The sequence below is a fragment of the Papaver somniferum genome, chromosome 9, assembly GCF_003573695.1.
Source record: "Papaver somniferum cultivar HN1 chromosome 9, ASM357369v1, whole genome shotgun sequence".
Taxonomy (NCBI): Eukaryota; Viridiplantae; Streptophyta; class Magnoliopsida; order Ranunculales; family Papaveraceae; genus Papaver; species Papaver somniferum.
Genome location: NC_039366.1, coordinates 81,088,892 through 81,160,980, shown reverse-complemented (window position 1 = coordinate 81,160,980; position 72,089 = coordinate 81,088,892). Strand labels below are relative to the sequence as shown.

The 72,089-nt window shown below is 38.0% G+C and overlaps 3 protein-coding genes and 1 long non-coding RNA gene across 6 annotated transcripts; 2 read left to right on the top strand and 2 right to left on the bottom strand.

The window, feature by feature from the left end:
• Nucleotides 1-12,295: 12,295 nt before the first annotated feature.
• On the bottom strand, nt 12,296-19,314 carry LOC113312198 (clumping factor B-like). Its single transcript, XM_026560952.1, has 6 exons — nt 18,865-19,314; nt 14,240-14,326; nt 13,709-14,137; nt 13,026-13,124; nt 12,810-12,948; nt 12,296-12,498 (listed from the first exon to the last, which is right to left on the bottom strand). Exons 1-6 carry the CDS (start codon nt 19,312-19,314, stop codon nt 12,296-12,298), a joined length of 1,407 nt encoding a protein of 468 aa, XP_026416737.1.
• A 7,524-nt stretch (nt 19,315-26,838) lies between these two features.
• LOC113310373 (insulin-degrading enzyme-like 1, peroxisomal) lies at nt 26,839-38,714 on the bottom strand. Of its 3 annotated transcripts, none has more exons than XM_026559029.1 (26): nt 38,476-38,714; nt 38,310-38,385; nt 37,715-37,782; nt 36,917-37,008; nt 36,745-36,818; nt 36,605-36,648; nt 36,060-36,111; nt 35,708-35,830; nt 35,517-35,629; nt 35,175-35,337; nt 33,974-34,066; nt 33,739-33,824; nt 33,561-33,647; nt 32,512-32,615; nt 31,554-31,656; nt 31,334-31,429; nt 31,064-31,253; nt 30,441-30,502; nt 29,655-29,759; nt 28,537-28,738; nt 28,232-28,440; nt 28,007-28,131; nt 27,865-27,916; nt 27,676-27,762; nt 27,478-27,594; nt 26,839-27,326 (listed from the first exon to the last, which is right to left on the bottom strand). In XM_026559029.1, exons 1-26 carry the CDS (start codon nt 38,602-38,604, stop codon nt 27,072-27,074), a joined length of 2,907 nt encoding a protein of 968 aa, XP_026414814.1. In that variant the 5' UTR covers nt 38,605-38,714; the 3' UTR covers nt 26,839-27,071. The 3 variants fall into 3 exon arrangements, with proteins under 3 accessions (XP_026414814.1, XP_026414812.1, XP_026414813.1); XM_026559027.1 differs by having other exon boundaries at nt 27,245-27,320; nt 27,474-27,594; XM_026559028.1 differs by lacking the exon at nt 36,745-36,818 and having other exon boundaries at nt 27,245-27,320; nt 27,474-27,594; nt 36,605-36,624; nt 36,819-37,008.
• A 2,782-nt stretch (nt 38,715-41,496) lies between these two features.
• Nucleotides 41,497-43,005, top strand: LOC113312195. Its single transcript, XM_026560951.1, has 4 exons — nt 41,497-41,803; nt 41,917-42,565; nt 42,650-42,788; nt 42,925-43,005. Exons 1-4 carry the CDS (start codon nt 41,497-41,499, stop codon nt 43,003-43,005), a joined length of 1,176 nt encoding a protein of 391 aa, XP_026416736.1.
• A 27-nt stretch (nt 43,006-43,032) lies between these two features.
• Nucleotides 43,033-43,807, top strand: LOC113308419. The gene is made up of 3 exons (XR_003339786.1): nt 43,033-43,077; nt 43,167-43,288; nt 43,782-43,807. It is a non-coding gene; the product is annotated as an uncharacterized LOC113308419 (long non-coding RNA).
• Nucleotides 43,808-72,089: the final 28,282 nt, after the last annotated feature.

Sequence of the window (72,089 nt, the reverse complement as noted above, 5' to 3'; positions counted from 1 at the left end):
GATGAGAAGATCGTCTGCATACATAAGATGTAATATTGGTTGAGATTTTTGCGATATGCGTTGTCCTCCTATCATCTTTTTGGATTCTAGATTGCCCAAATTTGTTGATAATATTTCTGCACAAATAATGAATATATAGGACGAGACGGGATCTCCTTGTCTGATTCCCCTCGTTGGGGTGATGAAACCATGAGGTGTTCCATTGATGTTGACTGAGTAAGTGACCGAAGAGATACATAACATAATATAATCCACAAATATGGTTGGAAAACCTAGTTTGGAGAAGGTTTTTTTGATGAATCCCCAATCTAGACTGTCATATGCCTTCTCAATATCTAATTTCATAGTTATTTTTGGATCTTTGGTGTTTGTTGAGGTTCTTATGTGATGGAATAGTTCACCTGCAATTGCTATGTTATCATGGATTGACCTTTGTGGCACGAAGGCACTTTGGGTAAGGACTTATTAAGAATGGTAGAATGGGTCTTATACGGTTGACTAGGATTTTTGATATCACTTTGTATGTGACATTGCAGAGACTAATAGGTCTGAAGTGGGAAGGTTTTGTTGGTGTCTCTACTTTTGGTATTAGAGTAATGTTTGTATGATTCATGAGAGGATGGATATTTAGAGAACCAAAAAAACTCTGCACCATGGATATTAGTTGATCTTGAGTAGTTTCCCAGAAAACTTTAAAAAACTTACTTGTATATCCATCGGGGCCAGGAGAACTTTCAGAATTTATGGAGAACAACGCTTGTTTGATTTCAGCTACGGATATTTCTGTTGATAGCTTGTCACATTGTTTCGGCGTTAACCTTGGCATGATGTCCGCAAATAGCTCCTCATTTATTGTTGTGGCGGGAGCTGTGTGTTGGTTAGTGAAGTGATCGAGGATGATCCGAATCACCTGATCTTTGTCGCTGACACAATTGTTTTGCTGATCTTGCATTTGTTGAATATTATTGCGACTTTGGTGTATAGTAGCTTTTGTGTGGAAGAACATCATATTATTGTCTCCTGATTGAAGCCATTGTATTCTGGATCTTTGCTTCCAATATGTTGCATGCCATTCAAGTAAGCATAGGTGTTGACTTCAAAGTTCTTTCTCTTTGGATATCCAGTAATCTAGTTTGTCTCCGTACGTAGTAGCGCATTGATGTTGGGTTCGCTGAATTTGTGTTGCTGATTTTTTAATCAAGTTTGGGAGATGACCAAATGTTTCCTTATTCTACTCCATAAGGGTTTATCCAGCTGTGATTAACTTGAGCTGCAGGTTTAGGGTTGGGTCCGCATTCTGTTGGGACCATGCTGACTCAACAATTTGCTTGAGATTTGGGTGATTTAGCCACATATGCTCAAACTTTTAATATTTTTGTCCTTGCCAGTCCATTGTTTTGGTGTGCAGAAGTATGGGTGCGTGATCAGAGGCAATTCGTGGAAGGTGCATGACTGCTGCGTGAGGATTGGCGGTACGCCAGTGTGGAGTTTCCATTTCTCTATCAAGTCTTTCCAAAATGTTATCCTGTCCCTGCTGATTGTTTGTCCATGTGAATGGATCTCCACGAAATCCTAGAATCTCATGGATTGCTTTTGGAATCCATTAATTTCTAGTTAAAAAAAAATCAAAATAAATAAAAGAAACATACACACACATTTTATAATTAAAAAAAAATTCTAATAAATTTCGTCATCAGCAGGGTTGACAAAATATTAATATACATGTGTGCTCGTGGGCACAGTTTATGATAAGAGTTTCCTCAATATCAGTACCAAGTTACTTCAGGAACCTTTGATAGAGACCGGTTAACGCTTTTTACAGTCACTGTAAGGACCAACCGGGGAAAATTTATTTCATACCTCATAAGGAATGGTGGAAATCGAATATTAGAGGAGATTTAGTGATTCAAAAGAAATCCATCCTCAACATTGCATTTGGAGAAATGAAATTTTGGTCATTAATTAATAAGATCGTATGACTAAATTAATATAAAGCACATACTCTCAATTTATGTGAATTTTATTGATCCAAAAATAAATGGATGCTTCACCCATATGTTTTTTTTTTCCAGAATTTCATAAAGTTAGTCATGATTTATTTATTTTTGTGTTAAGCGTGCACATGGACACGTTATTTACAGCAAAAATTGCCTCAATATTCGTTATAGGTCACTTCATGGACCAATGATATGAATTATCTAGCACTTTGTTACGGGTCATTTCTGGGACCGATCAGATAGTAGAGCGTGCGACTTGTTCCCATATTATGTCACACCATATTCCAGCTTCTGGTGGAATAGTTTCAATATTTTTTTTCTGGAGATTATTACATCCTAGAAAACCCAAACTTGTTCTCCGAGATGCAACAATATCTCGTGCTAGTAAGATTGGTTAGAACTGTGAGTACCATAAAAATAACAATAGATAAAATTATCAAATTTTTCTGAATCAAAATCCTTAACATTGTGATAAATTTGTACTTACCAAAATTTATGAGCACTTTCTTTTAAAAAATGGTATTATATTGTTCTTTACATTTTACACAAGTAATCACCCACTTGTGTAAAACTAATACCTTGTTCATAAGAAGAAGATATAAACAATTAGTATTAGTTTAATTCAATCCTAAATTAAATTTCTTAGAAACGAAGTATGAGGAATCGCAAAAGAAAAGTAATAATCTTTTATGATTGTCGACGTCATTGTATCTCCATTGCTGATTTTCTTCTTAGAAATTTTTAAGCTCGATGTAGAGCGTGATGATAACGTGTTATAAACTAAAGAATTAGGAAATGCTAAACATAAACAAGTAGAGAGAAAAAATATGAGAGAGCATTTCATTCATGGAATTAGTGTATCCAATACAATTGTGTAAGGACCTCTATTTATAGGTCATACAATAGAGTGGGTGGTTAATGGAATTAAGTATTAGAGGTAATGGCATGAAACCATTACTAGCCATTAACATGCACTTAAGATGGAGGTTACAGAAAGAAACTAGACTCACACTAAACTTAAGTCTCTAAAATAGAGAGCTCTACTCCGTCATTGTGATGTCAGCCAGAAAAAAAAATCACAGATGCAGTTTGGTGTTCATCCTACAAAAATCAACAACTACAGTTCCTTATTCTTGAAATTACAAATCCAAGTCGTTGCTTTCCTTATCAATCTGTGTAACTATCTTACTAGTTTTAGTACCAGAAACATTCATAGAAGAGAAAACAAATACAGTTGCATTCAAATAAACAACGATAGTATTAAACATACTACCATCTTGTCTACCATAATTACAAACCAAGAAGAACAAACCCATCAACAACATAAACACCACGAAATCCAACCTACAAAAACTACTGAATCCCTAAAACAAGAATTGTTTGTCATCACCATCACCAACACCATTTCAACATCAACAAAAAATTCTAGAAACAACATCAAAACAACTAACCAAAGAGAGTGACACCACAAAATCAGACTCACCATCACCCATAAGAAGTTTAATAGGATTGGAAGTAAGCACCGAGAAAGCCATTTTGTTAAAACGTTGTTGATCATCTTCAAACTTTTTTCAAATTCTGAAAACTTGGATGCTTTCAACGCTCCAAAAGAGGACTCTAATAGTCCCCTTCATCGTAACTCCAATCCTCGTCCTCTTCATACCGCTCACTGCAGCTGCTACCTGATGAAGCAGGGGAAGTATCACTATCTCCGGATGATGAACTCTCTTCATCACTGCTGTCTTCATCATCTTCATCATTGGAAATATCAGGCAGATCTTCATCAGAGGCACTGATTTCTTCTACAGGAGCAACTCTGGAATATATCCTCACAAGGGGCTTCTTCTCAACTTTGGGTTCGCCCTCCTGCATGGTTCTGGAAATATTTTGGGGTTTTCTCTGTCTGTAGATGGTGGATTTTCGACAAAGTATAAAATCATAAACCCATAATTATACGAACTTCTGATCCAGCAATCGAACGCGAGTATCGAGACACGAGTCTCTCATCGAATCTCTGATTAAGAACACTGTCTCTCAGAGTACATGCAAATATGTATTCTCTCGGCTAGGCAACGACATATCTCATGAATACTGAACACTTCAGTAATTACTTCTATATAGAATCACGAGATTGGACGGCTCCTAGACAACTTGCCTGCTAGTATAGAGCAATAACGTCTTCAGGATACAAACAACAGTTTTTCCTGACTATATAAAGGATATGACGCTTCAAGTAGCTCATGTCGCTCAGAATAATTAATGCTCCTAGACGATCGTACTAGTATAGAGCCATCAATTAATTATTCCTAAATTCTTGGATTCATCCATTGAATTTTTGAAAATATTCAAATATTTTCGTAATATTTCGTTACTTCAATGTATGGTTCTTCCCAGCAGAATTCCATGGGTTAGTAATAAATATTCAACATACGGGCGTCTGAGTTACCTTCGAGTAAGCCCCGACTCAAAAGGTGCAAGTGTATTGGACGATGATGCACTAACAATCACCTGAACGCACGAACGAGTATTTCAAAATACGACGAAACGATGAACCTATGCGAAATAGGAAAGAAAATAATAAAATATTGACCAATGCGCTGGGTGATTGGGCCCACTAGCCGGACGACCGTGTCGTGGCCAGTCCCACGCCAGTTTTATATTTTATCATATTTTTGTTATTTTCCTTGATCTTATGAAAATCCTTTCATTTGAACAAATATCCTTCGTTTTGAGGAAACTCCTCAGTTTCATGGTGTTTCCTTCACACCAAGGAAATAATATAAAATTGGAAAAAATACCGAGGGGTCGTCTTTATTGGCCAACCGGCCATGCCTTGATCCCGTCCGGCCCCACACCTCATGGTTCCCTATTATTTTATTAATATTTCCCTAATCTCATGAAAAATCCTTAATCTCATGGTATTTTCATGAAAAATATAATATAAAATTAGGGAAACTCGTGGGACCGGGACCCATCCCGCCGGCCATGCCCTAGCCGGTCCCACACGTCCCTTTATTTTATTATTATTATTTTAAGTTTCCTTGATTTCATGGTATTTCTCTCAAATTATGAAAATTCCTTCAAATCATGGAAACAATACACAAAAATTACATAAAATTAGGGAAACGCACGGGACCGGGCCCCTGCCGGACGACCATGCTCAAAGCCGGTCCCACACGCCCTTATTTTATTATTTTAATATTATTTATTTCCTTGATCCCATGGAAACTCCTTCACTTCAAGGAAACTCCTTAATTTCTACAAACTCCTTGATTTCATGATATTTTCATAAAATCATGAAAAATAATATAAAATTAGGAAAGGCACCATGGGACCGTGGTCACTGACCGGCCGGCCATGCCTTGGCCTCAGCGGTCCCACGCTTCATCATTCCTTCATTTTATAATTATTTTCCATCATCTCATGAAATTTCCCCAATTTCAGCAAAACCCTGATTTTGTCATATTTTCTCAAATGGTTGCTCAAACGCACGCCAGAAAATACCAAAATTCTCATGACTGAGATACGGACGTTTTGACGACGTGCGCATTGTTACCTTGACCGACCAAGGTTATCTCTTTGGCTCGCACGGAGCCGGTCCCACATATTTTCATGAATTGACTTAATTTGCGCAATTGCACGTATTAGGTCCAAAACTCTTCCAAATAATTTTGGAATTTTCATAGAGCGATCGTCATTCGATCTCGTGACCATCCAGGGCCGGTTTCATGACCCCTTAGTCGGTCCCTCATCTCTTCATAATTAATTAGGTTTTATCACCTAAGGCTCAGACGAACATTTTTCTAATGAATGATCAAACCAGCATTTAATCATTCTTTCATCAATAAATCACCAACTCTTCAAGAGACCTTAGTATTTTCTCACTCGAGCATATGGGCGCTACTGGCTGATACATGATCCCATGTAGCCGGTTCCTCCTTCATTCCATGGTTAATTTTCAAATAAACCATCAATTGGTCATCAATTGATCGAATTAGGGTTTCTGAGTCCAAATATCATAATTCCAGATTCAAACACCAATAACTTTATGACGATCTCATGATCAGTATTTTATTAATTATGCTCGGTTCAATTACCAGTATTTTAAATTAATATTTTATCTTGGTCACGCTACCAATAATTCATCAAATGAGCAACATTTGCTCAGATGAGCAATATTTGCTCAAACCAAGGAATATTGGTTCAACTATCAATATTCAAAAATTCATCGAATGATCAATACTTGCTCACCTTAACTATCAACGATTACTTAAGAATCATACATCTGTCTCAACAGGCAAGTTCAATTCATGAGTCTCTGGACATTTTGCAAGATCATGTTCAACTCAGCAAATACATGGACTCATCGTCCCATAAAGTCATGAAGTCAACAACTGACTAATTAACCACGAGACGTCAATCGTGTCACATGGGGGGATATTAACTAGGGTTTTGGTCTGGAGGTCTACGGAACGTGTGTTCATACACACGATGGAATGTGAGCAAGTCGTGCAATCAGTTGAAGGAGTTAACAAAGTAGTGGATGGAAAATCGACCAAGTCTCCGCACGATGAGCAACTGGTTTCAAACATGATTTCCATTTCCCCACTCTTTGATTCCATCAACTGTCACACTTCATGGGATCATGGTGTCTACAATTCCATCAATATAAATAAGTCTTTGAATCATGATTGAATATACAAGAATCTCACGTCAAACAGACAACACGAGTAACAACTCAACATCTGAGTAATCACCCTCAACAGAGATTCAATCATTCAGAACTTATCTTATTCAGAATACATAACACACCTACAATCTTTGATTATCATTGAATCCACTCATTTTTCAGCTTCCCTCCTACAGATCGACCCATCCTCTCTTGTGACCGAATTTACTCTGGAACGGCCATTGTCTTGCTTTAGGCCTAAGTACTACAGATTGATATCTCAAATTCAAAGCACTCCCTTCTTGCAGTGTATCTGTGTGAGGTTAAACATTTCGCTCGGTTCAAGGAGTCTCCTCCCCACAATCGTCTCCTTAATTCCATAAAAACCAGCAAATCGTTTTTCCCCATCTACAGATTGGCGACCACAGTGGGAGATTAATCTCTCGGTTGCAATCTCAATTCTCACAATGATGGTCGGTCTTAGGTCTTCATCAGAAACTCCAGATCCTAACCACAGTACTTCAAATGGAGACACTCCTCATGCTCGATCGAACGACTCTGGTATATTCGTCACTCCTACTTTACTACTCTTTTTCCCTCTATTGATGCATCCGACGGAGAAATCCCATCATTAGCTGAATTGGCACGGAGGCAAGAAATTCTGACTAGGAGCATCAATCGATTGAAGGAGGCAATCGATGAACTATTCAATTGTATGGTAGAATTGACAAGACTTTTGGGAGCAGAAGTGGTAGATCATCCCGGCTCTACTGCCATCAATACCCCTCAAACCAACAGTTTCACTACTTACGAGAAGCCGGTGGACCAGGAAGTTACGCATCTGATCGAGAGTTTATATGAGCCTACACTTCTCCAAATATCAGCGTACGAGCACATTTGCTGCACTCAACCAAATATCATCCGACGTGCAAGTAACTCCACCGTCTCCATTCGTTGAGGTATCCATGGTATCTGGATATTCAATCGACAACATCACATTCGGGGAAGAAGACCGCATGGCAGATGAAGGACATAACCAAGCTCTGTAAGTAACCGGTCTTATCAAAGACTCTGAATTTAAGAGAGCTCTCGTTGACATAGGCGCTCCTACAAATATCGTCACTATGAAGACTCTCAAGGCGGCCAAGTTCCCACAGAATAAGATTGTTCGCCATCCTATCTTGATGACAGGTTTTGAGGGAAGTCAGATTCATACATACGAGTACGCATACATAGACATGAAGATGGGGCTCATTCAATCAAAGACCAAGTTTCATGTGATCGAACAAGAGCCTGACTATCACATGATACTTGGACGACCATGGCTCCATGAAAATAAAGTGGTCCCTTCAACATACCGTCAATGCATGAAGGCTCTGCTCAATAACAAAATCGTTTGTATTGCGGCTTCAGCATCTCCTTACGCCCCAGTCTATGACGTTGAATTCCTCGAGTCTCAGCAGAACATCCCTGAACCTCCGAACAAGATTCACAGCACTCCACTCCCAAGCTGGAAGTCCATTGAAGAAGAAGTCACGGATAAACCATCATCCTTAGGCGTTAAGTCGATTAAGTCGTCTGCTACGCCGATTAAGCGCCGTAAAGGTCAAGTCTCAACTCCTGGATCTAACTTCATAACCAGTCATGATGCAGAGGGGATAACAATTTACCGCAGACGCAAAGATTAGCAATTAAAAGGGGAGAACGATGAAAAGTCTCCCCACCCCGAAGAACCATGTCAAAGCGAATCATCACTCGAAGAAGAGGTTCAAGACGCTCCACGACAACTGCAAGACGGTACTGACTCCACTACTGACGACCTCGAAACAATCAACATCGAAACAAAGGATGATCCAAGGCCCATCCTAATTAACTCAGCACTGTCATCAAAGGAGCGAGAAGAACTGATAAACTTATTGAAAGAATATCAAGACGTCTTCGCCTGGACGTACGAAGAAATGCCTGGTCTAGATGACAAATTGGTTACTCATCATCTGCACATCACTCCGGCCACCAAAGCTGTCAAACAACCGCCTAGAAAATTTAGACACGAAGTCGAGGAGCAAATCAAAGTCGAGATCCAGAAACTAATAGCAGCGGGATTCATCAAGCCTATTCAACATCCAACGTGGCTAGCAAATTTTGTTCCTGTCAAGAAGAAAAATGGTCAAATCATATGTTGTGTCGATTTCAGGAACCTGAATAAATGTTTTCCGAAGGATGATTTTCCTCTATCCAACATTGATATGATCGTCGACGCAACCAGTGGCCACGATATGTTCTCGTTCATGGATGGTTACAGTGGATACAACCAGATCAAGATGTATAAGCACGATGCCAACAAGACTGCATTCCGTACTCCCATTGGGAATTTCCACTACACTGTGATTCCCTTTGGATTAAAGAATGCAGGTGCCACTTATCAACGAGCTATGACTGCCATATTCCACGACATGATGCACAAACAAGTGGAAGACTATGTTGATGCTGTGGTAGTGAAATCGAAGACTCGAGAATCTCACCTCGAGGTTTTAAGACAAGTGTTCGAGAGATGCATAGAATACAAATTAAAGATGAATCCTCCTTTTGGTGTTTCCTCTGGAAAGTTTCTAGGATTCCTGGTCACAGCTGAAGGAATCAAAGTCGATCTAGACAAGAAGAAAGATATCACCACCATGCCTCCTACACGCACTGTGAAGGAACTACAGAGCTTTATGGGCAAGGTGAATTATATTCGACGCTTCATTCCTGGATTGGCTCAACTCATTACTTCGTTCACCCCTCTACTGAAGAAAGGAACAAGTTTTACCTGGACAACTGTTCAACAAGAAGCCTTCCAGAAAATACAGCAGATACTATTTTCTCCTGCTGTCATGAAGAGTCCAGTACAGGGACGACCCCTGATACTTTACACAGCTTCCAGTGATGTTGTTGTTGGAGCGCTCCTTGCTCAGGAAGACGACGAAGGCATCGAACGACCGATCTACTACTTCAACCGCACAATGAAAGATGTTCAACTCCGATACCCAAAGGCTGAAAGAGCATGTCTAGCATTAGTGCATGCGATCCAAAATTTCAGACACCATTTGCTATCTAACAGGGTCGTACTAGTCTCCAAAGATGATCCTATAAAATTCCTACTATCAAAGCCAGCCTTGATAGGAAGACCAGCGAAGTGGTTACTCCAGATGTCAGAATTTGACATAGCTTGCACGCCACCTAAAGCAATCAAAGGCCAGGCAGTTACAGACTTGCTCGCTGCTTTTCCAGGAGAAGATACGACAACGTTATATGAAGATGTACCCCGTGAGTTCCCAGATATCTTAGTTATCAAAGAAGAAACATGGCTTCTATACTTTGATGGATCCGCCACCCCTAGAAATGACACCGGAGGAGCAGGCATAGTGCTAGTGTCTCCATCTGGTGAAGTTTTTTCACATTCGTTCAAGTTGGATTTCCACTGCACCAACAATTCAGCAGAATATGAAGCTTTCTTATTAGAGTTGTCCCTGGCCAAGCAAGCAGGAGCAACACACCTTGAAATAATAGGAGATTCAAAATTACTGGTCAATAAAATGAATGGAACATACTCTCTCAAAGAAATCACGCTCGCTCCATTCAGAACCGAAGCTCAGCGGCTATTAACCCATTTTACCGATGCCACGGTCGTCCATACTGGGGAACTAACAACAGGCATGCCGACTGCTTGGCAACTCTCGCTTCTAAGCTGCAATTCGAAGGGGCAGAGAAAACAATCACCGTACAGAGGCGTACCATGTCTTCCACCTAGCTCACTCAAGTCGAAGACATTCCAGCAGATGATTGACGAGCGCCCATCATTCATGAATTGAGCAGCTCGATTTCAGAAGGCAAAGTCAGCCTCAAAGAATTAAAGAATTGTTTCTTGCTTCACGGGGCGATGTATTATCGAAACCCTGATAGATCCCTATCACGGTGCCTTGTAAATGACGAAGCAGAAGAACAACTTAAGCGCATACATGAAGAAATCTGCGGGCAAACGCTAGTGGTAACACTTTACATAAAGCTTCAAAGGGTGGGATACTATTGGCCTTCCACGGAGACTCAGTTAAGAGCCTTACAAGGGTCTTGTCCCAATTTCCAGACACCTGCTCATCACTTAGAGGTTTTGGAAGTCCATCACACTGGAGATTGGAGAGAACCTTACACCAAATACCTCCGGGACAATTAACTACCGCTGGAAAAGAAGCAAGCAGTCAAACTCATTCAGAGAGCTAAGAGATTTGTCTTTCTTGAAGGAATCTTATACTGCAAAAGCTTTGGTGGAAACTTACTGAGATCCTTGGCTGAGCATGAAATCCCGACAATTCTGAAAGAAATTCATGATGGAGAACATCAAGGAAAGAGAAAATTATTTCTTCAAGTTCATGAGAAATATTATTGGCCAACCATGGAAGACGATGCAGCTGCACACATTCAGAGGTGTCACCAATGCCAAATCCATGGTAATTTCATCCACACTCCTTGTCTTCTATTGAATTCTGTGAATAGTCCATGGCCTTTCTATAGCTGGGGACTAGATATCATCGGAAAGATCAATCCAGCATCTTCAAAGAAGCATGAATACATCACCACAACTGAGTATTTCACTAAATGGGTCGAAGCTATTCCTCTTCGAAGCACCACCGGAGTCACGATTGCAGCCTTCATCAAAGAGCACATAATATGCAGATTCGGAGTTCCTAAGCACATTGTTACCGATAATGGAACTCCTTTCGCAAACAAGCACGTGACTGAAATCCTCGAGGAATACGACATCAAACAAGTCTTCTCCACACCGTATTATCCCCGGGGAACAGACAAGCAGAGAGCACCAACAAAAATTTGATCAGAATTCTCAGTCGGACAATTCATGACAATCCTTGAACGTGGCATGAACAGTTGCCTATGGCTCTATGGGATTATCAAACCGCGCCAAGGATCTCAATCGGACTTCACCATATTCCTTCGTCTACGGAGCCGACGCCATACTTCCAGCAGAGATCAAAATCCCTTCAGCAAGGATTGCAACATCCAGCGGAGTACAATGGGATGAAGCCGAAGTATCCAAATCAAGAATCTTTGAGCTAGATATGCTCGAGTCAAGGAGGGCTAAGGTGGAAAAATACGTAGAAGCCTACAAACAAAGGATCTGCAGAGCCTACAACAAAATGGTAAGACCTCGAACATTTCAAGTAGGAGACCTGGTATTAAAGACAGCAAAGCACATTCAACAAGACATGTCCGCTCACAAGTTCTCTCCGAAATGGGAGGGACCATATGTAGTCATCAAGGCAGTATCCCGTGGATATTACAAGATCTTAGCTGTTGACGGAGGAGCGGAAGGGAATATAATCAACGACAAATGGCTCAAATCTTATTACACCTGATCCATAAAAAACAATTACCCTTCATCATTTCAAGCATTTTCAAAAATGTAATTTTCATTCCTCCAAAGAGCGTGCAAAACGCTCCTTGGTTCATTAAACGTTTCGTAAATGAGCAAAATTCCTTCATATCATGATCAATTATTTCACCTAACCAGAAGCTTAAACTTATTAAAAAAAAAACAATTATAAATGCTCACTCAGAGCAAACCGTCCAGCAATGGCTAATCTCTGTAAGCAACCCTGTCAAGTTTCTTCTGAAAAATCTTGTTTTTGGTCTTCAACTCCTGTACCGCCTTGTCAACCCTGGCCGACTCCAAATCGAGCATCTTCTCCTCCTCCAGTAAAGCAGTAGTCAGAGAAATCGCATCAGCAGCCTCCGTCGCCTTATGAATCTTGATTATCTCGAGCCGACGACGAAGCCATCCTACATTGAACCGCAAAGTCTCGCAGTTCGAAATCATCTCATCTCACCTGTGCAATTCCGATTCTTGACATCTCGCAGGCGCATCTGGTCCATCTTCTCAATGATCGGTAGCAACCCTGCAACTGTAGTCAGGAGGGTTGGTAGAAAACCTTTCTACACTTCGGTCGTAGTAATATGCCCGTATCTTTTCCATATTTTGGTGTAAAGGGGCACATGACACTTGGGAATGACGAATCCACCGACTACTTCATTGTCCGGGAAAGTATTGATCAAAGGAGCTTCAAACAAGAGTCAAGATGTTGGATATTCACGAGCATGAACTCTATCTTCAACCTCCACGGATTCTGCAAAGTCTTCACCAACTCGGTTGCTGTTGTCTTCAACCTCAACCACGGTCACAGAATTTTCACTCCTTCTCCTTCTAGCATTGATGGCGACACGAACATTCGCCTATGACGAAATGAGGAAGTGTTTAATTTTATCAAAGTTGAACGTGATAAAGCCTCGAAAGCTATAAGATTACTTACAGATGATCCGGACTCAGCATGAGCCGACCTGTACCGCGTAGGAGCTCTAACGGTCCGCTTGGGCCTCGAATTATGAGAAGAATGATCCTTCTGGTTATACTGCAACAAATGAAACAAATCGTTTTCTTATGATCAATAACCTCGATCAAACAGAGACGAAAAAGATGTGCAACTTACTGAGATGGACGCTTCTACTTCATGCTTCGACTGGAGTTCATTTCGAGAAGAAGTACTATCGCTGGACATAGTGATGGAAGGAATGACGATCAAAGTTTCTTCTGCGTTGAAACTAACTCAGGAATAGAAGAAATGTCTGCAAGTATTAAACCCTAAATCTTGAAGATATTTACAAAATACAACGGGCTCTTATCTTCTGCAGATAGTCAATTCAGTTGCGAGTTTTACTGAAACCCTAAGTCTCGAACAAGGTCAATACCGGAGATGCGGAGTAAAATAATACACTGGGGACTGACCAAAGTTTTGCATGGTCAGAAAGTCAGACGGCCCCTGTGTGTTACATGTCATCTGTGATGTGCCTTAGAGCAAGCAAAGGGAAAATGACGATGGGATCGACATATTTTCAATCAAGAAGAGCCAACATTAATAAAGAATATCTCATTTGAAAGAAAAATTATTAATACGAAGTCCTCCAAATAAGATGTCTACAACGAAGGCTAAAGAACATTCAAATGTTTAAGAAAGAAAAGAAGATGGAAGTAAAGATACTCGTCAGACTCATCCGGATTATCGGATTCGTCATCACTGTCATTCTCATCATCCGAGTTATCAGATTTGTCATCACTGTCGTCCTCTTCGTAGGAATCAGCATCATCGATAAAGTCTGGATAGGTATCAGGATCGTCTGAGTCCGAGTCCTCTTCTGCTTCAGCTTCAGCTTCAATTTGCTTCATAGTCTTCCGGAACTCTCTTTCATATCGGCCAGGCTTGATCTTACGCTCTGTAAACACCCACGCAGTTTCTTCTTCAGAAGCATCAGCATCAGAGTCAGAGGGTACCCCATCAAGGAATTGACGTCTCTCCTCAGCCGCTTGTATTCGACGCCGAATTCGATCCTTTCTGTGCTGACGATTCTCTGCTTCATCATCTTCAGACTTTCACTTCATAAGTTCAGCATAAGTGACTCTCCGATCATTCAAGGGTATGATATGCTTTGCTCCCTCATCATGAGTTATCTTAGCTTTCGATTTGGCTACAGAGGATTTGGAATCCTCGTCAGAGGAGCTGGAGGAAGAAGAGGAATAGCTATAATCGTAATCGCTGTCGTTGGGAGTTGACATTTTCTGGAACCAGGAGCACAAAATTACCAACATGCAAGTAAATCCATCTACAAAATGGTAATTCTTAACTCTTACCTTTTTTACGATTCCATTAACAGTAGTGATAGTAATGCAAGAGTTAACACCTCAAAAATCGTTCGTCTCTGCGAAACCTACAAAAACGAACGGAACTCAGATTTTCATAAAATCATGAACATTTCTACTGTGTGAACATTCACCATGGAATTATGAAAACTAAAATATTATTTCATCATAAATAATTGTTTACTTTGAATATTACTCAAAATCAAACCTGGGTTTTGAAAATATATGTTTACAAAAGCATGAAAGATAACTCACGTTTTTATTTTTGTGAGTGGTAACTCACACAAAAAAAATTCCCTGAGCATGTCACGGTTTTATGTACAAAATATTTTTCGTGGACATCACGATTTTATATATAAAAAAAAATTTCCTTCGTGTCGTCATTTGTCTTTAAAACGAAGGTTTATTTCAATTTTGTGAAAGCTCACACCTTATAAGATAAAGTTTTTATTTCCATGAAATCTCATACACAAAATTTTATCACTGGACACAAGTCTATATATATATATAACAAAAAAACTTTTTTCCTTCGCGCTATCGTCATTCTTTAAAGCGAGGGTTTATTTCGGTTTAGTGAAAGTTCACTCCTTTTATGATAAAACCTTGATTCTCATGAAAGCTCATAAACAAAGTTTTATCACTGGACCTAGGTCTATGTATAAAAAAAAAAAATCTCCTAAATCAGGGATTTTTATTAGCTTCTCAAACTAACGATCAAACGAACATACGTTTTCAAAGAAAAAGGGGGTTTTCAACAAAACTCACACTCATATATATGCACATGTATATATAACCCAAACATGATCACTTCATGGAACTCTTATGAACTTCAAAAAAAAAAAATCCGTACCTGGTTGGCGTCGGCCGGAAATTGGCCGGACGGTGGCGGCGACGGTCGGCGACGCTGGAAACTCCGGCGAAAATTTTCTTCCTCCCTGGCGTGAAGGTGATGAAGGCGTGATGAAGGTGGTGGTCGGTTTAGATGAAGTAAAAAAAAAGGATTAATTCCCTTTTATATTAATTTTATTTCCAAAACCTAATTTCACAAGGATTTCCTTATTGGGCCCGGCCCCGCGAATCCTAAACGACAAAGGTCCCGTCGTCCAAATCAGCGGTTCAACACCAATTTATGCTCATTAGACGATGCTCTATCATGCCACTGGGGTCTTCATTCAAGTCGTGGTTTGCTCGTAGTATCAGAAATCCGGTAACGTCTTAACTTACGATTAAGTTCAATTACTTATATTGTTATAACCGGAAAATCACCATTTAATGTTGACTGAGGAACACGACTGTTCCTCATTATGCAGGGGACTTAATGTAGATGGTGGATTTTCGACAAAGGTTAAAATCGTAAACCCATAATTATACGAACTTCTGATCCAACAATCAGACGCGAGTATCGAGACACGGGCCTCTCATCGAATCTCTAACTGAGAATACTGTCTCTCAGAGTACATGCAGATATGTAGTCTCTCGGCTAGGCAACGACATATCTCATGAATACTGAACACTTCAGTAATTACTTCTATATAGAATCACGAGATTGGATGGCTCCTTACAGCTTGCCTGCTAGTATAGAGCAATAACGTCTTCAGGATACAAACAACAGTTTTCCCTGACTATATAAAGGATATGACGCTTCAACTAGCTCATGTCACTCAGAATAATTAATGCTCCTAGACGATCATACTAGTATAGAGTCATCAATTAATTATTCATAAATTCTTGGATTCATCCACTGAATTTTTGAAAATATTCAAATATTTTCGTAATATTTCGTTACTTCAATCTATGGTTCTTCCCAGCAGAATTCCATGGGTTAGTAATAAATATTCAACATACGGGCGTCTGAGTTACCTTCGAGTAAGCCCCGACTCAAAAGGTGCAAGTGTATTCGACGATGATGCACTAACAATCACCTGAACGCACGAACGAGTATTTCAAAATACGACAAAACGATGAACCTATGCAAAATAGGAAAGAAAATAATAAATAATAAAATATTGACCAAGGCGTTGGGGGACTGGGCCCACTAGATGGCCGGCCGTGCCGTGGCCAGCCCCACGCCAGTTTTATATTTTATCATATTTTTGTTATTTTCCTTGATCTTATGAAAATCCTTTCATTTGAACAAATATCCTTCGTTTTGAGGAAACTCCTCAGTTTCATGGTGTTTCCTTCGCACCAAGGAAATAATATAAAATTGGGAAAAATGCCTTGATCCCGGCCGGCCCCACACCTCATGGTTCCTTATTATTTTATTAATATTTTCCTAATCTCATGAAAACTTCTTAATCTCATGGTATTTTCATGAAAAATATAATATAAAATTAGGGAAACTCGTGGGACCGGGCCCCAGCCGGCCGACCATGCCCTAGCCGGTCCCACACGTCCCTTTATTTTATTATTATTATTTTAAGTTTCCTTGATCCCATGAAATTCCTTGATTTCATGGTATTTCTCTCAAATTATGAAAATTCCTTCAAATCATGGAAACAATACACAAAAATTACATAAAATTAGGGAAACGCATGGGACCGTGCCCCAGCCGGCCGACCATGCTCAAAGACGGTCCCACACACCCTTATTTTTTTATTTTAATATTATTTGTTTCCTTGATCCCATGGAAACTCCTTCACTTCAAGGAAACTCCTTGATTTCATGATATTTTCATAAAATCATGAAAAATAATATAAAATTAGGAAACACACCATGAGACTGTGGTCACTGACCGGACGGCCATGCCTTGGCCTCAGTAGTCCCACGCTTCATCATTCCTTCATTTTATAACTATTTTCCTTCATCTCATGAAGTTTCCTCAGTTTCAGCAAAACCTTGATTTTGTCATATTTTCTCAAATGGTTGCTCAAACGCACGCCAGAAAATACCAAAATTCTCATGACTGAGATACAGACGTTTTGACGACGTGAGCACGTTACCTTGACCGACCAAGGTTGGATCTTTGGCTCGCACGGAGCCGGTCCCACATATTTTCATGAATTGACCTAATTTGCGCAATTGCACGTATTAGGTCCAAAACTCTTCCAAATAATTTTGGAATTTTCATAGAGCGATCGTCATTCGATCCCGTGACCATCCAGGGCCGGTTTCATGACCCCTTGGTCGGTCCCTCATCTCTTCATAATTAATTAGGTTTTATCATCTAAGGCTCAGACGAGCATTTTTCTAATAAATGATTAAACTAACATTTAATCATTCTTTCATCAACAAATCACCAACTCTTCAAGAGACCTTGGTATTTGGTCACTCGAGCATATGGGGGCTACATGGCCGATACATGATCCCATGTAGCCGGACCCTCCTTCATTCCATGGTTAATTTTCAAATAAACCATCAATTGGTCATCAATTGATCGAATTAGGGTTTCTGACTCCAAGGATCATAATTCCAGATTCAAACAACAATAACTTTACGACGATCTCATGATCAGTATTTTATTAATTATGCTCGGTTCAATTACCAGTATTTTAAATTAATATTTTATCTTGGTCACGCTACCAATAATTCATCAAATGAGCAACATTTGCTCAGATGAGCAATATTTGCTCAAACCAAGGAATATTGGTTCAACTATCAATATTCAACAATTCATCGAATGAGCAATACTTGCTCACCTTAACTATCAACGATTACTTAATAATCATATATCTGTCTCAACAGGCAAGTTCAATTCATGAGTCTCAGGACATTTTTCAAGATCATGTTCAACTCAGCAAATACATGGACTCATCGTCCCATAAATTATGAAGTCAACAACTGACTAATTAACCACGAGACCTCAATCGTGTCGCATGGGGGGATATTAACTAGGGTTTTGGTCTGGCGGTCTACGGCACGTGTGTTCATACACACGATGGAATGTGAGCAAGTCGTGCAATCATTTGAAGGAGTTAACAAAGTAGTGGATGGAAAATCGACCAAGTCTCCGCACGATGAGCAACTGGTTTCAAACTCCATCAACTGTCACACTTCATGGGATCATGGTGTCTACAATTCCAGCAATATAAATAAGTCTTTGAATCATGATTGAATATACAAGAATCTCACGTCAAACAAACAACACGAGATTAACAACTCAACATCTGAGTAATCACTCTCAACAGAGATTCAATCATTCAGAACTATCTTATTCAGAATACATAACACACCTACAATCTTTGATTATCATTGATTCCACACATTTCTCAGCTTCCCTCCTACAGATCGACCCATCCTCTCTTGTGACCGAATTTACTTTGGAAAGGCCATTGTCTTGGTTTAGGCCGGAGTACTACAGATTGATCTCTCGAATTCAAAGCACTCCCTTCTTGCAGTGCATCTGTGTGAGGTTGAAAATTTCACTCGGTTCAAGGAGTCTCCTCCGCACGGTCGTCTCCTCAATTCCGTAAAAACCAGCAAATCGTTTTTCCCCATCTACACTCTCAAACTCAAACCGCCTTCAGTTTCCAATCAAGATACCTTTCCATATTCCTTTTCTCTTCAGCAGCATCTGAACCTTCCTCACTGGTGCTCACCTCTTCAACTGGATACTCAAAACCTGCATCAAGACCTGCTTCGGAATCACTCTCTGTGGCACTGCCATATTTTGGACCTTTCTGATGCCTCTCAGCCCTCTCTTTATCCTTCCAATCATATCTTGCATAATGTTTTGGTACCCATGCAGCAAAAAGTGAATCAATTTTCTCTTCTTCCCTCCTCTTTCTCTCCTCCTCTTCCCTCAATTGGTGAGCCTCTTCACTTGCACGCTTGTTTATCTCACCCTGAACTACATCTCTCAATCTTATTAATTCATCCATTGGGAGAGAAAAAGCTTGAGTTTTGGCGAAATTGTATTGGTCGGAATTGGAAGCAATGGCCGGAATGGGGTTACTGGAACTTGCCATATCTAGAGATTTTATATCTAAATTTTCCCTTTTTTGGAAATGTTGCTAATGGTTATGCTAATTTCCTCCAAAACCTCCCTTTTAAAGGCACAAATTTGCTTATTAACTGCTATTTATGGCTATTGGTAATCAGTCTCGTCGCTTGGTTACTCACGCCTCTTCAAATCCATGCGTACTCCATTCAACTTCTTCATCATAATTACCCTATAAAACCCTATTTTCAACACCTAACCTCTTTATTAGCCATAACTCCCCATGGAACTGCCTTCAAGTGGCGTATTGGTAGGTCATCTAACTCACACAAAGCATTTTGGGGTCTAATTAAAATTTTGTGTTTTATGCATATTAGAAGAATGCAGCATCAGTTGAGAGGCACCATTGCGGTCTGGGGCATGTCTGCCAGATGGGTTACTAGCTCTACTACCAAACCTATGCCTTCCATCGAAATACAACAACCCTTTCAAAACCATCAACTACAACATAATCTTTCCTTCCACCCCCATCTTTACTTCCCATTCTATACTTTTACTATCATTATTACATTTGGCAGTTTGTACCATCATACCTAAGTCGGTCTTAAAAAAGACAAACCCATTAATAATCCACCAACCCCAAACTACGTAAAGTTTACATACCATCCTCTTATATCTCAGGAAAACCTACAATGTATTATTGGTTTTGTCCTTACTTGGCTCTTTTATCATCAAACTCATGTAAATACATATATCTCCAATCTAAAGGTGTCCATAAAGCTTGGATACGAAAGTGACATCTCATATGATAAACCCCTACCCCAACACAGTCATTGTAGTATCATAACAACTACTTTACACCAATTTTCTCCTGAAAACTTTTCAAATTTTATTCAACAACCTTCTCATTCCCTTTATAAGGTTCAAACATATAAACAAACAAAAACCTCTTGCCTTTGTCCATCCACATTGCCTGTGATCAATACCAGTACAGTACCAAAAAGAGATTCCTTTCTCTACAACTGCATTTTATATTAGTTATCTGTAACACTGATCTCAATCAAACTCTACTCATATATATCCAATTCTCTTACCTGATGGAGTTCTCAAATTCCACAGAAAACACTCAAAAATTAGACCAAGATATTCAAACCATGTCTGCTCAAATGGCAGAGAAATTAACTTTACCATCCACTCTTGCTGAACCAGTGTTCATCGACAAAAAAGTTGTTCTAGCTGAGTCTGATAGTAATTGGAAATGGTGTACGGTGGGATATTTATGTTGTGAAACATTGGTTCCTACCTCCTCAATCCGTTTCTACATATGCAATAATTGGCCTTTAGCTCAACCTCCTACTGTCACCATGTTTAGTGGATTGCGTAACAAAGTTCTTATTTGTTTCTTAGCTGAAGACTACTTCAACAGAATCAATTCTTGTGGTTATCTAATGGTGTTAAAAGTGGTTCCAACAGAAGGATGGCAAACATATCACCAACTCTACTTTAATGAAGAAATAATGTGGTTTATATTGTGCAACATCCCAAATGAATGTACAAAATTTGAAGATCTTCAGAAACTTACTTTCAAGATGGGTGAACTCACTGAAGCTCTAGATCCTTTTGGTAAACATCCTCTAAAGAAGAATATCAAGGTGTGTCTCAGAATTCCAGTGCAGAAAGCATTACCAGCAGGCATTCCCCTTTTTACCAGTGGGATAACTCAACCATTTCTGATTGAATGTAGATACATCAAAGTTCCAAGGTACTTCTGCACTTCATGCCGTGTTCTTGATCATAAAGATCAAAACTGTCCAACGTGGATTTTAAAGCAGAAAGCTATTACAGAAGTTGCATCTTCTAGCAGCAAGTATGTTCTCCCCGCTATCTCAAGGTTAATGATGCCATCTCCAACGGTAAACAAGCAAGTAGTCCCTTCCTCTACTGCTATGACAGATACCATCATGCAACAAACTGAGATTGTGCCAGAAACTCAAATTGATTCACCTGCTATCACAATGTACAACAAAGGAAAAGCAAAGGATATTGATCAAAGAATGGATAATACCACTCAAAAAGGTTTATCAAATACTTTTCAGATGGGTCCCTTTGTAAACAGGTCCACTGCTCTGAAGATCTTTGATGTTGGTCATGTTCAACAACAATCAACTCAGCTGGATAATGGTTTAACAATCATTTTTAAACAGGTTACTACTCAAAATGTTACTGTTGAAGCTTCTATTTATGGTTCCGAGCCAACTCCTAGTGGACCGATTTGTACTACTAACTCTTCAAGAAGATTCAAGACTGTTGTTGTTCCAAATAGCAATCCCATTATCACTAGAGGAGCTCTTAATTCAACTGAGCATGATGCTTTAGCAAATATCAAAAGGAAGATTAACCCCAGGGATGATTTAAGGAAACGCACTAGAGCTAATTATAGATTGGAAAGTATAGTGGTTATTCCTGAAGAACATGATACCACTGAACCTGATTATGCTCAATTGTGTCCTCCAATTACCAATTTGGGAGATTTAGCTGCTATCAATCTTTCTACCTGTTCTCTCAATACTCAACCAGTAATTAATTCTTATGAGAGCTACAATGTACTTGCTGACAAATCCCCAAACAACAATGGTGTCCGCAATAATTCTCATCTCAATGCTTCTACTTCTAGTCTCGATTCCTCCCAAAATGCTTCTCAAAGTGGTGATGATACCAGTGCTTCTTTTGGTGGTGGGTCTGACTCTACCACTCAGGTAAATCAACTTCACTCATCCCCTTTAATTGATGTTGCCAATAATATTATAAACCAATTCCCTGTAAATAACATCAATCTGATTGCTTGAAACATTAGAGGATTTGGAAAAAAATATGCTAATAAGGAACTTAGTCTACTATGTAGGAATGTCAACCCCGATATCATTTTTCTCTCTAAAACAAAAATGAACAAAGATATGGCTGCTAGAAAGTTAAAAAAATATGGGATTCCCTTGTACCTTTAATGTCTCTAGTGGTGGCCTTGTACTTTCTTGGAAGAAGGAAATTCATCTCAACATTGTTTCATCCAGTATGAGGGGTATCTATGTTACATCTACTGACATCATTCATTCTAAAACTTTTCATATTCATTTTATGTATGGTGAACCTAATAGTAGTTTGAGACAAGATTTCTGGGAACAACAATGCTAGCAATCCAATGCTCCCTTAGATGAACCTATTTTCTTTATAGGAGACTTTAATGCCCTCTTAGGAACTGAAGATAAAAATAGTGGCCTAGAAGTCGATGATCCTGATTTTGAAAACCTTAGAAACTTCCATTCTGTGTTTAACTTGCATGATCCTGGTTTTTCTGTACCTAGGTTCACTTGGTCCAGTATGCAACAAGGTCCTGATTTAATTCTTGAAAGATTAGATATATGTCTTATAAATCAAACTGCTGAAGATCTTTGCCCTAAACTTTGTGTTAACAATCTCCCCAGGGACTCCTATGATCATTTCCCAATGCATATATGTTTTAATTATGAGGATATTTGTATGCCTAGACCTTTTCATTTTATGGCTATGTGGATTGAGGATCATACTTGCAGAGACATTATTGCTAACTCTTGGTTTGTCAGTGTGGTAGGATCCCCTGCTTACAAGCTTAAAGCTAAACTGTTAAGTACTAAGAAAGGTCTAAGGGATTGGAATAATTCTTCTTTTGGTAATATTCAAACTAATATATCTACCATTAAGAAAGATTTAGCTGAGCTCCAACTCTCTAATCCTACCGATACCAGTAATACTTCTAGACTCAAAGCTAGACTTGAGTACCTTTATAATTTAGAAGAGTTATACTGGAAAGATAAATCCAGGGAGGTTTGGCTCATGGAAGGTGACAGAAACTCACCCTATTTCCATAGAGTAACTCTCTTTAGGAGGAAAAGAAATGCCATTAGCTGGATTAAGAATTCCTTAAATATTATTCTAACTGATAGAGATAGCATTGGAACTTCTTTCATAGACTATTTCAAAAACCTTTATTCTTCCCAACCTCAGCTGTTCCGGGATGAAATTCTTGCTGATATCCACATTAAGTTATCTGCTGAGGATAACATAGTCTTGAATATGCCTCTTTCTCTAGGGAAAATTAAGAATGATGTTTTCCAAATGGGGGAAAAAAAGCTCCTGGACCTGATGGTTTCACAGGTCTCTTTTATCAAAAACACTGGGATATTGTGGGAGATGTTGTCATTGATATGACACAAACCTGCTTCAGAACTAGGTATATTGCTAAGGTTCTTAACCATACTAATATTGCTCTTATTCCCAAAGTTCCTCTTGCTGAACTTGTTTCTCAATACAGACCAATAGCGCTCTGTAACTTTATTTACAAAATTCTTTCTAAAACCCTTGCTAATAGACTTAAACTTTTTATGAACAATATAATTTCCCAAAATCAAAGTGCCTTTATTCCTAAGAGGAGTAAATATGATAATATTCTGCTAGCTAATGAGGCCATATATGTTGTCAATCACAATGACAAAGTTGAAGGCATAGATGCTATCAAACTTGATATGTCCAAGGATTATGACAAGCTAGAATGGGATTTTTTAGAAAAGGTTTTAACCAAAATGGGTCTCTCTAACTGCTGGGTTAAACTCATAAACCAGTGTGTTTCTACTGTCTCCTACTTTGTCCTTCTTAATGGTAGCCCAATTGGGTTCTTCCAACTTGAAAGAGGTCTGAGAGAGGGAGACCCTCTCTCTCCTTATCTTTACATCATTTGCTCTGAAGCTTTATCTTCTTATATTGATTGTCTTCAAAAGAATGGTATTTTAGAAGGTATAAAAGTTTATAAAGATGCTCCTGAAATGACACATCTTTTGTTTGCCGATGATTCTCTCATGTTTTCAAAAGCTGCTTCTCAAAATTTTCAAGTAATTAAAGACTATCTTTAAAAGTACTGCCTGGCTTCAGAGCAAGAAATAAATTTTGAAAAATCTGGTATTTTATTTAGTAGGAAGATTCTTGAGCATAGAAAAGCTCTCTTGGATAATATTTTAGAGATCCAAAGCAGGGACTTAGGAGAAAAATATCTTGGCACTCCTACTGTGTTCCAAGCCTAAAAAATCCAGACACATATGGGTATTCTCCAAGCTGTTGATGCCAGAATCTCCATCTGGCTTCATAAGATCTTGTCCCAAGCTGCTAGAACTACTCTAATTAAACATATTGGCCAAGCTATTCCCCTATTTCAAATGAGAGTTTTTCTTATTCCTAAGCATCTTTGTAAACAAATGGACTCTCATCTCTATAAGTTTTGGTGGGGTGAAACCTTATACCCAAGAGATAGGAAGTTACACCTGCTTGGTTGAGATATTTTATGCTCCCCCAAAGCTGAAGGTGGTTTGGGCTTTAGAAAGGCTGAATTAAATAATCTGGCCATGCTAGCTAGGAATGCCTGGAGAATTCTGGAAAATCCTAATTGCCTGCTGGCCACTGTTCTTAAGGCTAAATACTTTCCTAGAACTGATTTCATGAATGCCAAGTGCACTGGAAAGTGTTCTTGGACGACTTGGAAGTGTCTACATGCCATTAAAGAACTAATTAAGCCTTTCATTTCTTGGATAGTTGGGGTGGTCAATTTATTGACCCATGGTGTGACAAACGGATACCTACTTTGGATTCTGCTACACCCAACCCACTAGTCCCCCTTGATCCTACTATTAAAGTGTCTTATTTTATTGATTCACAAACCATAAGTTGGGATGTGTCTAGACTTAACACTCACTTTGATAATGCTTCTGTTCAGAAGATTATCACTATTCCCTTAAGCCACATTCGCACTCCTGATAGTTTGGCTTGAGATCTTTCAAAGAATGACAAGTTTTCTTCTAAATCTGCCTACATGGGGCTCAGAGGTCTTAGGCCCTCCCCTTGTAAAAATATTTTGAAGCGTATCTGGAAAGTCAGAGTTCCTTACAGAATTCAATTTTTTTTCTGGAGAGCAGCTAGAAATGCCTTGCCTTCCAGAACCATTCTTCATACTAGAATTCCTACGCATAGTGTGGATTGTCCTAGGTGTACTGATCCTTATGAATATATTATGCATGCTTTGGTCCTTTGTCCCTTTGCTAGCAGAGTCTGGCTCATCTCTGATTTCAACATAAACACTCAATTTTTTCAAAACAAGTCTTTCATTGATTGGCTTCTTTTTTGGTTAACTGATCCTCAGTCTAAACTCTCTGATGAAGCTCAAAGCCTTTTTGTTGCTATCTTATGGTCTCTTTGGACTAGTAGAAACAATTTCATCTTTCAAAACCTTTCTGAAAATCATACCACTGTCCTAGCTAGAGCCAGAGCTATGCTTCTCACTAGGAAAACTAGTTTGATTGTTTCTTCTACTACTTCTGTCAGTATTTGTGATAAATGGATGCCCCCTCTTTTGGATGGATTAAATGCAATACTGATGGTGCTTTTGATGATACTTCTGGAGCAAATGGTGCAGGGTATGTGATGTGAGACTTCTCAAGAAAAGCAACCTTTTGTGCCTCCTTAGTCTTTGAAGTACATTCTGCTGAAGAAGCTGAAGCAAGAGCCATCTGGGCTGTACTGAAGAAAGCTTTGGAGCAACAGTTAACTCACATCATCGTTGAAAGTGATGCGAAATCTCTCATCGACCAATTTTCAGCTGGGAAATTCGAAGGGGATATGCGTACGGATGCTATTTTTAAGGATATTCAACTTTTCTCTTCTAAGTTAGTTGCATGTGTTTTTAGCTTTCAACCTTGTTATTGTAACTCTGTAGCTCATGAACTTGCTTTGTGGACAAAGAAAAACAATTCTACTATGTACTGGTCCGTCCAACCTGTTTGGCTTCTACCAACAGTTGAGGAGGACCATTAGCCTTTTTGAAGGCCTTTGTCTAAAAAAAAAAGATGGAGGTTACAAGAGAAATAAGAATGTGTAAGGGTGATGAAAAAGATGTAAAGGTGGTGGTGTAAGTGTGGTGTAAATCCACCAAATAATTACTTACAACATAACATTCTATTTATTGTTATATCAATAATTGTTTACCATACATTAACAAAATTGTATGTAACTAACAAATTTAATTTCGTTTAATCGCTACGAAATTAACTTCCGTCAAAAGAAAAGGTCAAACCTACGGTCTGATAATAACGATAAAGAGTCAACCAAAATAAAAAATTATACTTAAAATATATTCCATCGATGGGACCGTAAAAAACGAAATCAATATTAAATTTCCATTATATATAAGAAAAGAAAAATCAAAACATAAATTAATAAGCAAAATCTAAATCGAACCAAACAACAAAACATAAATTAAAGGCAAACAAATACCTCAGTTTCACGTTAATCAAACTAAACAAAACCTCTTTTCATTTGTTTTTCTTGTGATCCGCTCCTCCGCTCCTCTTTTCATTTCTACGCTTTATAAATTAAAATCGTTTGTAAATTTTTTTTTTTCTTTTCAGTGAGTGAGAAAAAGGAAAGTTTATAATGATTTTTCTTTTGCAAATTTTTACATATAAAGAGGTAATTTTGTCATTACGAAAACGTTTGAAGCCTATATTTTAAAGTTATTCTAAATTATGGAATAATTCATAAAAAATCCATATTTGTGGAGTTTTATAGTATTAAACCCATGATATATGGGGGTTTTGACTACAACTACATATATACTAGTAATAGTATAGTACAAAGTATTGTTGCCCCAGAAATGTAACTTTCTGGCTTGTGCTATCATTCCCAAAACCAGCAGGCTGAGACCATCGACCTTTATGTACGTCCACTGCCTCCCTTTAAAGAACCGTACAGAGGCTGTGACCTCCTGAAGCTGAAAATATCCTCGATTAAGACAGATTGAGATTGGGAGGATATTTCTTTAACAGACGCTTCATATTTGGCTGAGTGCAATCCCCCATATACTTGTACCGATAGTGTCTTTTTTGAGGGTGCGCCCACTTTAATGTATTCATTGAAGAAATCTATTAGTTCTTGCTGCCGGAGGTTCTTTAAAGCTGCAATCTGATTCATTAAAATTAGAAAACTTTTAGCATGCTACTTACTTAAGAGTTAAGAGTGGTTCCTGACCGATTTTCTAGTTGTTTGTATGTTACCCTAGCAATAGATAAAAATCGTCAGCTCGCCAATAAGAAAGGGGAAAGAGGAAAGTCTCACCTCAATCTCTCCTGTCAAATTTTAGGGTGCCATAAAAAATCTCTCCCCAATAGAATGAAGTTTCTTCACGCAAATTTTTGTGCTTTTCAAGCTTCATTTCAATCAGGGCATTTACATTACTCTGCAATAAAATCAATCAGTACATTTAAAAACACAAGTTTAACCCCAACAGGTTTCAGTCACAAGTACTCTTACGTCTTACCATGAATTCATCAGCAGGCATCTCATAAAGTTTATTCTCAAACTCCTCAAGGAATGATTGGACTCTCAAATGGATCTCTCCTGGATCCTGCCAAGCTCAACAAATTAAATTTCTTTTTGCAGACACAGAAGAACCTAAAGCATATTCCAAGACCAAGCACCTTATGGTGGGTTTTAACTTTTAAGTTACCTTTGCTGTTGATTGGACAATAAATTGCAAGCCTTGGATGCCACAATCATTCCTACATGCATGTTAAGATTTTTAAAATATTTTAGAACCTAAGTCATACATGTAGGGGAAAAAACTAGAGAGAAAAAAGCCCTCGACAAACCTCTGTGTAAGCATTGTTACGTATCCAAGTTGCTCAACTGAGCGAAGCTGGTGGAAAACTGGTTGCTTTGCAATAAAAGCAAAAAGCTGAAGTTTCACATTCAATATCGTACTATCCTGATGAACCTGCAACCAGCCACAAATTAAATTAGGTCTGTCAGGGTATGTTCTCCTACAAAAAGGCACGTTATACATATATTGACATATAATACAAATGCAAGTTAACCTGAATATAGTGGACCAAAGCAGAATTCTCATCACTTGGGTTTAAAACTTCCGCAGGGTAGAAGTGACTAATTCCACTTTCAAGCTTAACGATTCGATTTGTCAAATGCTCGGAAGGGAAAAGAGGTCTGGCTATGGGTTGGAGACCCTTGAAAAAAGTGCCTTCGATATGGATGACCATTTCCTCTGCTTCCTTTGGTTCAATGTTTCCTAATGTCAAATGGTAAATTAAACATAAAATATTACGTCAAGATTTCAGATTTGTAATATCTGATCAGTCGTGATGAATAAGATATATATGTGCACCTGCTGCATAACACTCTACAAAGGCTTTCGAGAGAAGCACTTTTGAAAATTTTGCAAGATCAGGAGCTTCTAGATGAGGAAGAACTTCTAGCTGTTCGGTCCAAGGCCATAATGCATCCGTCAAAATTAATGAGCAGTAATACGTAGCTTGTTCATATGGCTGCTCAAACTTGAAATTTTGGTACGCCTTTAAAGCGGTTTCCTGATCAACAAAAATAGGGGATTGAGAATCTAGTCAGGACTTCAAGTCAGGGGATTAGTCAGGGTTACTAACCCAGTCTAGATCATGCACTTAAGAAAATATAATTTTGTGATCTTTACTGCCATTGTGGTTAAGAAGTTGGTCCTCAGTCAATTAATCGGCAAGCCGTCATTTACGATATTCACATTATGCAATATTTACTTCTCACGGGATTGGTCTGGGACTATGCCATTTAAAATCATACTTACTAAATTGATTAAAAAAAAGGGACCTTACTTTCTAAAATTACAACACATATATAATGCTTTACTGTTAATGTGGCTAAGAGGTCAGTCGACGTCAATTAAAATCAGCAAACAGATCATGTTTGATATTCACTTCACGTGTAGCCATTTACCAAAGAGTTCACTATTTGCTTCTATCAAATTAGGAACCAAGTAGAACCAATCATAAGCTCACTGGCGTTTGGGATAGAGGTTGTTACAGAAACAGGCCAAATCCTTCTTAATTAAATCAGCCAAACCAGAAATCCCCAGTCCCTGCTTGTTTACCCTCTAAAATTATCAGATAAGCAAATTTAGCAATCACAAGAACACACTAGTATACGTCTTCTTAGTGTTTGACAAATAATAGCTACGCCGAAGAATCCAAGGAAGGAATACTGTTTTAATAAAAGTTATTTTTGTCATAACGAAGGTGAACCTTGAGGTCCGTCCAAATTCGATGTTGAAAAAGCAGTTGCTTTATTATGAATAACCTGAGCTTGTACAGGCTACAGAACTGATGTGTCATGTGACAGTTACTTGCATAGTTCATTATATAACAACTTACAAGTTTTTCTTGCTGACCCTAATGTAGGGGCTCATCTGAGAACATGGATTCACATACAGAATTTGATGCTAATTTAACTGTTTACCTTGATCACAGAAAATCTTTCTGGCTTTACTTTGAACTCCTGTATTTGCTCAAATATTTTGTCAACTAAGATCCTCATTTTGTGATTATAACCAGTCACAATAACCTGCCAGGAAAACAAATACGATTGGAAATTAATGGGAATAGTTTGCCGAATGAGTGGTTGTATGTTTGAGAAGAGCTTGTGCACAAGAATAAATTGAAATAGGAATTGTTGGGGCCACATGTAACACTACTAATGACAAATACCCCTACTTTAATACCATGTTAAGTTTGTGCACGCCCAAATCAAAACCAATTGGCAAGGACTGGAGTGGACCAGGATTATTATGCTCAAGTGATCTATGTGGGATTATATTCCACAAGCACAAAATGTTCCATGGGTTTAAAGCCTCCCCAAAGTGGTTTTAGCACAGATGGTTTTAGCATATTAAGAGATCACATGGATGAGTTTTAACCTCGATAGTATTGTCCTTGTATGCATGTAACTCAGCATACGCCACTAAGGTGAACCCCATATAAGGAGATGGAAACCAAAAACTACCAGAAATTTATCATTTCATAAACAGAGTTAACTATTTTCCCAATATGTCACCCATCTCATTAAGGGGTTGACGAGGGCTAACCGTTCATTATCCATTACTACTTTATCTTACTTTTGACTAAACTCTTGTCTTAATAGAAGATTAAACCAAAAAGATGGCAAATCAGAAGTCTACTTGACTAGCAACTCGTATCATACAGTGTGATTCAAAATATCAAACTGTGTTAAAGATTAATGGTTAACCTGAAACCCAGTATAAGTGCTGCTTATCACATAGTATAGATCGGCAACCTCAGCATCATAAGCTGCAAAACAAACAAATAAAAGTTAGTTCTTCTCAAGTAAAAGAGTAACGGCAGAACTACATTCTTATTGGCAGGTGATAATCTAAACTGTAAAGATGAATATAAAAGATGACCTCACTGTCAGGAAAAAGCTGTTATCCCCAATACAAAACTATTTCAGAGGAAAGTTTTACAGACTGATGGAGTTTTCCTGGTAGTTATGAAATATTAAGTGATACAAACATTCCCTCTCTATGCTTTTAGCATTTAGTTTGGAGAAAGATGATCAAAACTCAATAACAGATCACCTTGAAGATACACTAAGATAATTCATCACAGAATAGTATAAACTCATAGGAAAGATAGAATGTCATAATGACTTAATGTATCATCAGCTAATCAACTTTGCTTTGCTATTCACTGCTTTGTAGCAGAGACATGGATACAAATACTGGTGTCAAAGATGGTACAAAGTATCAGACATGATGGAAGAGCTCTACACAAATGAGTATGGAAAACCCTTCAGCTTTTACAAAAATAATCAGAGATTAAACTTCAATTATCATGTATGGTATAGCTCACCATATTCGTTCAAGTAGTCCATTAATAATTGGGTGAACAAATAAGTAAGAACCACTGCTTCTGGGGAGTGGCTTGTAAATGGACAATTGAAATTCATCTGAACATAAGCCTTGGGAATGAAAAACATGGTATCAGGCTTATACCATAACCTGGAATAAGACGACTTCCTTAACAGAACTGGAAATTTAACCTGAAGTAAAGCCAGTCACACGTTAGTAAAATGAGGATAGGTTATTATAGGATAGGCCATAGTGTGGCTAGAGATCCAACCTTTTCTGCAAAATCTTTAATCGACAAATCAGTCGGGATGAACACATTAGGTGCTGGAAGATGTAGATTTTGGTTTGGAGCTGCAGAAATCCATTGCTACAGAAGATACGGATATAAAGGACAGTTTCACAATATGCTAGGGGGGGGAATGGTTTATGAAATAAAAATAAGAAAAGCATCCTGCTCTGTAATGTTGGACAGATAACATCTAGCGTCTGACCTGTATTGCTGAACTATTAATATTCTCAAGGGAATAGCCAGTTCCATACCAAGGCTCAACCATGTCTGTTTGTCCTTCAAATTTCTTTGATTCCCAAAATATCCTGTCAAGAAGCAAATCATTGTTGACCTTACATGACACTAACAAGGGGACCAGCAAAATATGGCAGTTTATAGCCAAACAAGGAATAGCGATTTTAAAATCGAAACAGCAACGTCGGACAAAAAATAAGAGATCAGAGAAGTACCCAAAAAAAAAAATACTGTAAAAAATAAAATAAAAATAATTATAATTGGCAGTAACTGATAGATTTCTAATTGGCAGTAACTGATACAGGGCATGTTTCTGATATCTTGTAGCTAAATTAGTTAATTCTGTGTCGTTTGATTGAGTTTACTTTCTGCTTCTGCTCTTGTTAAGGGTATCTAACCATTAAATCTAATTAAAATAAAAGAACGTCGTATATTAGTGTCTTACAGTCAGCCTGCAACTCAGGAGGAGTTGTAAGAGTTATATGGAGCTTTTTGCCATGAGTTTTGGTTTTTGAGATGGTCTAGATAAAAGTTAGTTAATAGAGATGTACTTAATTCGTTTAATTTATCTCTAAGGGAAAGCATAAACACAAAGCAGGCCTCTCATAGGACCCATCAAGGTGATTATGGTCAGAACTTCTCTCCAAAGGTAGCACAGTTGGGTAAGCTGGTGCAGTTAAAAATTTATCGGTGATGTAGAGTTCGATATGAAAACCATGTAACCCAAACAAATTATTTACCCTACCGAAGACATTGCTACTTGTGTCAGTAAATGTCCGGCTATCGTTTTAAATATATTGGTCAGATCAAATATATCAACCGTCAGTAAAATTAACAGCTCAAATCTGAGAAAAACTTTGTAGCTAAAACGTGATTAGCAATCGATCAAAAAAAAAAAGGTGATTGGCACATACACGATCACTTACCTTACATTTTCAGGAGTTAGCTCATCAAGTATCATCTGTATAATGCCTGAGCTGAACTTAGAAGGCAATGAAGAACCTACTAGCCAGTCTTTTGCAGGATATAGCTGAAAATGCAAATTTGGCGAAAGCCATCATAAGAATCGAATTACATACATAAGTGGCAAACAAACAAATTTACATTTGTACTCTAATACATGCACTTGACGTATGAAAGGATCTTCACAGTACTGAAGAGGCAGAGAATAAGGGTTCATGGGGCTACAATCCTTGAGTTTGTATTAGAAAATGTGACTGAATTTTCTTTGGAAATGAACAGAATTTGCATTAAACCCAGAAAAAGAAAAAGAAGAAAAAAAAAAACTCATCTTTAAAATGCAGGTGTCGTCTTTGAACCAAAAACATATTCAGAAGAAAACAATACTTAAGGGAATAAAAAGAAAAGCTAATCAGCGAACTATGTTGGTTACATTATGAGGTTAAACAACATTTCTTTACTTAATATCACCAACTAAAGTAAAAAGAGGCCCATTGCAAGAAGGAACTACATGGTAGCATGTGGGAGTTTCACATAGTCACGAGTTCTTCAATATAGGAGTTTGTTTGAATGATTAATTGATGGACCTTTTGTCAATGTACTTACTATGGACCGCACTATCACTTGCACAACCATTTTAGTTAGCACTTCTAAGGTGTTACAAAACCAAATTGTTAGTTCATGAGTCACAAATATCTTAAACAAATACTTAAACCCAGACCAGATAGAACTCTGAATGTTACCCTACTTCTATAATATAAATTAACCCGGCAGATTCCAAGCGGTCAATCTATGCTTCTAAAAAGAATAGTAAATTTGTGCTTTTACACAGATACAAACATCAAGAGGATACAAATGGTACACACAAAAGATCGGGCTTGGAAGCAACTGTGGAACTAGTTCAAAATAAAATAAAAAGATTTACACACACAAAAGAAGCCGAGGAATAAAAGGACAGAAGGGAATGCTAAGTCTACAATTCCGAATATAATTAAGTAAGCTTATGATAACTTACCTGCATGCTTGATGAAACTTCTACCACATAATCGATTGGAGGAGTTTTATCTTGGTAATGGAATGCAGTCTCATAAATGGCAGAAAGCTTAACCAACAAATTACATTATGTCATAATGCGGAAACTCCAAAGAGAATAACAGATGGTATAATTGAACAAAATTTTCAAATTCATATACCTCATCAAAAATCCATTTATTAACACCAGATTGTCGCAAAAGGATAATATATTTGAACAACAATCCAACAATATCTTCTGTGTGCTCTGCCATTCAGTTTACAAAAAGCAATATCAGAGTCCAATATTAGATAGGGATTTAAATCTATTCATGATGAATTAGAAAACAAAATATCAAGCTCGTAAAGACCATAATCATCAGGACTTAACGCAGAAACATAAGTGAAGGCACTAACCATTGCCAGCGTCAGTAAGATCAATGGTGACTTTAAAAAATGCAAACTCGTTATTCCAATTCTCTCCACCAGCGTACAAATATGTTGCCCAACCTACATGTTTGTGCAGATATAAAGATTAAAGAGATCATACAGAGTCTGTAAACAATCAGCTAATGTAAAGTTCAAGAAATATCAAGAAACTAAATTCCACAAATATAATAGAAGAACTATAAAAAGAAATATTTCGCTGAATAATTTTAGAGACGATGTATGTAAGTACGTATTAGCGCTCTGTATATCATGAAATGTTAGTGTAAGTATAAGGATGCTTGGAGAAAAGAGTAGCAGAAGAAAAGATGCCATAGACACTATCCACAAAAATGTCGAGCAACCCCTCTTGGTTAATTGATTATTATAGCAATCCCCATGCTAGAAAAAATCATAAAGAATTCATAAGGATTCCCATTTCTGTAATCACATTAATGAATGAGAACAAGTAGAAATTAACAACTGACAGAACTACCAAGGTAAAACACTTAAAAAATGATAGACTTATCAAATTTACAAAACCAACCAAGCTACTTTTTACATAGAATTAGGTTTCAGCTTTATGGTATCAGGTAGGGAGGCATCTAGCAATCAACATATCTAAAGATCAAACAGAAGAAGATGAAAATAATTCTTGATGTTAACCTCTGTATAAATAATGAACGCACCCTTTCACTACTGAAAAATCTGACCAAGGCTTTAGCAAAGAACATGAAACTGGGTCTAAACAGAGAGAGAAAAAAAGTGGCAGCATCAATAACAGTATTGGAGCCAAAAAGATGGGTGGGGCTGGGGAAGAAGATTGGCAGAATCAAGAAAAGAAACAAGAATCGTGACATAGGGAGCGGATGGAAAAACATTAATAGACTTATAGTCTTATCAACATGTCACTTCATCTCTGAACATACTCATGACTTCAATGATCTCTATTTATAGCTGTAATTAACTGATTCTGGACACCATGAGTAATTAAAGTGTTAGCCGACAACTTCAAGCTCCTTCACAGAACTTCATACTAGTTTCCACCTTCCAATTAAGAATACAGTACATAACTGAGCAGTTTGCTACGTAAGACCTGAATTTCTATAGCATACTGGAAGCATTTAACAAGGAAACAATAACCCGCAGCGAGGAACAGTCCACACATCAAAATAATTACCCAAAAACTCACCTAGCGTTTTCAAGATGCAAAACAAAGATCCTTCTCCTTCATGACCAATCAAGTGACCAAGATACGTACACGGTGCTTCTTTAAAATGGATGATGGTTGGAGTGATAGGCCATATAATTTTTAATTTGTGACCTTGCCTTATGGGGATAGCTTTTACAAGAATCTGAAAAAGAGGGGTGCAGAAAGAAAATCAACAACAAGTATTGTTTTTAAATTTGAGATTCACAACCATGACAAATGCTCCTCGACATACGCAAATTTCGAAAACAAGCCCAAAAGCAATGATTTCATCTAGAGTGCGAATGAAAGTACAGTTATTTAGTTAGAGTTCATAATAAGTACCTGAAGATGTTCAGCCTTACAAGGGTGACCCGGATAATGGAAACAACTTTTATCAGTATTTTGAATTTCTTTGAATTTCTGATCCACCAAACTTTGAAGGTCATCAAGATTCTCTGTCAATCATTCATGACTTGTGAGAGGAAATTGAAAAAATTACCATCAATATCAAATAGTTACGAACTGCAACTTACTTTTTCCATAAATGACCAAACACATGATATTAGAAGAGTAGTGTTCTTCGTAGAATTTAATAAGCTCATTTCTTGTATCCAGCCCTTTTTGTTTTGGACGAACCTCTAATGTATCCCAATTCCCTACAGTTGACATACTAGTGCATAAAGATAGGATAAAGGATGACTAACAGAAGTAACATCAAGGACAAAGAAAGTAACATATCATTTTGACTACGAGTGAACCTCAACCTCTTAAGAAAACAGAACAATAATGACTGAAAGAGTGCATGCCTTCACTGACTCCACGACATTTATAATGAAATGAGACCGCTGTACAGAAGTCCACCAGTGAGGGATTTTAAATGCTTACCTATACCAAATTTATGATACGGGTGACCTTCTGCATATAGATGCTGCTGAAGCTGAATAACCAAATATGTACAGAAGAAGCAGTAAGGGAGTGTGTTTTATCTATGTAACAGTCATTGTCTAATAGAACTGAAAACTACAATAGAAATTAAAAATAGAATAGGCAATCCATATCAAAGTGAGAAAGAAAAAGAATAATAACTATATAACTAACTATTCTACTGCGTATGTTATAAATTTAACTGAATTCTCATCTACAAAGGATCTAAGCAATCCCAACCTTATCCAGCATGCTATAATTATTCCTATTTGTGCATGACAGCTAAGGTACATTCCCCTACTAGAATCAATACGTGTATCTTAATCTAGTGGTTCTTCTAATTGTACGTGATCACTTCAAGCTTTAAGTGCTGATATGTGCGTATATCTCCATTTAATATCTTTGTCATTTAATAAGCACTTTTTTCCAGACACATTCTTAATATGCTAACAACAAAATTATATATGATATTGCAACCAGTAGATAGTCCTCATAGTTCCTAATACCTGAGACATCCTCCAAGCATCTGACAATAAATTCTTCTGATTTTCTGGATAAGAGGAAAAAGAAAGAACTGTTGCCACTGGACATATTCAAAAACACGAAAAATCGCAGTACATGCATACTTTTAAACAAAGCAACTCACCAGAATCAACTGCTTTTATTTCCCTCATGGTAGCATCAGCAGACATCAAAGGTTTAATAAAGAACTGAGCAAACCTAAGCAAACAGAAATACAATGTCCATTGTCTAAAAATGTAAGCAGATAGAAGAGGAGGGGAAACCGCAGCTGCCAAAAAAAGTTAACAGAACGCGACCTATCGAGAGCTTCTTCGAAAGAGTCTGCATTGACATCGAAATAGAAGTTTGTATGCTCGGATGACGTATAAGCATTCTGAGAGCCTCCATGCTAAAGAGTAACATAATATAATATCTTTAGTACGAAAAAGCAGCTGGATCTTAACACGGAAATAATTTATTAAATGTAGAAAACATATTTTTATTTTGAATATTTTGGGCGTCTTTTTATATGCGAATGTTGTATAAAGTAAGAACCACTAATGAGTATCTTGAAACATGATTCATCAAATTACTGAAGGAAATTCATATAGACAATCAGTATTAAGAAAAAACTAAATTATAATCAGTCTTAAGTGCATTTCAAACATGATCCATGATCCGACAACTGGTCCATAAATTTTATCATTGATTGTTTTTATGAACAACTGATGGTACAAATTATTAAATGGGGTAATACCTAAAAGGTGGATCATTTTATGCAAAATGGATTATAGAACACGGACGAACAACATTCATGATGGAAGCACATAATACATTTTTCTACTATGAATAAGATATATGAAGTCGATTTTAAAGTACATTCAATCTTAAACATATCCAAATTATATATATCAAAGAAATTTTGTTTACAAATGATAAGGATAACGGCCATTTCAGAATCATAATGAACAAGATGCTCAACAGCCCCTTTTTTTCATTTCAATATGAATACACAAACTTCGAAACGACGACATTAGGTGAACATGAAGCAAAACCCATCAAGGAAAAAACGTTGAAGAAGGAGAAACTGAAAGCATATGATTCCTTTAAAATACCTCAGAAATGTACTTTGAATAACCGTCCTCCACTGGATATTTTTCACTTGCAAAAAACAGCATATGCTCTGCAAAACAAATTCAAACAAAACATTGCACCGCAAATAAGTAACTAGAAATTCTTAAATGATGGGCATTGACACCCTCTGAACAGTAATGATGCCTAAAATTGGTCCACACCACTAACATGTATGAAAACTTTTCCACAATTATTAACGAAACTTCATCCATTAGGACCATTACACGAAGAAGTAGACACAAAAATGATTTCCTAAGGTTACAAAATTAATATAAAAAGTGCAAGATTAGCAATCATATTTTATCAACATAATTCAAGCTCAAAACATCTATTACTGTATTTTCTACTCAATTCCACCTAATCTGGAAACTTGAACCAAACAACACCTGATATCATTAACAAGCAACATAAAGAACTAAATGAAATACAAAAAAAAAAGTACTCCCTCCTATTAGGAAAAGTGATACTTTCACTTTTCCAATTTAGCCTATTTTTAGGCAAAAACGAACAGGTGAAAGTATCACTTTCCTGAAAGTGAGGTAGTATAAGCTAACGATTTTTAGTTGAAAAACTTACCTAGAAAGTGGGCAAGTCCTTCAAGACCTTCAGGGTCACTAAAATGACCCACACCAACGCACATAGATGCAGCACACTGAAACATTTTATCAAATACATGAGAAATATGAGAAATCACAAGGATAGGAATATGAGAAAACCAAAGAAAAAAGAGAAGAAGAAGGACCTTATCAGTTTCTGGATCACTAATGAGAAGAACTTCAAGAGAGTTAGGGAGAACGATTCTTCGATATTCTCTCTTGTCAGTAAGAGGTTTAATTATTACTTCTTCTTCGACTGTAATTCCGACCGCCATTGTTTTCTTCTTCTTCTTCTGGTTTTAAGGGTTTAAGTCTTCTTTTTCTTTCTCTCACTTTTGCTTTTCTTCCAGTCTTCAAGAACGACGTCAATTTATGTACTGTCTAAACTGAAAAGTAACTTTTGCACAAGAAAATTGTTTTGTTTTTTAAACAGGTGGTGCTATGATGCGGATATCTTCATATTAATATCAAGGCGCTCGCAATTTTCCACCGTTCGATCATGCCAAAGATGACACATCTCAGAATTTATGATTAAAAAGTGAAGTTTTATGCTGTGAATAGAGTGTTGAGATGCACACTGCACACATTGCAAAAACTCTTCACAAAACACAAAGCCCTGGATGGAATCTTTTTCTGGACATGGGTATCTCTTATGGTCACATGTGATTGGTGGTTTGTGTGATGTTTAAATATTCATTGGATGCCTAAAATATTTTTGTTGTCTAATTTTCCTAAAAATAAATTTTGAGAAAATTGATAACGAGAATATAGGAAAAAAATAGTGATTGAGAGCATATTTTTGACGTAGCAATTATCACATCCAACTACTAGATGTATGGATGTGGCTCATATTTTTCAATAATTGGTTATGATGCTTCAGGAATAAAAAATGCTCGAGCAAAAAGCATTCTGAAAATTTAGAGCCTGTTTGGTACAGTTTTCAAAAATAGTTTTCCACTGTTTTAAAAATATATTTTTTTTTCTTTGTTTTCATTTTCTAAAAATTGTTTGGTAAACTGTTTTTGAAAACAAGGAAAATCAACTAATCGGATCAAATGTAAAGATTCGTCCAAGATATAGTGATATTAGTCATGACTCACTTGCAGTCAGTCCCCCAATCTCTTACTTTGTTTTGAAAAGAAAAGAAGAACAAAAAAAAAAAAAAAAAAAAAAAAACACATAAAACAATAATTTGTTGTTTTCATTTTTTTTGTTTTCAAATAGAAAACAGATAGAAAACATTTTCTGAAAACGTCCCTATCAAACGTGTTTTCTCCGATTTTCTATTTTCTCTGTTTTTGAAAACTATACCAAACAGGACCTTAGTACTCCGAATTTATATTCTTAAAGCAATTGCAATGGTGCGAGCATAACCAAAGACCAAAAACAAAACAAAAAAAAACAAAAAGATTTGGTTTGGTCCGTGATGCTACGCTACGGTAGAGGAGCATATTTGGTCGAGCGCATATATAATGTTCGTCTGTTGAGGGACGGGGTACAAAACATCGCTTATTTAGGGCGTAGATAGTAACAACGCCTGTTTTGGGGCGTAGATTATATTAACGCATGTTGCGGCGCGAGTGTATAATGAACGCGCCATGGAGAGACGAAGTTTTTATCAACAACGCCTGATGAAGAGGAATTAATACCAACGCATGTCCTCAAGCGAACTTTATAGGTTCGCCCCACTATACACACTACACCACACGTGTGCAGGCGGAATAACCTATAACCAATGTAGTCAATTTCGTCCATACCGGCCGAAATATCGGCGATATTACCGGTATCGGACACTGAGCGATACGGAAATCCCGATATCGCAATACGATTTTTTTGCCGATAATACCGTCCGATACGGGAAATACAGTACACCGATAATATCGGTATTATCGGCGATATTTGTCATTTGCTGTAATTTCTGAGGGCATTTTCGTGATTATAAGAGAAGGGAAGAGATTTAATCCCTAAATCCCATCGATACGCAAAGGGTAGAGATTAAATTCCAAAAATTTCGTTGCAGGTTCTTCTTCTCTATTTTAATGGCGAGATTCAGTTGATTCTATCTTAACAAGAGGTTAGTTTTGATCATTAATCGATTATGTCAATCTATGTCAACTATTTCAAATGGATTATGTCAATCTTTGTTCATACTTTGGTGTATTTTAGGGTTTTTAAGAAAACTATTGGAATGTAATTTGGTTTTGATCATTAACAAATACTGGTAGTCTGGTACCCAAAACTGATGCTAGATTTTTGCAATTTAGGTCCAAGGGAAGATACATCTTATATGCATATCCAGCAAAGGGAAAGTCGCTGAAGAAACATCAAAACAGTTCATCTAGCAACTGGGTATTAAAATAGATAGCTCCATGTCTTTACAGATTACAACGATTTTAATTTTTGTGTACTGATTTTCACTGCTTACATATTAATCCCAAAGAAGCTACAGTTGTGTGATAATATTCTTTCTATAATGTCTTTCTTGCTTGGTTCAGGTCTATTTACATACTTATTGCACTTTTGTTTTGTTTGTTTCTGTTTTAGGGATTTGGATTTGAATTTTCTGTTTTACTTATTGCTACTGATTTCCTTAAGATTGGTTGTTGATGGAAATGTTGAGGTTTAATCTGTTGTGTTGTTGATGGAAATGTTGAGGTTTTTAATTTGTTGTGTTGTTGATGATAGTATTAGTATGTAGTTGCATACATTATCAGTCTGTTCCTGGGATTTAATTTGTTTTATTTCTGTTGTAGGTTGTGATTATGGATTCTTCTAATGCATCAAATTCAAATACGGCAAACACTACCTGTGATTTATTGCCCTCTTCTTCGGCTACTCAAACTAAAGATCCAGCATGGGAATGGGGTGAACGCCAAGACCTAGCAAATCAAAATATAATTACTTGTTTGTTATGTAAGAAATTAATTCGTGGTGGTGGAATTACTAGGCTTAAGGAGCATCTTTTACATATTAAAGGGAATGTTTCTTCATGTCCAAATGTGTCCATTGATATTATGAACAAAGTTGGTCTGGTGAATTCTGTAAAGAGGACCAAAAAAGCTCATAAGGATAACATTGATTTAGCGTATCGGCGTGCAAACAACTCAGATGAAGCCTCTGATGCTAATACCGATGTTGAAGAACAAGAAGTTGGAATTGATGGCAATATGGGCAGTCGTGGTGCTGGTGCTAGTGCTGGTGTGGGTGCTAGTCAACTAGTTTCTCAGAATCAGACAAAGAGAAAGAGGATAAGCCAAAGTAATAGTAGAGGTCCAATTGATTTATATATGAAGACAGACCACCAAAAAACTCAACAGGCCACTCTTGAAAGAGACTCAGCTGTGAAAGAGAAGTTAATGAAGACTGCATGGAAATGCATTTCAGCTTGGATGACTGAGAATTCAGTATCATTTAACACTGTTCGTTGCCCAAGTTTCAAAGAAATGATATATGCAATAGGCGACTATGGGAAAGGTAAGCAGTTGTGATATGCTCAGTTGATTTTAGCTATAATACGTGCTTTAATCTGTTCTTCTTATCATATATTCATTTGGTTTACTTTTGCTTTTTATGTTGTTTTTTGTTAGCTATGCCCCCACCATCTTACCATCAGATTCGTACGAATCTTTTCAAGGACCGGTTAGTAGAAATGAAGAAATTTGTTGATACATTTAGGGAACATTGGAAGAGGTTTGGATGTTCTATCATGTCTGATGGCTGGACAGACGGGAAAAAGCGACATCTTATTAACTTTTTGGTGAATTGTCCGAAAGGGACAGTTTTTTTGAAGTCTGTGGATGCGTCAAACAGAACCACTGATGCTGATTTTATACGTGGGCTTGTAAAAGAGGTAATTAACGATGTTGGGGAAGAAAATATAGTTCAGTTCATTACCGATAATGGTTCAAATTTTAAAAAGGCAGGGAAAGATTTAATGCTTGAATACCCAAATATGTTTTGGACTCCTTGTGGTGCTCATTGTGTTCAGTTGATGCTAGAAGAACTTGGTGGCAAGCTTCCACGAATCAAGACAGCCGTCATTCTAGGTAAGAGACTCGTTACATATATTTATGCTCATTTTCAAGTATTAAGCTTAATGAGGGATATGATCGGTGGTGAATTACATAGGTCTACAAAGACTAGATTTGCAACTCAGTACTACACACTAGAAAGTCTTGCAAAGTATAAAACCCATTTGCAAATAATGTTTGTGAATGATAAGTGGTTGAAAATGAGGTTTGCAAAAGAAACTATGGGAATTAATGTACTTAAAATTGTCACAAGCGGTACATTTTGGTAAGATGTTGATTATTCTTGTAGAGTGCTAAAGCCTTTGGTTAAGGTTGTAAGGTTAGTGGATATCGAGCGCAAACCTACAATGCCTTGTTTTTATGAAGCAATGAGGATAGCAAGGGAGAAACTCGAGGAGAATTTCAGTCAAGATGATAGTACTTGGGCTGTAATTAAGGCTATCTTTGATAAAAGATGGAAGAATAACTTCAATCATGCTCTACATTGTGCTGCATATTATTTAAATCCTTCCATATTCTACAAAGTCCCTGCTCATCTAATGGATAATGATCTTAAGTACATAGAAATCAAAAGGGGACTTCATACAGCAATGCAAAGGCTTATTCCCAATGAAGAAGATCTTGAGAAAGCTACAACTGAATTGAGAGACTACAGTGATGCTAACGGGATATTGGGAACTCCGGTTTGCAAAAAAAGAAGATATAAAGATCAACCTCGTAAGTTTGTTTGTTATGTAAGTTGAAGGTTTGATTACATCTGTGTTACCTATGCATTTGTATAATTATTTTGTCCGTGTTTATGACAGATGATTGGTGGATTACATATGGAGGAATCGATACCCCAAACCTACAAAAATTTGCAATAAGGGTATTGAGTCTTACTTGTTCTGCTTCCCCGTGTGAGCGAAACTGGAGCACATTTCAGAATGTAAGTATTCTAATCTTGTTGAGTCTTACTTGCACTGATTATTTTTCATGTATTACCATTTTCCTGTAAGGGTATTTAGACCATATGTATGCCTGTAATTCAGTTTCCTGAGGTGCCGCGACACACCAAGTTGTAGTGAATGTGTAATGTGTTACCATTGTATACCACTATATGAGCAAGAGTAGGGCATTTTTCATTGTTCCATATGATGTCATGTGCTAATGATCCAAATCAGTCTATGACCCAAAATCAAAATGATCATGGTATTGTTCTCTGTGCTGCCATCGCTACCTTTGATGGACCGGTGGTGAGTCAATCTAAACCTGTCTTCTCCTTTTCCCTGCATTTAGGGTCGCTAAATACTAAGTTATGTTCCAACACACTTGATTTATATTTGGCTTTTCTATTTGGTTCAATTTATAATGATGAACATCAAGATTCAATCTGTTTGATGTGTTTCATTTCATTTACTTATTATCCTTTCGTCTTTCAGTTGCATTCAAAGAAGCGAAATCGCATAAAACAACAAAAATTGAATGATAGCGTCTTTATTCAATACAACAAGAAATTGGAACGTCGATACAAAGAAATCAGTCAATATAATGATGATCCGAAAGCTCATGATCCCATTTTTCTGGATGAGCGTGATGACAATGATGAATGGTTGGCTTTAGAGAATTTGGATGACTTGGTTGTACAAGGAGATAATGTTATTTTGGATGATTTGCAAGATATTGTTGGTGAAAAAGGTATGCCAGTTGTTGGTAAAAGTGCTTGTATCTCCCGACGCAAATCTACTTATCCAACTGACTCTGAATATAGTGGATATGATACTGATGACTTGATGTTGGACTCTAATTATGGACTACTTGGTGGAGATGATGGAGCTACGGAAGATTATGATATCTATGATGAATCGAATGATTTTGATTAAAATTGTAATGTCCATGTTTAATTATGTTTTCAGATTGTGAACTTTAAAGTTGTGAATTCTCCCATTTTTCCAATTTGAACTTCATACGACGACTCTTATGTTTTGAATGAACTTGTTTGTTTTTCTAAAATTGATGCATTTTAATGTTGTATAATTTTGTGTGAAACAATATAAATTATAGATATAAATTTAGAACCGATATCTCCCCGATATTTGAAACCGAGATCTCCCCGATACAATGTTGTACCAGTGTACCGGTCCTCAGCCGAGACAAACCGGTATCCGATATTGACTACATTGCCTATAACCTCTTGGGGTCTTCTCCTCTTTTCTACGTGCTTCATCACAGCGCTTCTCTAACTCTGTTTTCTAAATTCTCAAACAGCAACAAAAAAAAGAAAGAAAAAACGAGAAATTAACCTTACTTTTCCCACTCGATGAGGTATATTTCTTCTCTTTATCTCTTCAGTATGGGGCGTTGGTGTAAACGTCTGATTCAAGCGCACTTTAAAAGTTCCTATGTCAACGGACGAGCATTATATCCACGCCTTATCACTTTATACTACCGCCTCAACCAAACGTACTTTTAAGTTCCGCTCGATCAAATATAGTCTTGGTCCGGGTTTCAGACCAAATATACTCTGATATTTGGTTTTATTCCAGTTTTTTGTCTTTACTCCGTTCCATTGTGGTGGGTTTGTGGACCAAAATTTTAGTTTTGATTGTCCATTGTGGACGCTCTTACTCATTACCTACGTGGCTCAAAGAGCTTTCCGAATATATATGTTTTACGAAAATCTAGTTTGTATATTTGATAGGTACAGAGATTTTAAGTAATTTTTGATTTATTTTTTAAAATGATGGTATTTTTAATTGGGTTTTGTTCACTTGTGCATCCATGTGCACAAAACATTTTAACCATCAAAAATATATATATAGTGTTAATTGCTACAAGTTGATTGTAGGTTATATTTATATAATGTAAGGGTTCCTCACCAAATTTTACGACAGAGCAGAAATTTTCTTTTCGTTTTTTATCGGTAAAGATAAAATTATGGATTGACAAAATTGATAGTTCAAAAGGTATGAATTACCCATGCCAAAATATAAAAAGAGCGGAAACGCAAGAGAAAGAAAAGAAGTGGTAACATGCCACCAAATTATTTAAACATGATCAAAGAAAATGTTAAACATAACTCTAGACGAGTTAATGACTCAAACTCTCTAAAAACCACGTGAAAAGAAGATACTTGGCTTTATTAATTAATAGTCGAGTAATTGCTGACGTTCTCATCAATGACTCTCAAATACCTCACCTGGAATAAGCTCTAGAAAATCACCCCAAGGATGAAATTCCAAATTGTTGTCATTATCTTATGGTATCGAGGAACATGTATGTCAGGGATGGATAGCAGTTGAGATATCATCAAACATAAAATTCGAATTCAACTTAGACCAAAAATGCACATCATAATTATCTAGCAAAGGAGAAGTGAAGAAGGGTGTGAACAATTGATTCAAGTTTATAGCAATATAGGCAGATGTCAGGCCTCGAATCATGTCTAAGTAACAATTACGGAGTAGGTAATCTTCTTTAAGCTAAGGTCCACAAGAAAAAAAATACTTTTAGAAGAATTTTGCTTACAAATGTGATTGAAGATATATCTGAAGCACCTTTATTCGAAGCTAACTTGTCGTAACTAAACTTGATAGAGACATCTTTCTTGATGGACAAAGTCTAGTCCAAAATATCTCTAACACAACACAAACTTGAATCCCCTTATGATCAGTCACACACGAAACGGAGTCTGTTAACAACGGATTATCACAAGATGTTTTTAGATCCGCAAATGGTTCTAAAGATCCTGTCAACACTTTGATCTAGTTTGAGTGACCCTTATGTCAGAAGAGAAGGCTCTCAAGAATAATCAACTAGGTACAATCAAAGTTTCCACAACCATTAGTCAATCAGGTCAATAATCCAAGACTAAAATAATAATGCAATTATCTAGTTCCCCACCAACGGTACTCATAGAGCTTCTTGATCCTCACAGAAGTCTTTAAACGAGTGGTCGTAAGAAATTTCGCCTAATTAGGGTACTTTCCTCTCCGAATAGACGGCTCCACCAGAAACAACACGAATGAAATTTGCCTGGCTCTTATGATAATTTGCAAGAAATGCAAACTCAAGTATATATAGACTAAGGTTGTTTGGACAATATGGAAATTCCAAAACCGAAAATATTCTCAAGATATGCAATAAAGTACCTAATTTCGGTTTTTCTATTTCCAATTAAATGTCAAACAATATTTCTGAAATCTCTCTTAGAACATTTTTATTATTAATTTAGCACATTAGATAATAAACTTGTTAATGGTGGTTTTCGGTTTAGGGCTAAAATCGTGAAACCCTGTATTTTAATACGTTGTCGTCCTGCAAAGGAACAAAAGCCATTTGGAAGTGATGAGTGCATAAACCTTTTCACTTACATATGTATTGAGCAATTCAACATATTTATTGAAATTTATCCAGAATGGTGCATGAAGCAACAATCCTAGATATTCTGTAAATTTTAATATATCGCATTATTTACTAATGCATGGCACGCTTAGTATTTTCCTGTCCTATATTCCCCAGATGAACTTTCAATATTGGCATGACATGACGATTAATGTTCACTCGCAGCAGAGTAGCATGAATATCCCGAAGTGTCAGTATTGAAATCTGCATGAAAACACTCGCGTAGGATACACCACCCTCTGACAAAGAGATTAGCGTGTTAACACACCTTTTAGTTAAAAGTTAGCGCGATCGAACGCGTTTAAATTCCTTAAAGGAAATCTAGACTGTCCATATCAGTCTTAAGAAACAATTACGGCCACATGATTTGGAAATTTAATAGGCCTAGCCTACTCCTAACGGAACTAGGCGATCGTCATGATAAACACCGACGAGCCCACTAGCATCCCTGCCGGTCGAAATTCCTTTAGCTCGTCCGCTACCTCCTTGAACGTTCACCAAAACATGGGTGATCGCGCTGTCTAAAAATAGCTCAAACTAGCTAAGACCGGCAAAAGCGGTCTTAAAAGCCATCGCATCCGTCCAACTTAGCCGGCCTAGTTGGACGGCTTAGATCGCATCTTGAACGATCAAAGAAGCGCTGGTGTGTTTATCGGCGACCCAGCTACACCCATGGTTGATCGACTGCCTCACGGCAAGCCAAGAGCATATAGAATCGTTCACCCAAAGTAGGGTGAACGCGCTGCTTTAGAAACCCCAAGTTGTGTTTGCAACAACAAGGTACTGTCGCAAATCGATCATGATCGTCCATCTTTGCCAGCCAAAGTAAGGGGATTAGACTCAATTCCAGGCGGGCCAAAAGAGGTCAGCACGCTCATTGGCGCCCCGCCATTGCATATGGCCGATCGGCCTGCTCAAATCAGCGCCCAACGCTTCAAATCGTTTAGCCAAAATAGGGTTGGTTGCACGACCCCTAAACCCTAAAATTACATTAATGGCAATAAATAACTGCCGCAAATCATCTCGTCCATCCAAATTCTCTAGCCTAGTTGGGTGGTGTAGATTTATTTTCAGAAAACCAACAAGGTAGCATTGTGACCACCGGCCATCACTCCTCTACAAGGAGCGACCGACCAAGTGAAAGCTCGCCCATAAGGCCCTAAAACGATTACCCAAAGGTGGCCGGTCGTGCTACTATTTTAAGATGCTCAATTCGTGACTGATTCAACCGAGCTCTAAAACTACGATGCATCTAGCACATCGATTATTTTTCAGCTGCATGTTTGTAAGCGATGCTTTATAAACATCGACTATAAACGATGCTATGCAGATATTGATTTCACAAATAACTTATTATTTAACCTAAAAGCACAATGTGCTGATTTTAGCGGCGAGTCTCATGACTTACCCATTTATTCGAGACATCAAACATGTCACAAACTGGGGGATACTCACTGGAGTATTGGTCTGGCGGTTTACAGCGTGCGGCATGCAACGCGCCCATTAAGAGAAAGTGTCAGGAAGGACGGACGGTTAACAATAATGAGAGTAGTGGGTGAAAGCATGATCAGTTTTCCTTCATAACGGAAACACGATGATCACCACCTTCCGCACTACTCCACTACTTAACTTCCTCCACTTCCTATGAGATCAGGGTGCGCTCAATGACTTATATAAATAGGTTTTTCAACCTATTTCAAGAAACAACAAGTGTTATCAACACACGTAGACAGAAACCATTTTCTGATACAAGTCATAAAACAGCCACACCTTTATAATTCAACATTCTGATCTCAAACACCTTCTTCGCTTCCCTCCCTAAGATCAACCCTTCCCCTTCACTTGTGACCGGATTGAATCTGGAACGACCATTTCTTGGTGTAGGCCAGAGTCTTACAGATTGATCTCTCAAATCTAAAAGTACTCATGTGCAGTGCATTTGTTTAGGGTTTGAATTCATTTCTCATCAACACACCCCAAATTTACCAAAAGTAGCAGAATCAGTTTTTACCCTCAAATAACTGGCGACCACAGTTGGAGATTAATCTCTCGGTTGCAAGATCAATTTTCGATTTCATTTCAGTTTTCTCAAATTCAAGATGGTTGGTCTTAGGATCAATTCAACTCCAAACTCCGAGCAGAATCCTTCAAATGATGATGCTCCTCCTTCCAACGCTCTATCTGATCGCACAGCCAACAGAGAAGTTCCAACCCTGATAGAATTGGATCGAGTACAGGAAATACACACGAGGAACATGGACGTTATGAAAGAGACGATAGAGAACATACTCAACTTCCTCGTCAAGCTGACATCGGATTTGAGCGGCTTCTCTGCTCCGGAGATTCCAACATTGAGGGCTAACTCTTCAACCGGTGATCGTCCTCAAGTCAACAGCTTCACCACCAACCAGCGGCCAGCGGACCAGGAAGCGGATTCTTTAGTGGAAAATTTGTGTGAACCTCTACACCTCTCAAAGGATCAACGAGCGGAGATATTTGCTGCAATCGATCATATAGCTCTAGACGCACGTTTGACTCCTTCGCGCAATCAAGCCTTAAAAACATCAGAGATATCCATAAATAATGTCATGTTTACTGAAGATGACATGATGGCATAGGAAGGTCACAACTAGGGGTGTAAATAATACCCGAAAATACTCGGCCTGCCTGTATCCGCCCGAGCCCGCCTGTACCCGAAGTAGCCCAAAGCCTGTTATGGCCCGTCATGGACCATCCGGCCTGGACTGAATTAATTTATTGGGCGGTCTCGGGCTTTGCGATTAATTATGATGCCCGGCCTGATACCCGGCCTGGTGCCCGGCCTGAAAGCCTTATATGTGCCATTAATCATTTAATATCCTCTTAAAAAGACTTAAAAGTTACAATTTTATAATTGTCAATTTTGTGTCAAGAAAAATAAAATATATAATTGTTTTTTTACTTATAATTAACCTTTTCAAAACATTAATGGTAATATATTTTCTTATTAGAAAGTTTATTGTACTCTAATTAATTATTTATTATAGGCTAAAATTTAAAATTTGTCAGTGTAATTTAAATATAAAATAATACTATCACTTACGATATGCGATGTTGGAAAGGAAAGGATATTTTATTTAATACCGTTCATTTGAAAATTTAAACTTGAAAAAAAAAATTCAAAATAGTGGCATGTCCGGCCCGATCTGGCCTGCCCGTATAAAAAGCGGGCTTTGGGCGGTCTTTGGGAGCAAATTATCTACTTGTGCCCAGCCTGTCCGGCCTGAATTTGTTTACGGGCTCACAAATATTAAGCCTGGCCTTCCCGGCCTGTCTTAGTTTTTGGGTCGGGCGGCCCGGCCTGCCCGAATTTACACCCCTAGTCACAACAGAGCCCTGCATGTTACTGCACGCATCAAGGGTTCAGAATTCAAAAGGGCTCTTACTGACACGGGAGCATCCTCGAATGTCATTACTCTTAAAACTCTCAGGACAGCCAGGGTTCGACCAGACAAAATCATACGACATCCTACCATGATGGCGGACTTCGAAGGAAACCAAACCAGCATGTACGGGTATGTTAATTTGAATATATCAGTACGACATGTCCAGTCGAAAGTATAATTCGAAGTAATAGAGAAGGAGTCAGACTACCACATGATACTAGGGAGACCATGGCTTCATGATAATAAGATTGTCCCCTCAACGTATCACCAATGCCTGAAAACCATGTTGAATGAAGAAGTTGTTCGCATTCCTGCGTCATTGTCTCCTTATGCACCGATTTGTGGCGTGGAACTGTTTGAGCCAAAGGAGAATTCACAAGATTCATCAAGCAAGGTTTACTGCACTTTGATCCCCACATGGGTGTCGATCGAGGAGGAAAACCGGATCGCATTACTGAGAACAGAGACCAAGTCTCGCGGCGCGCCTCTGCTAACAGGACGCACTAACTCTTCTTCATCAAGCGAAGGCTCAGCTCATCTCCATACTAACAGGGAACGTACCTTTGTGGCAAGAAGGGAAAACTGTATACCGGCGACGCTGTTAGCAATTAGCAGGGGAGGCTATCACCCAGTCACTCTGCCCAATAGAATGCAACAACAACGACAGGCTGCAAGAAGAAGTACCAGATGCTCCACGACAATTACAGGACGACACCGACTCCACAACTGATGACTCGAAGTCATCAATATCGGGGATGAAGAGTCTCCAAGACCTATCTCCATCAGTTCGACTCTATGTGCAGACGAACGCACAAAGCTCGTGAATCTTCTCAAGGAGTATCAAGACATATTTGCATGGACATATGAGGAAATGCCCGACCTAGATGAAAAACTGGTCACTCATCATCTACATATAATACCTGGATCCAAACCAATCAAACAATCTCTAAGGAAGTTCAGGCACGATGTGGAGGAGCAGATCAAGACCGAGATTCAGAAGCTGCTGACTGGTGGCTTCATCAAGCCCATTCACCATCCTACTTGGTTAGCCAACGTAGTTCCTTTAAAGAAGAAAAGCGGCCAAATTAGATGATGTGTTGATTTCAGAGATCAGAACAAATGCTGCCCCAAGGACGATTTTCCCCTTCCCAACATTGACAAGTTAGTAGACGCTATTAGTGGACATGGCATGTTCTCTTTCATGGATGGGTACAACGGATACAACCAGATAAAGATGTATGAACACGACGCAAGTAAGACAGCTTTTTGAACTCCTCTCATAAACTTTTACTATACTGTGATGCCTTTCGGTTTGAAAAATGCTGGTGCTACCTATCAACGCGCCATGACTGCATTTTTTCATGATATGATGCACAAGCAAGTTGAAGATTACGTAGATGACATAGTGGTCAAATCGAAGACTCGAGCAGCCCATACTGACATCCTACGACAAGTGTTCGAGAGGTGTCGCGAGTACAAATTGAAGATGAACCCTTTGAAATGCGCTTTCGGAGTCTCTTCTGGCAAATTTATGGGATTCCAAGTCACCTCTGAAGGAATCAAGGTTGATCCAACCAAAACACAAGCTATTCTCACGATGCCTCCTTCACAAACTGTGAAAGAACTTCATATCTTCATGGGCAAGGTAAACTACATCCGACATTTTATACCTGGTTTGGCTCAGCTTATCGCTTCATTCACCCCCTTGTTGAAGAAGGGAGCAAGTTTCATTTGGACCACAAACCAACAAGAAGCGTTTCGGAAGATCCAACAAATATTTTCATCACCCGCTGTCATGAAATCTCCCATACAACGAAGATCGTTATGCCTCTATACTGCCTCTAGCGATGCTGCCGTTGGGGCCCTCCTTGCCCAAGTGGATGATGAAGGGATCGAACACCCTATATACTACTTCAGTCGTACTTTAAGGGATGCTGAACTCAGAAACCCCAAAGTAGAGAAAGCATGTTTAGCGCTAGTTCATGCTGTGCAGAAATTCAGACATTATCTACTGTCGAGCAAAGTGGTGTTAATATCTAGAGCTGACCCTATCAAGTTCTTACTCTCAAAACCGACCTTGATAGGTAGACCGACCAAATGGCTGCTCCAGACGTCAGAGTTTGATATAACGTGCGCTCCTCCAAAAGCTATCAAAGGGCAAGCGGTAGCAGATCTGCTAGCGGCATTCTCAGGAGAAGGAACTACCGCACTGCATGAAGACCTTCCTGGGGAATTTCCAGAAATCTCTTTTGTCAAAGAGGAAGCGTGGCTATTATATGTCGACGGTTCTGCTACTCCTAGTAGTAATACGGGAAGAGCGGGTATAGTTCTAGTTTCTCCAATGGGAGAAGTCTTTTCACATTCTTTCAAGCTGGACTTTCAGTGCACCAACAATTCGGCAGAATACGAAGCTTTCCTCATAGGATTGTCACTAGTCAAACAAGCAGGAGCCACACACCTGGAAGTAAGAGGCGACTCTAAATTACTGGTCAATCAGATGAATGGAGTATACTCACTCAAAGAGGTGATATTGGCCCCTTATAGATCCGAGGCGCAAAAACTATTGAACTACTTTGCTGATGCGACCATAACCCATATTGGCCGTAATAACAACAAACACGCCGATTGCCTAGCCACATTAGCCTCGAAGCTGCAATTCGAAGGATTGGAAGAAACTTTGATCGTAAGGAGACGGACTGTGGCGTCAACATGGCTCTCACAATCCAAAGATATTGAAGCCAACAACTGGAGAACTCCAATTGTTCAAGAGCTAAAGAGTTCGCTCTCCTAAGAAAAGGTCGGTCTCAAAACCCTTCAAAGATTTTTCATGTTTCATGGAGTGTTATACCACCGGAATCCAGATGGGTCTCTGTCAAGATGTCTCGGAGACGAGGAAGCACAACTACAACTTAACCGTATCCACGACGAGATCTGTGGACAAACGTTGGTAGTGACTCTTTACCGACGTCTTCAACGCCTTGGATACTACTGGCCGGATATGGAGACTCAATCCTGATCGCTCCAAGGTTCTTCCTCTAGTTGTCAGGCGCCACCGCATCAATTGGAGGTCTTTAATGTTGGTTATGCTGGGGAATAGAGAGAACCGTACATCAATTATCTTCGCGATGGTGTGCTGCCTGCCAACAAGAAGGATGCAGCCAAGTTGAAACAGAAAGCCAAAAGATTCGTATTTCATGAGGAAATCCTATACCGCAAAATTTTTGGAGGTAATCTGCTACGATATTTGGCAAAATATGAAATCCAAATTATGTTGAAGGAAACGCATGAAGGCGAACACCAAGGAAAGAAGAAGTTGTTCATCCAAGTGCACGAAAATTATTACTGGCCATCTATGGAAGATGATGCAGCGACGTTCGTTCAGAAATGTCATGAGTGTCAGACTCACGGGAATCTCATTCATGCGCCTTGCACACCGCTTCATTCAGTAAGTAGCCCATGGCCTTTCTACAGCTGAGGACTTGATATTACTTGGAAAATCAATCCACCATCGTCAAAACGACATGAGTGCATCAAAACCGCGACCAAATACTTTACCAAATGGGTTGAAGCCAAGTTGGCGTACCTAAGCATATCATTAAGGAACCACTGGAGCGACAATTGCAGCATTAATTAAGAAATACATCATCTGTCGGTTTGGCGTACCTAAGCATATCATTACTGATAATGGTACCCCCTTTGCTAACAAGCAAGTACAAGATCTGCTTGAAGAATACGGAGTTAAACAGACTTTCTCTACTCCTTACTACCCTCAAGGGAATGAACAAGACGAAAGTACCAAAAAAACTCTGATTCGAATTCTTAGTCGAACAGTGCACGATAATCCCAGGACGTGGCATGAGAAACTATGATCGCTGTCGTAGGCGTCAAATATAATTACACTTTCTTACTACTCAAAATATATTATGAAGCAAGGGCAAGAAAGGATCGTTCCCACAGAGAGGTCTAGGTTGTCGTCTGTTTCGATTTCTTATATAAACAAAAGGGGGATTTTTCTGATTTTATGTAAAGGGAATTAAACTAAAAGCAACAAACCAAAGCAAGCACGCAAATATGTGAAAATATTGGTTAAGGATTTCATCTTCAATCACAACTAGAATTGAATTTTAATCTCAACTTTTATCAAAGGCCCTAGGATACCTTGATCCCAAGAATATCCCGCAAATCTCCTCTTATCATCAACAAACACATTAAAAGATGTGAATATGAATTCTATCTAAGAGAACAACCTAACATGTAAAAGCACTAATCAAGTTTAATTCCCTAGATGCACTAAGTTCTATGAAATTAGGCCAATCTAAGTAATCGAACGTGTAAAAGCACTAATCCGTTTTAACAAAGGTTATGATTCATATGCGATTAATAAGATGTATCACTACAAGATGCTACTAAAAATCAGATATTAACAACTTTTACGTATTGAAAACCCTAATATAGTTGTAGAGATGAAAATAAATCCAATTGATTCCGGACTCAACCAAACTAGCATTCAAATCATATAATTATAAAAACCATGAATCATAAACGATGGAATTGAGACAAAACTAATTCATTGAATCAAATAACATGTTTGATGAAATCAACTTTATCCTGTAACCAATAATTGTATTTAGTTACTCATATTACAAAGAAGATGAATAATGGTGGTTTCCCCCTAAAGGGGCCCTAGGTTTTTGATGTAGAACTTGTGATATGAGATTCGATGATCCCATTCTACATGACCTAATACCTTTTTATAGGTTTACATTGCTTGGCCATCAAGTAATTAGTTGGGTTTAGGAACCCGACCCAAAAATATGACCTAACGACTCCAAACGTGCCCTTAGGCCTTCCAAAGTGTAAACACACGTTTCCTACTACCTAAGTTTGCGAACCCGGTCCGCAAGCTTCGAATTCCAGCAGAAATTTTCGGAATTAAGTCTGCGAATCCGGTATACGAACCCAGTTCGCGGACTTCACTGTCTTCAGTATTTGATAAAAACTGTTTGGGCCACAACTTCTTCATCCGAACTCGGAATGACCTCATTCTTTTTGCATTCTTTTTATCTTTAAATTATATTCAAGATTATGATGAGAAATCCTTAATTTGAATGAGTTAAGATCAGTCTTTGGACCTTCTCTTGATTTTGAGCGTTTTGCTCCTTTTCGTCGCTTTTCTTCCACTTCTCTTGGACTTAGGCACTTGGATTCTTGGAATACTTATCTTACTAGATCTTGTCAGCACTTTATAGCTCCTTTTTGGATGATTCACCTATTAGATACAAATAAGAAAAAACAATAGTAATAATACGAATACATGCAAGAATAATAGCTAAACACAAGTATGGAATGAATACTAAAATCATATGAATTATGCACTTATCAAACTACCAATGGCACCGTGGGCGTACCGAGCAGATCCTAGGAGCTCTACTGACGTTTCTCCTTATTCAATTGTCTATGGCGCGGACACAATCCTCCCAGCAGAGATTAAAATCCTGTCAGCTAGAATTGCAGCGGCGAGTGGAGTCCAATGGAATGAGGTCAAAGCATCAAGTACCAGAATCGCGAAATTGGATACTCTGGACTCCAAGAGAGTTAAAGAGGAAGAACATGCTCAAGCATACAGAAACAGGATCTCGAGAGCCTACGATAAAGCTGTGAAACCACGAGTATTTAAAATAGGAGATCTGGTGTTGAAGACTACTAAGCATATTCAACAAGACATGTCCGCACCAAAGTTTTCTCCAAAATGGGAAGGTCCCTACGTGATTATCAAGGCTTATAACAGTGGATACTACAAGATTGTCAAAGAGGATGGAGGTAAATTGGAAGCAGTCATCAACGGAAAATGGCTCAAGGCATATTACGCCTGACTATTATTCCATCCCTCGCTGTCTCACGACGCGACAATCAGGCATTTTCATTCTTCTCGTATCTTAGTTATCAAGTTCTTCATTAGTTAAAGCATATTAATGTAAGCTCCATTCGTTTTCCAAAACCCAATGCAATTCATTCTCAGAAGCAATGTTCAAAACCCCAAAAAAAAAAGACGATCAAAACGCCATTGTGCCTACTTATTCAAAACAATAAATATAAGTACGGTTCAGAAAAGGCCATTCAACAAGTTGTAGTTCCTTGAAAGCATCATTTTCAGCCTCTCCTGATACCTTTCAGTCCTACTCTTCAAGTTTTGGATCTCCTGTTCCACCTTCTCAGATTCCGTATCCAGGGTCTTTTCCTCTTCCAAGATAGCTTTCGCAGCAGGAACGACATTGGTGATGATACTGGCTCGATCAACTTTGATAATATCAAGGCGCTGCCACAACCAGCCCACGTTGAACTCCATGGATTCACATGTAGATACCATATATTCCCGCTTTACAATAGTTGATCCAGCGACATCACAAATGGATGTACCTTCCATCTCGGCAACCATGGGTAGAAGATAGTTCACCGTGGTAACTAAAGTAGATGAGCAATGCCGCACCACTTCCTAGTTGCAATATGGTCGTACCTTCTCCATATTTTTGTGTACAAAGGCACGAACTCCTTCCTCACTAGAAAATCGCCAACAACCCGGTAACTAGAAGATAAACATCTCATGTGAACATCGAAAGGCAGGCTTGCATTGGGGTACTCGTAGGAGGAGATACCCAAATCAGCGTCTTCCAGGTCAGCAGCAGGCGTGTTTGAGCTTGAAGGGAGGGGAGTCGTTAAATCATCGTCGTCAACCACTGTTACACATGTTCCAGAAGGATACCTCTACAAAAAAAAAAGAGACTCCTTTACCCACTAGTCGTGACGGACGAATACATATTCACCAGCAAAAAAAAAAGTGTAACGGTATGATCTTCTTGACTCGGAGGATCCGGGCAAGAGAGCTGTCGCAAGGCTCAGGGATTCGTCCACTCTAAAAAAATGGTTAAACGTCAAGGAAGAATTACCACTTCAAAATCAGAAAATATTTAAAGTCATACTTTGGATACAAGCCGCTTGCGTTTGGTAGAAGAATCTGGCTGAGTCGAAGAAGATGATCCACTTCTGTCTGTCATGATGAAAGCAGGTCGGCAAGAGAGTCCTTATTCCAAAGTGATGAGAGTCTTTCAGTTTTCCCTGTATATGTATGTGCATGGCGGAAACCCTAAAAGAGGACTGAACGACTGCAACAAGATCTATCTGATAGACGAGGATTCAACGCCAAACAAATCGTGCTTCTTGTTGAAACCCTAATTAAGGAACATGAAAAGACCGTTGGATGGTCGAAGAAAGAATGCATTCAGCCCAGCTCCAGGTCTTGGCATGACATAACCGACATATATGGAGGAAGCAAGGCAGTCGTTGTTCCAAATTCAGGGAAAACAGCCACTTCCCTGGTAATATTTATTTAATTAACTTAATTATTCTATTGCTTGACTGTCATCATCTAGTGCTTACCCCGCAATAACGTCGCTATTACGTGCTAAGCAGGGGACTTAATGTTGATGGTGGTTTTCGGTTCAGGGCTAAAATCGTGAAACCCTGTTTTTTAATACGTTGTCGTCCTGCAAAGGAACAAAATCCATTCGGAAGTGATGAGTGCATAAACCTTTTCACTTACATATGTGTTGAGCAATTCAACATATTTATTGAAATTTATCCAGAATGGTGCATGAAGCAACAATCCCAGATATTCTGTAAATTTTAATCTGCCGCATTATTTACTAATGCATGGCCAGCTTAGTATTTTCCTATGCTCTGTTCCCCAGATGAACTTTCAATGTTGGCATGACATGACGATTAATGTTCACTCGCAGCAGAGTATCATGAATATCTTGAAGTGTCAGTATTGAAATCTGCATGAAAACACTCGCGTAGGCTACACCACCCTCTGACAAAGAGATTAGCGTGTTAACACACCTTTTAGTTAAAAGTTAGCGCGATCGAACACGTTTAATTCCTTAAAGGAAATCTAGACTGTCCATATCAGTCTTAAAAAATGATCACGGCCACATGATTTGGCCACACAATTTAATAGGCCTAGCCTACTCCTAACGGAACTAGGCGATCGTCATGATAAACACCGGCGGGCCCACTAGCATCCCGACCGGTCGAAATTCCTTTAGCTCATCCGCTACCTCCTTGAACGTTCACCAAAACATGGGTGATCGCGCTGTCTAAAAATAGCTCAAATGAGCTAAGACCGGCAAAAGTGGTCTTAAAACCCATCGCATCCGTCCAACTTAGTCAGCCTAGTTGGACGCTTAGATCGCATCTTGAACGATCAAAGAAGCGCTGGCGTGTTCACCTCCGACCCAGCTACACCCATGGTTGATCGACTTCCTCACGGCAAGCCAAGAGCATATAGAATCGTTCACCCAAAGTAGGGTGAACGCGCTGCTTTAGAAACCCTAAGTTGCATTTGCAGCAACAAGATACTGTCGCAAATCGATCATGATTGTCCATCTTTGCCAGCCAAAGTAAGTGGCTTAGATTCAATTCCAGGCGGACCAAAAGAGGTCAGCGCGCTCACTGGCGCCCCGTCATTGCATAGGGCCGATCGTCCTGCTCAAATCAGCACCCAACATTTCAAATTGTTTAGCCAAAATAGGGTTGGTTGCACGACCCTTAAACCCTAAAATTACATTAATGGCAATAAACAACTGCCGCAAATCATCTCGTCCATCCAACTTCGCTAGCCTAGTTGGATGGTGTAGATTTATTTTCAGAAAACCAACAAGGTAGCATCGTAACCACCGGCCATCACTCCTCCACAGAGAGCGATCGACCAAGTGATAGCTCGCCCATAAGGCCCTCAAACGATCACCCAAAGGTGTCCGGTCGTGCTACTGTTTTAAGACGCTTAATTCGTGACTGATTCAATCGAGCTCTAAAACTACGATGCATCTAGCACATCAATTATTTTTCAGCTGCTTGTTTGAAAGCGATGCTTTATAAACATCGACTAAAAACGATGTTATGCAAATATTGATTTCACAAATAACTTATTATTTAACCTAAAAGCACTATGTTCTGATTTTAGCGGTGAGTCTCATGACTTGACCCATTTATTCGAGACATCAAACATGTCACAAACTGGGAGATACTCACTGGGGTATTGGTCTGGCGGTTTACAGCGTGCGGCGTGCAACACGCCCATTACGAGGAAGTGTTAGGAAGGACGGACGGTTAACAGTAATGAGACTAGTAGGTGAAAGCATGATCAGTTTTCCTTCATAACGGAAACACGATGATCACCACTCTCCGCACGACTCCACTTCTCCACTACTTAACTTCCTCCACTTCCTATGAGATCAGGGTGCGGTCAATGACTTATATAAATAGGTTTTTCAACCTATTTCAAGAAACAACAAGTGTTATCAACACAATTAGCCAGAAACCATTTTATGATACAAGTCATAAAACAGCCACACCTTCATAATTCAACATTCTGATCTTGAACACCTTCTTCGCTTCCCTCCCTAAGATCAACCCTTCTCCTTCACCTTGTGACCGAATTGAATCTGGAACGGTCATTTCTTGGTTTAGGCCAGAGTCTTACAGATTGATCTCTCGAATCTAAAAGTACTCACGTGTAGTGCATTTTTTTAGGGTTTAAATTCGTTTCTCATCAACACACCCCAAATATGGGTTATTTTGTTTTTGGTACTCACATTTTGTCCAGCTTTTGAGTTTGGTCTAACATTTGTCCAGCTTGGTGTTTGGTACTTAGAATTAACGTTGACTTGTGTTGAATGAGTTAGATTTTTGACTTCCATTTGATAATTATTAAGAAATTAAATAAATCTAATTACTATGCTGATTTACTGTTATACCCTTTCATTTTACAAAAAAAAAAGTTCCAACACCCTAATTCATCTTCTACTTCGCCGTCTCCCACCTCCACAAACACCACGATTCTGCGAAACCCCAGACCATGTATATATGTGAATGACACATGTAGTAGAAAGGATAAGAACAAAAACGTTTTGGGTAAAAACTTGCAGCCTGCTATTGAGCCCCATATTTTATCCGCGAGCCAAGATCTGTTCCTCGACATGTAGCAAAAAAACTTAAATCATGGAAGTGCCCAAATATGCATTGTAACATTAAATCTGCTCAGTGACACAAAAGAGATATTTGACGCAAAAAAACCCAAATTCAGTCAATTCCTCTTCCTCTTTGTATAACCCCGTGAACATATTCAACAAAAAAAACCCAATTGAAGAAGCAGCTCCCCAGAACCTAATCAAATTCTCTAATAAAACCCCTAATTTTTCACTTCCAATGATGATTTTTGACAACAAAATCCCTAATTTCTGCCAATGTATGCCCTAATTAAGAAAAACCTTAAACTACAAGATGCGTACCCAATTACAAATCATTCAGCAACAGTGCAACACTACCCCTTGTTTCTTAGATCTACTTAGTTTTATTTTTTTATTTTTCTTCTGATTCTTCCATTAATCGTAGTGTAGTGGTGATGTTGTATGTGAACTTTTCATATCTTACAGCAAAACGAAATTAGGATTCATTTGATTTAATATTGTGTTTGAAAAATCGGAGATGGGTGCAGTAGTGGTGATCGATAGAGAAAGTGATAGGATATATTTTATGGTAGTTGCAGTATGTGATGGTAAGTGATACGTTGTGGTGGAGACGATAGGGGCGGAGATATAGAGAAGATGAGTCCCAAACTTATTGGGTCAACATTATTAAAGTAGAAGGGTATAATTGTAAACTGTTTAATAATTTGATTTTATATAATTCTTTTGATAATTAGTAAATGGAAGTCAAAACATAATGGAGTCAACACAGGTCAATGTTAATTCCAAGTACCAAACGCCAAGTTGGACAAATGTTAGACGAAACTCAAAAACTGGACAAAACCTGAGTACCAAAAACAAAATAACCCCCCAAATATACCAAAAACAGCAGAATCATTTTTTACTCTCAAACAAAACCTTTTCAAGAGGATATGCTTTAATTGCTGGAAATTAAAATATAAATTATGAAAATCATAATTAAATGTTTTTCAATATTTCTGTTCGGGATCACCTTGAGCATCAAGGAATATCTTTGAACAATTAATGATAAGAGTTATGTACACGTTCAAATAATGTTGACATCTAGAAGTTTTTCTTAGCAAACCCTAATTTCTAATTCACAAAACCATGAAGAAATGTGTGACTTTTGGTGTTTGCGGGTAAAAAAAGACATGCGGGAGTTCCTGGTAAAAAGTGGTGGAAGATGCTAGTGCTCGCTGAAGCATGTGCTCGAAGTAGCAAATCGCCTGAACCTTTAAACAAATGTACTTCACGGGAGTAAGTTTGAGAGACTAATCTGTAGGACCCTGGCCTTAACCAAGACAATGCTCGTTCCAGGTTCAACTCGTTAAAGAGGATAATGGTCGGTCTATAGGAAGTGAAGCTGAGATTATGTGAAGATCAATGGAGATTGATCTGTTGTGATGTGATATGTTGAATTGCTTTGAATATGATTCTCTGTGTAGACGAGCGAAATCTTCTAAAAGTGTTTGATAATTGATAGTGATGATTCTGACTCGTATGTCTTGAATAAGTTTGGTTAATCGTTATAATCAAATTATAGGTTCAAAGACCTATTTATTGCACCACATCAATCTTTTGTGAGTGGTGACAGTTGAAGGAAGTGTAAGAATGCGAAGTGGGGAATTGGTAGACACATTTTTGTGTCTAAGTTGTCCTCAATTTTCTGTATTGTTGGTACTTGATTTTGTACTTATTATGGTGTTTTCTGTGTTTGTAGGTATTTTTGGGCAATAAATATTTTTGGAAAATTCAGCTCGAAAAGTTGTTAGGGGCTCCCGAAGGACACATGTTATTCGGACTCTCAGTTTTGGATAAGGGGCGCCTCAATTGATAAAGGGTAACCCAATTATTATCGACACCCAGCTGCTGGATACGGGCTATCCTCTTCTTCCTCATTTGAAATGGTTTTTGGTGGGAAAATGGAGCAGTAAACTGGCAGAGTTTAGATTCAAGATTGGACGTGATTTCATGAGACTCGATGGCTGATTTTTGTTGTGTAGGCTTAATTCAGCTAGACAAGGATGATATGGGCTTTGGACTTAGATAAAATTGGATGGATAATCCATTTGAAGAAACAGGGAACACGAGAATACCCGAACACGAAGATATCTGGTTTGATTCCCGAGAAGATTTGGTGAGACTTTTTCGTTCCAATCAGTTAATACCACTCCGTTACATTGAAACAGGGACGGTAAATCTTGCAAGAAAACAGGCGTGTAACGTATCTTTTGGAGTAAACATAGCACGAGATATTTCTCGAGATTCTGTTGAATGAGTTTGTGAAGATTACGTGTTTGGAGTGTGTAGATATTCCCCTTTCACGAGCTTAACTTAATTATATGCGAGTTTCTGGCGTGTTTGGAGTGTGCAGATGGCAGGAAGACGCGTAATGGAGGTGAAAATGGAAAGATATTCCCATAACTGCATGGAGAATAAAATTGAATATATTTGATTGATTGGAGGAGATTTTGGGAGACTGCGAGTATATTTAAGGTGTTGGGGAAGTTTAGAAAGGATATCGAGAGTTTGGGAAGGTTGCAGAGAGCTGAAGACGAAGAAACGAAAGTTGCAAAGTCGTTCTCTGCACTTTCAAGTGAAGAAGAGGAAGAACACAGAACATCATATATAGACAGTCGCGGAAACCGTTGCCTATACTTTCAAATTCACTATCTTGTGACAATTATTTTGAGTTAGCAATAGTCGGTTAGTGTTTCTTTGTAACAGTGGGTTCTGTAACAGTTGTATCTGTTACAAACACACTGCTTTATACACTTTCCTCTTGCAAACACCTTTTTGAGAAATGAAATCAACTTTTGAGTGTATTTCCAACATGAGGAGCTAGACTCCATCACTGGGACGATGGAGTCGCAACAGTCTGTTAGTGTTTCTTTGCAACAGTGGGTTCTGTAACCGTTATATCTGTTACAAACACACTGCTTTATACACTTTCCTCTTGCAAACACCTTTTTGAGCAATGAAATCAACTTTTGAGTGTATTTTCAACATGAGGAGCTAGACCCCATCACTGGGACGATGGAGGAAGTCGAATGTCATACGTGGGTAATTAATTATTATTTTTTTATGACTTTTGTACTAATTAAAATTGAATTATGATTTTGATTAAATAGTTGTCATTTCATTTGATGGGTCATGCTTGCTTAGATGTTTTGATGTCCCATGCTTAGGATTTACAACTAATATTTTGAGAATCTACCTTGGCAAAAATAAGAGTCCATGTTTTTATTTATTGAGCTATAATTGTTAAAAGAATTAATATTTGAACCTTCTGTTATGAGTTTGGCGGAACCTGAGTCCCAGCACCTCTCGACATCTTATTACCATTATTTGTATATATTTTGTCATTTTTAGTGTTCTGTATTTTTAACTATTAAAAATCAATCTCATCAAGTCCGATTGAACGACAACCTTTCTTATCACTATCTAAAATTTGATCAGGAATCGTGCACAAACCACTTCCACATTGCATGGAAGACTTGGTTGATCGACTCCACTATTTCATTTTCTCCCTTAACTGCCAACATGACTTACCACAACTCTCATCGTGGATGTACCTCACATCGCAAGTGATGTAGGATGCCAGACCAAAAAACATAGTGATATCCCCCCATGTGACATAATTTCATGTTTCATGTGTGAGTTTGCTTTGCAGATGTATTTAATATGTGGTTAACCTTTGACCTAAGACTATGAGTCCTATGAACTGACGAAGTTAAAGTTTATGATGGATGAAGCATGGAATGTTGAAACAGCAACATGCTCTGCGAACCATGCATGTTGAACTAGGTCACTGATGAATGTGACATATCATTATGCTAGTTGAGGCAGTAATGACAGTCGAATGGCTTGGATATGGTTTGATGATTAAAAGACGAGGGTACCCAAATACACCACAATCTTTTTGTTTCAACATATAAGTCATCTACCGAAAGTAATCATCTATGGACAGAGTAGATACAATGCAACAATTCGGTTCACACTTCGTGTGATTATCTATGGATACGAGATCGAGACAATACAACAACAAGATAACTTGTGTGATTGACTACGGATACAAGATCGAGACAATATGAAAACGAAGTATGTTACTTGATAATAGGTTCGGATTTAACTAAACTCTATAGGATCACTATCAAGTATTGTGGAGTTAAAGTAAAGTGCAATTTACTTTAGTTATAATAAAAAAATTATAATGCGGAAAAAGTAAAGTAAATCACACAGCAAGATTTTGTTAACGAGGAAACTGCAAATATGGAAAAAACCCGGGACCTAGTACAGTTTTGAATACTCTCAGAATTAAGCCACTATACAAAATCTAAACCAACTTCGTATAGTTAGACCAAACAGACTACCCAAGCTACTTAGTTCCCTCAGTATCCTTGTGCCTTCGACTTCTAGAGTCACGCACGTGAATAGAAAGTCCTTTGGATCGTATTCCAAATAGCAAAAGAAGAATATGTTTGGTAACCACTCTAATAAATCTTTTCTAAAGATATAGATGAGTCATTGACAAAGGCTCTTATGTTTAATCTAATAAACTCCTTTGTCTGGTTAGATCAATCTAACTTTAACTACCGAAATAGTCAAGTCTAGATTCGCAATCAATCAATATAGATCTCAAAGAGAAAGTAAAAAGTGATGTCGATCTCACGCAACTAATCAATCGAATAAATCTGATTGTAGTTGGATCCCAGCCGATCAAGGTTTATGCACATAAATTCACAATATACGAAAAACAATAAGAAATCTTATTCGTCTTCAAATCTTCTTTAATCTTCAATAACTTGTACAACACCACTTGAATCTCTTGTGATCAATCACGCATGAAACAGAGTATGTTAAAAATAGATTATCACAAGATGTCTACAGTTCTAAAGATCCCGTCGATACTTCGATTTAGTTTGAGTGAATCTTATATCAGAAGAGAAGATTCTCAAGAATAAACAAACTAGGTGCAATCAAAGTTTCAACAACCGTTAGTCAATCAAATCAATCGAAAACTAATAACACTGCAATTATCTAGTTTCCCGCCAACGGTACTCGTACAACTTCTTGATCCCACAGAAGTCTTTAAACGAGCGGTCGTAAGAGATTTCACCTAATTAGGATACTTTCCTCTCCGAATAAACGGCTCCGCCAGAAACTACAGGAAATGAAGTTTGCCTAGCTCTTAGGATGGTTTGCTAGAAATGCAAACTTAGGTATTTATAAACCAAGGATGTTTGAACATCGAGGAATTTCAAAAAATCGAAAATATTTCAAGATTTGCAATGAATTGAAAAAGTCGGCTTTCCTAATTCCAATAAATGCTTGTCCAATATTTCTGAAATCTTTCAATAGAAAACTTCCAATTAGTAAATGCACATTACTAATTTTTATTCTCTAGAGATATGCATTTAATTGCTGGTAATTAAAGCATATAAAACCAAAAACCTTAATTAAAAGATTCTTTATTTATTTTTGCACAAGATCACCTTGAAACTAAGGAATATCTTTGAAGAATAAATTATAAGAGTTACTACTCGTGTTCAAAGTATGTTGACATCTTTTCGCTGTAAATCCTTATTTCATATTTACATGGATTTACATTCTTGGAATCGGTCAAACCACACTTCCAAACAAGTTTAGAATTGGATTCCCTGTATTCCAAGACTACTATGTGATTTAACAAATACCAAATCATATACATGGATTCAATCGGTTCTACCAATCACTAGGATTGGTAATACCTTAACATGGAAATACTTGTGATCGGTCACACCAGTCACTAGGATCGGTTACACCAGTTGCAAGGATCGGTTCCATTTACACATGGTATTGCTTGTGATCGGTCACACCAGTTACCAGAACCGGTTACACCAACTAACAGGACCGATTACCAATTACAAGGATCGATTACACAACATTCGTGATCTGTCACACCAATTACAAGGATAGATCATACTAACGCATGGTGATTACTTAGGATCGGTTACACCAATTAATAAAAACCGGTCATACCAAATCATAAGTCAGACATTGTGATTAGTTATACCAAGATACATAACATTGTTAAGATCGGTTCTACCAGCTCACACATATTGGTCATCCAAAGATTTGCAATGAATAGCCGAACCAATAAGCCTAATGATTTCCCTTTCGATTCACGAAACAAGTTCATGAATGTACTTCCTTTAAACGAATGTAAAACATTGTTTCCTAGGATGAAATCTTCACCATAACCTATTCACATAATCATAACAATATATACAAGATTATGTCGATGTCATATCTACAAAGTTCAATAAATAAGTGTTATACTTCGTAGTCTAATTCCCAAATACTATGACCATAAAACTATGATCATGTCACATCATTAGAATGTTATACAATATGTACAATATATACAACTTCGCAGTTATGTTTTCAATATAGCACGACTTGAAAGATACGTTAGGAATGAAATAGTTCTAGTCAATTTACTAACCTCAAGTGGAGGGATAATGTCGTCGTTGTAGTTCGCTACTTCTTCACATTCTTCAGGTCTTTGGAGTAACACTTGTATGTATCAACATTCCTATACTTTCTAGTCTAACCTAAACGAAGTTGACTCTAGTATTTAATCAAGCGACTCTATATGACAACCAAAATTGCAAATATTTTGAAGTTGTCCTCTAGTTTTAGCGGTAGAATCTGTTCCTCCAATAATACTGTTTGGATCATGATTCCTTTGAACCCAGAGATGTCATGGAGGAACACATTCTTGTTCATCAGGGCTGCCTTGATCAGTGTTCTTCTCCTCGTCACTAGAAATGTCAGGATCAGTAACAGTTAGGATAACTTCAACTGAATCTGGAATTTCTTTGACTTTCTCAATTGTCTCGGTTGGAGGCAATTCAGCAGGAGGATTATCCTGACGAAATTTACTAATGTCGTCGATGATAACATTAGCAGATTCCATTATGACTTGAAATCTGAGATTAAATACTCGAAAACCACGACTATCAGAATCATAGCCAAGAAAGATGCCTTCATCACTTTTGGTGTCGAATTTCCCTTCCTGTTCTCGATCTTTCAGAATATAACACTTACTTCCAAACACCCTGAGATAGTGTAGGTTGGGTTTCCTTCCATACCACAACTCATAAGGAGTGTTAAGGGTTCTAGACCGTAAATACACACGGTTGATCAAATAACATGATGTGAAAACAACTTCTCCCCAAAATATTAAAGGTAAGTTTTTGTTATGGAGCATTACCCTGGCCATTTCCTGAATATTTCTATTCTTTCTTTCAGCAACTCCATTAGCTTGAGGAGGGATAGGTGGTGAGTATTGTTGAATGATCCCCAGTTCGTCACAGAATTCAAATACCTTTGTGTCTTTGAATTCCGTACCATGATCGCTTCTAATTTTCTTTAGTTTGCGACCTTGTTCGTTCTGGATCCTTTTAACAATAATCTTGAATTCACCAAGAGTTTCATTCTTATGAGATAAGAAAGCAACCCAAGTGAATCTGGTGTAATCATCTACCATAACTAAAGAATACTTCTTACCAGCAATAGTGGGTTGTTTAATTGGTCCGAAGAGATCCATATGAATTAAATCAAGTGGAGCTTTAGTGAAAATATCTCGAGATGATTTATGGTGAACTTTCGTTTGCTTACCCTATTGACAGGCACCACATACACCTTCAATCTTTGCATTGATTTTGGGAATGCCTCTAACAAGTTCCTTTTTAATGATCTTAGTTAGAAGGCGATAATTGATGTGACCAAAACGTTCATGCCAAAGATGTGTAGATTCCATCTTAGTCAAATTGCAACGATTGCTAAACTGAGTATCAAGAAGATAACAGTTTTTTTTACCACGAGTTCCCTGAAAAATTACTTTCCCAGTTTTGTCAACAATGTCACATCCATTTGCATTGAAGACAACTCGATGGCCTTTGTCACAAATTTGACTAATAGAAAGAAGATTAGCAGTCATACCTTTTATGTACACTACATCATGGATTTCTGGAACACATGGTAGTTTGATCGTTCCCTTCTTGCTGATGTAGCAGCAACTCCCATCTCCAAACGTTACAGGACCACATTCATAGTCAATAGACGAAACGAACCATGTGAGATCACCTGTCATGTGTCTACTACATCTATTATCCATAAACCATTGAAAATGAGACGTAGATCGTAAAGCAAAGGCACCCATACTATTAGTACTTCTCTGTTTAGAGTTTCCTGATAGTTTTGTATGCCCTTTCAGAGTATCAACATGTTGTTTAGTTTTCTTACGAAGATTACATGCAATATTCAGACTCTTTTGGAATGACATACAAACTTATTGAAAACGATTGGAAGAATCCCAACAACAATACGGGCCACTGCTTTGAAGTTTGTCTGAGTGGTTCCTAGTCACATCAGTTTTTTCATCAAACGGTCGTTGATTACTATCTGATTTACGACTATTTTTTAAACGGGAACAACTGGAGTTACTCAGATTCACCAAGAGGACAATTACCAGATATCAAATCCTTAAGAATTGCAATTTCTGCAAAAAGATCAGAGTTGATCCGGATTTGTTCATCCAACCCCTTTTGAAGAGTAACCAGTTTATCAGACCTTTTTCTACGATTGTTTTTTAATCTTGGTGAAGCGTCAATTGAGACTTTATGGTCCATATAGTCAGATCGCTACAAACACAAACTTTTGAGGTCTTAAACGTGTTTGCCTGCTCTGATACCAATTGAAAAACCGGGGGTCTAACAACACCACCCAATATTTCGATTAGCAATCTATATGGACTAACTCCGAAACACTTACTAGAGAATCAACTAGACAGTCAGATTGAATCTAGATAAAAGTATCTCAAGGAGTTAATATCTCTCTCTTGTTTTGATTCACTCAAGCTAATAGAAATCAGCGAGTCTATAATCAAACACAAGGAATAACTTGGACGGTACCAAAGACCAATGTCCAAGAATCAATCAATATCAATCAACAACCAAAGGTCGGATTTCCAATTGATTGATTCAAACGCACAACCTGTACTATTTCAATTATATAAACAAATATAATGCGGAAATAGAAATAACACAGACACCAGAATTTTGTTAACGAGGAAACCGCAAATGCATAAAAACCCCGGGACCTAGTCCAGATTGAATACACACTGTATTAAGCCGCTACAGACACTAGCCTACTCCAAGCTAACTTCAGACTGGACCATAGTTGAACCCCAATCAGTCTCCCACTGATCCAAGGTACATTTGTACTCCATACGCCTCTGATCCGAGCAGGATACTGCGCACTTGATTCCCTTAGCTGATCTCACCCACAAGTAAGAGTTGCTACGACCCAAAATCGCAGGCTTTAACAATAAACAAATCTGTCTCATGCAGACAAGTCTATCAAATGATCAATTTGTCTCCCACAGAAAAACCCTGAAAGTTTTTGTTCCATTTTTTGATAATAATCAAGGTGAACAGGAACCAATTGATAATTTGGTCTTATACTCCCGAAGAACATCCTAGATTAATCAATCACCTCACAACAATCTTAATCTTATGGTAGCGAAACAAGATGTCGTGGAATCACAAACGATGAGACGAAGGTGTTTGTGATTACTTTTTATATCTTTCCTATCGGAGAACTCTCACGATCTCAAGCCAATCAATATGATTGTACTCGTACTATAGAAGATGCAATATCAGATCATACAACTACAATAAAAGTAGTATCGGTCTGGCTTCACAATCCCAATGTAGTCTTTAAGTCGTTAACCTGGTTTTAGAAGAAGAAAACCAAAGGTTAAAGGAGAAACGACTCTAGCAGAGAAACTAGTATCACACGGAGGTGTGGGGATTAGTTTTCTCAACGCTAAATGTCTCCTTTATATAGTCTTCAAAACAGGGTTTTTCCTTAGTTACAAAGCAATCAAGATTCACCGTTAGATGAAATCCTGATTTAGATTCAAGCTAATATTTCTCAATCGTTAGATCGAAAACTTAGCCTTTCATACACAAATGACTGTACGCTTCTAGGTTTTTTAACCGCACCCAAACGTGTACATTGTTGGTTCAACAATAGTCTACCCAAAGAGGTTAACCATATGAGCGTTTCATACTAACCATGTTCTTCTTCACCACAACTAGTTCAATTGACTCAAATGAACTAGTTAAGAGAGTTGTTCAATTGCAAGGAAATCTGTTTGGCCAATGGTGGAAATGCTACAAGGTTATTTAGCTGCTTGGAAAGGTAAAATGCTTTCTTTTCATGATAGATTGATTCTCATTAAATCTGTCATGTGTAGTGTGCCAATTTATAATATGGCAGTTTACAAATGGACAAGTTCAGTAATTAAAATATGTGAAAGAATAATAAGGAACTTCTTATGGACCGGAGATAGTGAGTGTAGAAAGTATGAAACTTTGGGTTGGAGCAAGGTGTGTGCTCCATTTACTGAAGGATGTTTGGGTATTAGAAGAATGGAAATTATCAATAAAGCTCTGTTAATGAAAATGATGTGGAGATTTACAATTTCAGAAGGTGATTGTTCAAAATTCTTTGCTGCCAAGTACAAAGATAAGTATGGCCAATGGAGTAATAAATGGAAGCTATCTACAGTTTGGCCAGGGCTAAAATGGGCTTGGAAAGAGTTAAGATCAAACTTGAGGTGGAATGTTGGTAATGGTGAAAAAATCTCCTTATGGTTTGATACTTGGGTTGGTGACAAACCTTTAATTGATAATGTGAACTGTGCTGATACTATAAGAGACAGTTTAAGAATGACAGTAAGTGACATTCTGGTTGATGGTCAGTGGGATTCCTAGCCGTTTACAGAGTTACTTTCCAGTGCTATTACCTCCATTAAGTGGCCTTCAAGACAAGATTGTATGGGATGGTGATATAAAAGGTATTTTCTCTACATCTGCTGCAATTGAGAAAATTAGATCTAAAGAACCAAAAGTACATTGGTCTGTTCATATTTGGAAAAAATTCTTACATCCAAGTATTGCTAGTAATGTATGGAAGATCCAACAGGGGGTTTACATTGATGATCCAAAGCTTATCACAAAAGTATACTCTCTTGCTTCCAAATGTTGTATCTGCCAACAACATCAAGACAGTATGGAGCATCTTCTTTGGCATTGCAGCTTCAGTAAAGGCATATGGCAATGGTTAGTATCTGTTTTTCAGTTCCAAGCACCTACTTCTTTATCAGATATTCTTAATTCTGCAAAGCATAAAAGTCCCATTGTTAAGCAAGTCTGGATGACTGCAGCATGTGCAATTATGAGAGAACCGTTCCAAAAAAACAAACTGATGTATGACAATATTACTCCAAATCTAGAAGGCTTTAAGAGAAGAATCATGAGTTTGGTTTTTTATGGAGGTTATAGAATGAATGGCACAAGGTGGGGGCAAGATTATGATTCAAGTATTCTTAATTTTTTCAACCTAGGTCCAAGGAAATTGAAATACACAGTTATTAAAGAATGTTATTGGTTGAATCCTGATGAAGGTTTTATGCTTTTTAACTGCGCTGGTAATGTAATGGGCAATCCAGGGAGGTATGGTTTTGGAATTATTGCTAGATCTCATAATAGTCAGGTTATTGGGACTGTTTCTGGAGGCACTGGAATTGTCACTACCTATATTGTTGATGCACTTGCAGTAGTGTGGTCTGTTGAGTGGGCTATTAAATTAAGGTGTACCAAGATTGTCATCAGATGTTACTCCCCCAATGTAATTGCAGATGCAATAAAGGTGAGATACCTTGGTGTTTGCAGACAAGATGGATGAAAGCCAAGAATCAAATGTCTGAGATTATATATGAACAGTGCGATAAAGAAGTAAATTTTTCTGCTATAGAGTTTTC

What these genes read in the sequence shown, in the direction of transcription:
- LOC113312198 (XM_026560952.1), bottom strand. Translation starts at nt 19,314, where the DNA reads ATGGCAAGTTCCAGTAACCCCATTCCGGCCATTGCTTCCAATTCCGAC. An exon ending in TCTTTCTTAAACATTTGAAT is followed by an intron (nt 13,125 to 13,708) that starts GTTCTTTAGCCT and finishes CATTTGTTGCAG; the next exon opens with TATAACCAGAAGGATCATTC. An exon ending in ATGCTGAGTCCGGATCATCT is followed by an intron (nt 12,949 to 13,025) that starts GTAAGTAATCTT and finishes ATTTCGTCATAG; the next exon opens with GCGAATGTTCGTGTCGCCAT.
- LOC113312195 (XM_026560951.1), top strand. Translation starts at nt 41,497, where the DNA reads ATGGGCAGTCGTGGTGCTGGTGCTAGTGCTGGTGTGGGTGCTAGTCAA. An exon ending in AATAGGCGACTATGGGAAAG is followed by an intron (nt 41,804 to 41,916) that starts GTAAGCAGTTGT and finishes GTTTTTTGTTAG; the next exon opens with CTATGCCCCCACCATCTTAC. An exon ending in GATAAGTGGTTGAAAATGAG is followed by an intron (nt 42,566 to 42,649) that starts GTTTGCAAAAGA and finishes TTATTCTTGTAG; the next exon opens with AGTGCTAAAGCCTTTGGTTA.
- LOC113310373 (XM_026559029.1), bottom strand. Translation starts at nt 38,604, where the DNA reads ATGGCGGTCGGAATTACAGTCGAAGAAGAAGTAATAATTAAACCTCTT. An exon ending in GTGATCCAGAAACTGATAAG is followed by an intron (nt 38,386 to 38,475) that starts GTCCTTCTTCTT and finishes AAAATGTTTCAG; the next exon opens with TGTGCTGCATCTATGTGCGT. An exon ending in TGCCTGCTGATGAATTCATG is followed by an intron (nt 27,595 to 27,675) that starts GTAAGACGTAAG and finishes ATTTTATTGCAG; the next exon opens with AGTAATGTAAATGCCCTGAT.